Source organism: Oncorhynchus mykiss, chromosome 2 (genome assembly GCF_013265735.2).
Source record: "Oncorhynchus mykiss isolate Arlee chromosome 2, USDA_OmykA_1.1, whole genome shotgun sequence".
NCBI lineage: Eukaryota > Metazoa > Chordata > Actinopteri > Salmoniformes > Salmonidae > Oncorhynchus > Oncorhynchus mykiss.
Genome location: NC_048566.1, coordinates 18418132 through 18479079, shown reverse-complemented (window position 1 = coordinate 18479079; position 60948 = coordinate 18418132). Strand labels below are relative to the sequence as shown.

At 44.4% G+C, this 60948-nt stretch overlaps 4 protein-coding genes across 12 annotated transcripts in view; all 4 read right to left on the bottom strand.

Annotated features, from left to right (window-relative positions):
* Positions 1 to 307: 307 nt before the first annotated feature.
* On the bottom strand, positions 308 to 21796 carry LOC110536658 (sphingosine kinase 2). The gene is made up of 8 exons (XM_036940404.1): positions 21662 to 21796; positions 13745 to 15453; positions 10377 to 10526; positions 6699 to 6793; positions 6457 to 6572; positions 3874 to 4077; positions 1401 to 3018; positions 308 to 989 (listed from the first exon to the last, which is right to left on the bottom strand). Exons 2-8 carry the CDS (start codon positions 14205 to 14207, stop codon positions 927 to 929), a joined length of 2709 nt encoding a protein of 902 aa, XP_036796299.1. The 5' UTR covers positions 14208 to 15453; positions 21662 to 21796; the 3' UTR covers positions 308 to 926.
* A 369-nt stretch (positions 21797 to 22165) lies between these two features.
* On the bottom strand, positions 22166 to 33000 carry LOC110536674 (60S ribosomal protein L18). Its single transcript, XM_021622388.2, has 7 exons — positions 32883 to 33000; positions 32070 to 32156; positions 31752 to 31859; positions 24819 to 24917; positions 24365 to 24488; positions 23984 to 24053; positions 22166 to 22298 (listed from the first exon to the last, which is right to left on the bottom strand). Exons 1-7 carry the CDS (start codon positions 32883 to 32885, stop codon positions 22223 to 22225), a joined length of 567 nt encoding a protein of 188 aa, XP_021478063.1. The 5' UTR covers positions 32886 to 33000; the 3' UTR covers positions 22166 to 22222.
* A 6497-nt stretch (positions 33001 to 39497) lies between these two features.
* On the bottom strand, positions 39498 to 42007 carry si:ch211-120k19.1 (Mpv17/PMP22 family protein). 4 transcript variants are annotated; one of them, XM_021622377.2, is made up of 6 exons: positions 41669 to 41998; positions 41010 to 41080; positions 40295 to 40720; positions 40043 to 40113; positions 39904 to 39933; positions 39498 to 39744 (listed from the first exon to the last, which is right to left on the bottom strand). In XM_021622377.2, exons 3-6 carry the CDS (start codon positions 40713 to 40715, stop codon positions 39610 to 39612), a joined length of 657 nt encoding a protein of 218 aa, XP_021478052.2. In that variant the 5' UTR covers positions 40716 to 40720; positions 41010 to 41080; positions 41669 to 41998; the 3' UTR covers positions 39498 to 39609. The 4 variants fall into 4 exon arrangements, with proteins under 4 accessions (XP_021478052.2, XP_021478046.2, XP_021478043.2 ...); XM_021622371.2 differs by having other exon boundaries at positions 41010 to 41216; positions 41669 to 41921; XM_021622368.2 differs by having other exon boundaries at positions 41010 to 41176; positions 41669 to 41920.
* Positions 42008 to 45381: 3374 nt separating this feature from the next.
* The window catches only part of LOC110534321 (myosin-10-like), an 83948-nt gene continuing 68381 nt past the window's right edge, over positions 45382 to 60948 (bottom strand). For 5 of the 6 annotated variants that reach the window (XM_036940351.1, XM_036940384.1, XM_036940353.1 and 2 more), the window contains 14 exons: positions 59771 to 59923; positions 59399 to 59647; positions 59195 to 59308; positions 58979 to 59077; positions 58652 to 58864; positions 58340 to 58501; positions 58037 to 58165; positions 57801 to 57889; positions 57444 to 57567; positions 56903 to 57111; positions 55158 to 55266; positions 54122 to 54294; positions 53763 to 53822; positions 45382 to 51523 (listed from right to left, as the gene is read on the bottom strand). In XM_036940351.1, the coding sequence (XP_036796246.1) occupies positions 51364 to 51523; positions 53763 to 53822; positions 54122 to 54294; positions 55158 to 55266; positions 56903 to 57111; positions 57444 to 57567; positions 57801 to 57889; positions 58037 to 58165; positions 58340 to 58501; positions 58652 to 58864; positions 58979 to 59077; positions 59195 to 59308; positions 59399 to 59647; positions 59771 to 59923 (2043 nt within the window). In that variant the 3' untranslated portion in view covers positions 45382 to 51363. The remainder of the gene's footprint in view (positions 51524 to 53762; positions 53823 to 54121; positions 54295 to 55157; positions 55267 to 56902; positions 57112 to 57443; positions 57568 to 57800; positions 57890 to 58036; positions 58166 to 58339; positions 58502 to 58651; positions 58865 to 58978; positions 59078 to 59194; positions 59309 to 59398; positions 59648 to 59770; positions 59924 to 60948) is intronic. The other variant, XM_036940378.1, reaches the window with a different exon arrangement.

Sequence of the window (60948 nt, the reverse complement as noted above, 5' to 3'; positions counted from 1 at the left end):
CATGGGATTGCTAATAAAATTCATTTGTTCACAGATATTTCATACACACCAATACAAACTTAACACCACAGTATGCTCATCAGCTTTGCTTTGTTTTTCCTGTAGTGGACGGTTCCTTCTGATTTACCTGGATGGCAGAGGAGGCTGGTGGGAGGAGCTATAGGAGGACGGGCTCATGGCTGGAATGGAATAAATAGAACGGAGTCAAACATGTGGTTTTGTATGGGTTTGATACCGTTCCATTAATTCTATTCCAGTCTTTACAATGAGCCCGTCCTCCTATAGCTCCTCCCACCAGCCTCTGGTGAATGGAGATTTGTGGAGTCGCAGGTTTAGGCTTCTTATATAAGACAGAAAGGGCAAAGTCAGAGGAGTTGTACTTTAAGGCATTACAGGGAAGGACAGAGGTTCCAATACGGAAGGGGATCTACATTTGCATGAGGGTGTGGCTCCCTCTGAAATTGTTCTAGAACTAGAACTGTTCTAGGACAGCTTTGATAGAGAACAAAGACATCTGAAATGTGCATCTCTGCATGCCATTTGTGCATACTAGAATGTATACACTACACACATGCACCAAATACACACTCCCCCATACACATTCAACTTGCCCCCCCCACCCCCCTATTTTGCTCCCATGGCTATGCAGGTACAGGCTTCTCAGGATAAACGGAGTGTAATCCAACAGCTGTGCAACAAAGCTCGTTTTCATCCGTTTTTAAAATTCTCTATTAATCCCTCGGCTTGCGTCCTGCACCGCCGCTCTGCTCAGCAGGTGATCCCTTCCATTAAACCCCAGAAATTATTCGCTCTGATTTCAGTCTCTGAGGCTTTTTTCTCCTCTTTCTCTGTGAACATAGATGGCAACAGAGATTATATAATTGGAGAGAGCGCCGTATCAGCTGATCTGGTCAGCCAATCCCTTGTCAGAATCGGGTGATCTTCACTCCAGAGTCACCGACAATGAGCCGGGACATGGAGGGATGGACCTGAGGGAGACAAACCGATAGAGTGATTAGTAGAATACTTTAGAGAAGGGAACTAAAGATAGGTATTAGAAGTGTATAATGTGGTTATTAATATACCAGAGAAAAGTCTAACCGCTTTTGTTGCACTGAAGTGATAGGCCATCATCAATGGTTTAATATAATACAGGCAGAATACAGAGGGTAACATCATACCGAAGACAATACACCAGTTCAGTACTATAGATGTGGAGTCGATTTACATGCACTTACGAGCTGGGATTGTTAGTAAAAATATTTATTTTAAAAAAGCTTTCGAAATTAGTTTTATAATCTTAGCAACTGCTTTTATCTTCCAGTGTACATACACTTTACACACTCCCTCCAGCCCTCCCCTCCCCACTCCACTTTCTCCCACTCCATCGCTCTCTCTACCTGTGCCTGCAGCGGGCCGTATGGCACCAGTTCCCCGTCCACAGTGAGTGTTCCTCGTGGGGAGAGGGGCTGCAGCCTGAAGGCCCTGGCTGGGACGTGGCTCACATAGGGGGAGCTGAGAGACAGGTGTGCCCCCCTCTCCATGGCCAGGAACAGACGAAGCAGGGTGGCTCTGGAGATCCCTGCCCGCACAAACGTCAGGTGGATCAGCCCATCGTCAAACCTGGCTTGGGGGGCGGCATGGAGATCTGCCCCGAGATGGGACTGGTAGATGGCCAGCACAAGCACAAAGTCCCCCTCGATGGTCACCCAGTCCCGGGTCGGCAGGGCCTGGTCCAAGGGGGGCAGGAGGTCATCCCTGGGAGGGTTGAAAGGGAGTGAGACGGGGGGGCGGTTCTTGAGGGGTCCGGCAGGCTCTGCAATGTCAAAGGTAAAGGAGGGGGAGGGGGACTGGAGAGACGGGGAAGGGGAGGTGGAGTTGGGGGTGTTGGGGCGCGGAACGAGGTAGGAGGAGGAGTGGGGGGAGGCACAGGACGGGGAGGAAGGGGGCGTGGGAGAGAGGGAGAGGGACAGGGAGGGGAGTTTAGGGGGTAGGGAGTTGGAGTGGGGGTGGTGGAGGAGGGATACGGGTCTGGGGCGGGATGTGTTCTGGTCCAGAGATTTGGGCTTGAAGGAGAAAGGAGAGTGTCTGAAGGGAGAGGATATGGTGAGAGCTCTCTCTCGGGCGATGTCCAGTGGGTAAGCTTCTTTCTGGAAGTATGTTTCGTTCAGATCCATCTCTTCTGCCCTGTACGAGGCTCCAGACATGGGGTCAGCCTCCTGGCTGAGGGGCTGGCTAAAGAAGGCGTTAGCTATCTGGCTGAAAGGGGCAGAGTTCTTCCTTAGAGCCAGTCTGGTCTGCTGGAGGTTGTCAGGGTACGAGTAACACCCCTCTGGGTCCTCGTTGGGCTCTCGCCCCATGTCCCTCCCATACTCCTCTCCAACCTCCTTCGCTTCCATCACTCCATCCATTGAGCCGCTGCTACCTTCCCCATTCCTCACTCTCTCCTCTATATCCTCGATCACCCCTGAGTCCTGCTCCATCGTTCCGTCTTCTCTTTCCTCATCTGGCCTTTCTTCCATGTTCCCCGTCATCCCATCCTCCCTTCCCATCCTGCAATCTTCCCTTTCATTCAACTCCGAACTCGTCCCAGATCTCTCCGAACTTGTCCCTGACCTCCCCGCCTCACCCTCCATCTCTCTCTCTCTATCTTCTGCCAAGCTACTCGCCCTGACCACCCCCGTTCCCCCTCCCCTGGCCCTCTCCCTCCTCCTCTCCCTCTCTCTCTGCCTCTCCATCTCTCTCTCCCTCTCCCTCTCCGTGTCTACCCTCCTCAGACTCCTCTGTTCGCTGAGGCCCATGTCAGAGCTAGTGCGTTGGATGGGGGTGTGGCAGAAGCCCTCCAGGCCCTCAGTGATGCTGCGGGACAGGGGTCTGCGCAGGGGCGGAGAGATGGCGTCTGGGGATGTGGCGACTATGGAGGGGGGCAGGTAGGACAGACGGCCCTTATAGGAGCGCAGGGAGGCCAGGCGGACCAGAGTGCCCAGGGTGAACCGTGCCGACCCCAGACCCCGGTACCTGCAACATCACACCATTACAGCATTTAGTTACCAGGGCAACAACAGAGAACATAACACAATACTTATTCATTAGGAATAAGAGTGATCAAGGAGGTACAGTGAAAGATTCCATGTACTTAATTTAAGGATGAGTGACCAAAGGCAAGTGCCCTGTCCCGTCACCCTGGAAGCCTCTTCCCCAGAGTTAAAGAACCGAATCACGTTCTGCCCATGTGTTAGTTTACACACATCCACCTCCCTTCACATTTCTCACTTTACGCAGCCTCATCTGAACCCTTCCTATCAACCTTTTTGATAGAAATGACGGAGCCTACATCTCTGCCTCAAATTTCTGAACAGCTGATGTAAAACCTGCAGCTATTTGAACCAACATTCCAAATAAATCTAAATATTTATAGTATGTTAATTTAGGATATAGGCTACAACTTTGTCTGTTGTAACTAAGGATATTGCAGTAGCACGTAGGAAGCTGTCTACACATTGTATTGGGGCAAAAACAATCTGCATTTCAATCCACAAATCACGTACAAGTGTAATTTCGCTTCTCAATGATCATGCAAGTACTGCACGATTTGACAATGACTGAAATTTGCCTGAGTAGCCTGTTCCACTTCTGGGCAGCCGACCATTCAACTACTACGTTGACTGCCTCCTGCTTAGCCAATGTTCGCAATGATGATGGAAAAAAACTGCCCTTCAGTGTACTGCTTGTGTTTGATAAGCTGTGTCAGCAGAGGGAGCAGTAAAATAGAGAATCCCGCACATGTGCAGAAGCTTCGGCTGTTTAGCTATCGGGAAGAGGACTCCAGATTACTCGGCACTGCAACCACGCCATTAACTTAAACACACACACCTCTCACTCTCGATGTCCACGTCAGACACAAAGCCCCAGGCCACAGATAGGAAGGAGAACATCCTTCTGGGAAGACCCGGGCGGCCATTTTGAGAAGGGGCGGGGCTGGTTGTCACAGAGACCAAATCCATGGGCTTGACTCCACCACGGCAGAGCTGAAAACAGCAGTTGAGGAGGAGAGGCTCCCGAAGGCACATGTCATAACTAGGATGAAGAGAAAAGTAAGAGGGAAACAGTGGATGGAAGAGAATGGAGAAAGGGTGAGAATGTGTAGAGGGAGAGGAATGGAAAATACAGAGAGGAAAGGTGAGAGGAGAGAGGAAATTAATACTGTGTAAAATAAGTTAACATAATGTTTATGGCATACACTATCAGTGAATGTTACGTAGGTGGCCAAAAAAAACATCATAAAGAAAACACAAGAGATAAGGAGAGAGAGATGAAAGAACAGACTGTACTATATCGACTGGACTCATTTATCGATGTGTCTTCCAGAGACAAAGGAGAGAAATCTAGAAATAACAGGACATGAAGAGAGGGAGGGTAAAGTGGGGGTAGGAGAAAGAGGGAGGGAGTTGGGGGCAGGAGAGAAAGGGAGGGAAGAGAATTTCTCTATCAGTTTCAGTCTCGATGATTCGTTGAAACAGCTGATGCAACAATATGAGAGGCATAAGGATTAGTTGAAGATGCTAAAGTCTACAGTACTTTAATAAGGCCAACATCAAGAAACTGAAATCTACTACTGCAATGTAATAGGGCCAACGGGCTGTACATCAAGAAACTGAAATCTACTACTGCAATGTAATAGGGCCAACGGGCTGTACATCAAGAAACTGAAATCTACTACTGCAATGTAATAGGGCCAATGGGCTGTACATCAAGAAACTAAAGTCTAAAGGTTGACCGTGATTAGAATTAAGGTTGGGTGATATTTGGGGAGACCTCTTCTACGATATGCTACTCCAAATATTGTGATATCCGATATAATCGTTTGGCGACTTAATTTTTTACATTTCCTCTTTTTTATTTAACCTTTAACTTTTGGGGCGGCAGGTAGCCTTGTGATTAGTGTTAGGCCAACCGAAAGGTTGCTGGATCGAATCCCCGAGCTGCACGGTAAAAGTCTGTCGTTCTGCCCCTGACCAAGGCAGTTAACCCACTGTTCCCTGGTAGGCCATCATTGTAAATAAGAATTTGTTCTTAACTGACTTGCCTAGTTAAATAAAGGTTAATTTAAAAAATGTGTCGTCAGTTAAGAACAAATTCTTATTTACAATGACGGTCTACCCCAGACAAATCCTCCCAACCCGGACGACGCTGGGCTATTGTGCACCGCCCTATGGAACTTCCGATCACGGCCGGTTGTGATACAGCCTGGAATCGAACCACTCGGGAGCCACCAATATTGACTAGATAATTCCAGACTGTGCAAGTTTTGTCCTTATATGATTTTCTAGTCACATTCTCATGAAATAACCTTAGTAAGGCCAAAAAATGTGTTCATTTATTTAGACTTCATTATCAACATATTGTTGCAGCCTAACTTATAAGACTGCACCGTTCGATTTTTAAAGTTCAAATACAGAAGTCTTGCACATCCCGATATACCTACCATCTTGGACTTCACAATATACCTACCATCTTGGACTTCACGATATACCTACCATCTTGGACTTCACGATATACCTACCATCTTGGACTTCACGATATACCTACCATCTTGGACTTCACGATATACCTACCATCTTGGACTTCACAATATACCTACCATCTTGGACTTCACAATCTACCTACCATCTTGGACTTCACAATATACCTACCATCTTGGACTTCACAATATACCTACCATCTTGGACTTCACAATATACCTACCATCTTGGGACTTCACAATATACCTACCATCTTGGGACTTCACAATATACCTACCATCTTGGACTTCACAATATACCTACCATCTTGGACTTCACAATATACCTACCATCTTGGACTTCACAATATACCTACCATCTTGGACTTCACAATATACCTACCATCTTGGACTTCACAATATACCTACCATCTTGGACTTCACAATATACCTACCATCTTGGACTTCACAATATACCTACCATCTTGGACTTCACAATATACCTACCATCTTGGACTTCACAATATACCTACCATCTTGGACTTCACATATTCGGCAATGTCAAACATCCCGATATTCGATAGAATCATATATCGTCCCAATGCTAATTAGACTGCACACCTTTTATTTCCAATGAAAACTACTGTGGGTGTGTGTGTTACTGTAAAGGTGCATGTTTATCTACATCAGAATTGAGAAATGTATCAAGTGGTAGAGGAATGAATTTGAGGCTGAGGGAAATTATTAATTAAATCCAGACACACCATGGGACCAGAACTCTGAACTGGAATAACCTATTCATTCATTTCAATGCTTCTACTAGTCTCTCCAGCATTCTCACCATTGATCGAACAAGACATTCTAAAATATTGCATGTTTATATTTGAATCAGTCTCATATCTCTGGTCAAGTCATCACGTGTCACATAGCTGGTTGGATGTGTGTGTGTGACCCACCCCGCATGGTGGTTGATGGAGCCAGCCAGGGCATTTCCAGAGCCACAGGGAAGGATACCTACAGGTGTCTTTATTGCTAGTTCCCAGTCTGGACGCTCCATCAAACCATTGATCACCTGGAGAGAGAAAGCGCAGAGTCAGACACACACACCCCCCCACACACAAACACACCCCCCCCCACACACAAACACACCCCCCCCACACACACACACCCCCCACACACACACACACCCCCCACACACCTCGTGCAGCAGGCCATCTCCAGAGACGATGATGATGCCGTCCCACTGAGGCAGGGAGATCTCTTTGATCAACTCTCTGGCATGGTTCTGTCGCTCTGAGAAGAAAAGGAGATGTGTTGTTAGGAGGTTGTACCCATGTGTGTGATACCGGTTAACGGCTGAGGTTGCAGAGCTGATGTTACGGTGTGTGTTACCTGTCTGTATCAGGTTGTAGCTGATGTTACGGTGTGTGTTACCTGTCTGTATCAGGTTATAGCTGACGTTACGGTGTGTTACCTGTCTGTATCAGGTTGTAGCTGATGTTACGGTGTGTGTTACCTGTCTGTCTCAGGTTGCAGCTGACGTTACGGTGTGTGTTACATGTCTGTATCAGGTTGCAGCTGACGTTACGGTGCGTGTTACCTGTCTGTATCAGGTTGCAGCTGACGTTACGGTGTGTGTTACCGGTCTGTATCAGGTTGTAGCTGATGTGTGTGTTACCTGTCTGTATCAGGTTGTAGCTGACGCTAGTGTGTTACCTGTCTGTATCAGGTTGTAGCTGATGTTACGGTGTGTGTTACCGGTCTGTATCAGGTTGCAGAGCTGACGTTACGGTGTGTGTTACCGGTCTGTATCAGGTTGCAGAGCTGACGTTACGGTGTGTGTTAACTGTCTGTATCAGGTTGTAGCTGATGTTACGGTGTGTGTTACCGGTCTGTATCAGGTTGCAGAGCTGACGTTACGGTGTGTGTTACCGGTCTGTATCTGGTTGCAGAGCTGACGTTACGGTGTGTGTTACCTGTCTGTATCAGGTTGTAGCTGACGTTACGGTGTGTGTTATCTGTCTGTATCAGGTTGTAGCTGACGTTACGGTGTGTGTTACCTGTCTGTATCAGGTTGTAGCTGATGTTACGGTGTGTGTTACCTGTCTGTATCAGGTTGTAGCTGATGTTACGGTGTGTGTTACCTGTCTGTATCAGGTTGCAGCTGACGTTACGGTGTGTGTTACCGGTCTGTATCAGGTTGTAGCTGATGTTACGGTGTGTGTTACCTGTCTGTATCAGGTTGCAGCTGACGTTACGGTGTGTGTTACCTGTCTGTATCAGGTTGTAGCTGACGTTACGGTGTGTGTTACCTGTCTGTATCAGGTTGCAGCTGACGTTACGGTGCGTGTTACCTGTCTGTATCAGGTTGCAGCTGACGTTACGGTGTGTGTTACCTGTCTGTATCAGGTTATAGCTGACGTTACGGTGTGTGTTACCGGTCTGTATCAGGTTGTAGCTGATGTGTGTGTTACCTGTCTGTATCAGGTTGTAGCTGACGCTAGTGTGTTACCTGTCTGTATCAGGTTGTAGCTGATGTTACGGTGTGTGTTACCGGTCTGTATCAGGTTGCAGAGCTGACGTTACGGTGTGTGTTACCGGTCTGTATCAGGTTGCAGAGCTGACGTTACGGTGTGTGTTAACTGTCTGTATCAGGTTGTAGCTGATGTTACGGTGTGTGTTACCGGTCTGTATCAGGTTGCAGAGCTGACGTTACGGTGTGTGTTACCGGTCTGTATCTGGTTGCAGAGCTGACGTTACGGTGTGTGTTACCTGTCTGTATCAGGTTGTAGCTGACGTTACGGTGTGTGTTATCTGTCTGTATCAGGTTGTAGCTGACGTTACGGTGTGTGTTACCTGTCTGTATCAGGTTGTAGCTGATGTTACGGTGTGTGTTACCTGTCTGTATCAGGTTGTAGCTGATGTTACGGTGTGTGTTACCTGTCTGTATCAGGTTGCAGCTGACGTTACGGTGTGTGTTACCGGTCTGTATCAGGTTGTAGCTGATGTTACGGTGTGTGTTACCTGTCTGTATCAGGTTGCAGCTGACGTTATGGTGTGTGTTACCTGTCTGTATCAGGTTGTAGCTGACGTTACGGTGTGTGTTACCTGTCTGTATCAGGTTGCAGCTGACGTTACGGTGCGTGTTACCTGTCTGTATCAGGTTGCAGCTGACGTTACGGTGTGTGTTACCTGTCTGTATCAGGTTATAGCTGACGTTACGGTGTGTGTTACCTGTCTGTATCAGGTTGTAGAGCTGACATTACGGTGTGTTTTACCTGTCTGTATCAGGTTGCAGAGCTGACGTTACGGTGTGTTACCTGTCTGTATCAGGTTGTAGATGACATTACGGTGTGTGTTACCTGTCTGTATCAGGTTGTAGATGACATTACGGTGTGTGTCACCTGTCTGTATCAGGTTGTAGATGACGTTACGGTGTGTGTTACCGGTCTGTATCAGGTTGCAGAGCTGACGTTACGGTGTGTTACCGGTCTGTATCAGGTTGTAGCTGAAGTTACAGTGAGTTACCTGTCTGTATCAGGTTATAGCTGACGTTACGGTGTGTGTTACCGGTCTGTATCAGGTTGTAGCTGATGTTACGGTGTGTGTTACCTGTCTGTATCAGGTTGTAGCTGACGTTACGGTGTGTGTTACCTGTCTGTATCAGGTTGTAGCTGACGTTACGGTGTGTGTTACCTGTCTGTATCAGGTTGTAGCTGACGTTACGGTGTGTGTTACCTGTCTGTATCAGGTTGTAGCTGACGTCACGGTGTGTGTTACCGGTCTGTATCAGGTTGCAGAGCTGACGTTACGGTGTGTTACCGGTCTGTATCAGGTTGTAGCTGATGTTACAGTGTGTTACCTGTCTGTATCAGGTTGTAGAGCTGACATTACGGTGTGTTTTACCTGTCTGTATCAGGTTGCAGAGCTGACGTTACGGTGTGTTACCGGTCTGTATCAGGTTGTAGCTGATGTTACAGTGTGTTACCTGTCTGTATCAGGTTGTAGAGCTGACATTACGGTGTGTTTTACCTGTCTGTATCAGGTTGCAGAGCTGACGTTACGGTGTGTTACCGGTCTGTATCAGGCTGTAGCTGACGTTACGGTGTGTGTTACCTGTCTGTATCAGGTTATAGCTGACGTTACGGTGTGTGTTACCGGTCTGTATCAGGTTGTAGCTGATGTTACGGTGTGTGTTACCTGTCTGTATCAGGTTGTAGCTGACGTTACGGTGTGTGTTATCTGTCTGTATCAGGTTGTAGCTGACGTTACGGTGTGTGTTACCTGTCTGTATCAGGTTGCAGCTGACGTTACGGTGCGTGTTACCTGTCTGTATCAGGTTGCAGCTGACGTTACGGTGTGTGTTACCTGTCTGTATCAGGTTGTAGCTGACGTTACGGTGTGTGTTACCTGTCTGTATCAGGTTATAGCTGACGTTACGGTGTGTGTTACCTGTCTGTATCAGGTTGTAGAGCTGACATTACGGTGTGTTTTACCTGTCTGTATCAGGTTGCAGAGCTGACGTTACGGTGTGTTACCTGTCTGTATCAGGTTGTAGATGACATTACGGTGTGTGTTACCTGTCTGTATCAGGTTGTAGAGCTGACATTACGGTGTGTTTTACCTGTCTGTATCAGGTTGCAGAGCTGACGTTACGGTATGTTACCTGTCTGTATCAGGTTGTAGCTGATGTTACGGTGTGTGTTACCTGTCTGTATCAGGTTGTAGCTGACGTTACGGTGTGTGTTATCTGTCTGTATCAGGTTGTAGCTGACGTTACGGTGTGTGTTACCTGTCTGTATCAGGTTGTAGCTGACATTATGGTGTGTGTTACCTGTCTGTATCAGGCTGTAGCTGACGTTATGGTGTGTGTTACCTGTCTGTATCAGGTTGTAGCTGATGTTAGCCTCTCTGATCATTGGCAGGATGTGTGTCTGACACCACTGCATAGCCTGGCCTCTCCCACTGAAGGGGTTCACCAATAGCAGCAGCCTTCGAGGACGGGGCAGTAAACGTTTGACAATTTCTGAGGGAAAGCAGCCAATCATTAGAAACAAATTGATTGATTGTTCTATCAAAAATACAAGGCTTCATCTTCACAGTGTACAAGAGAACAACAAACGTACGTGATGCCATAAAGCAGGGTTTCCCAAACTGGGACCCCCACCCCCCCGGGTGCATGTTTTAGTTTTGTCCTAGCACTACACAGCTGATTCAAATAACCAACTCAAGCTTTGATTATTTGAGGAGGACCGAGTTTGGGAAACCCTGCCATAAAGCACAGTGTTTCCCACCCTTAGACTTTGAGTGTATCTGTGACAAGGCAAACCTCTTTCAGCTCATCTCAAAGGGACTATCTCTGACCAGATAAGTAATAATGATTCCATTTGACTAATGGCTCTATATAATTACATCTTGTAGAATGAAAAGGCCCTAAAGGCCCAGGACAGGAAACAAGGTACTAACTGAACACGTCAGTGTTTAGTCTTCCACAAAACACCTGGTAATAACAAGCAGAGCCCTATCTACACAGCAGCACCTACTGTATAGGGTTGAAGTGGACCAAACACTAACTGCACACATCTCTGACTAAAGCCATTATAGAAGCAGAACCAGCAGCTAGGAGGTTGTCTAATTCACAATGCAGAGGAGAGCAACAGACTAGACAGAGTACAAGGAGTTAGAGAGATAAGGAGAGAGAGAGATAAGAGAGGAGACAGAGTTACAGACATACAGAGTGGAGAAAGAGTTAGACAGGGAGAGAGTAGACAGAGTTACAGACATACAGAGTGGAGACAGAGTTACAGACATACAGAGTGGAGACAGACTTACAGACATACAGAGTGGAGAAAGCGTTAGACAGAGAGAGAGTAGACAGAGTTACAGACATACAGAGTGGAGAAAGAGTTAGAGAGAGAGTAGACAGAGTTACAGACATACAGAGTGGAGAAAGAGTTAGACAGAGAGAGAGTAGACAAAGTTAGACAGACATACAGAGTGGAGACAGTTACAGACAGAGTGTGTGATAAATAGAGCAGGAGAGTGAGAGAGAGCAGGAGAGAGAGCAAGAGAGAGCGAGCAGGAGAGAGGGGACAGAGTGAGAAAGGGGTAGTAACTGTGAAAGGAGAAAGAGGGAGGACATTGAAAGAGGAAGATAAAGAAATGCAGACAGTAGGAAGGAAGGAGGTACAAAACAAAAGAGGACAGAGGGCAGATAGATGGATGAGAGGAGACAGGAGGAGGAGAGACTGAAAAAGGTGTAAAGACAGCAAGGATGAAAGACTATGGGGGGAGGATGCACAGACAGACACTGAGGGTGTAGACTAATGCACAGAGACAGTGAGAAAAGAAGAGTGTTTGGGAGAGAGGAAGGAGACAAGACAGAGAGAGATAATGAGCGAGGGAGAGTCAAAACAAATGTAAGAAAAGGGAATGTTGAAATGGATAATAGATGGGCTTTACGTAGGCTTTACGCCTTGGGGTTCTTCCAGGTCCTCAAAGTGGTCCTCAAAGTGCTAAAACAAGACAGCGATGTGAGAAAGGCTGACGATGGAAAAAGCAAAAAGGAGAGTGCAAGACAGAGGGACAGAGAGAGAAAGAAGGAGAGCATATACTGTATATAGATAGAAAGGACCACACAGGCCGTGGCGAAAACAGTGGTGTTGCTATTTGGGCAGAACGGGAGTTAGTGGGAAGGGAGGGAAGCCGTGTTAGTGAGGGGTGGGAGTTAGTGGGAAGAGAGGGAGGCAGTGTTGGTGAGGGGTGGGAGTTAGTGGGAAGAGAGGGAGGCCGTGTTGGTGAGGGGTGGGAGTTAGTGGGAAGAGAGGGAGGCCGTGTTGGTGAGGGGTGGGAGTGAGAAGAGAAGGAGGCCGTGTTGGTGAGGGGTGGGAGTGAGAAGAGAGGGAGGCCGTGTTGGTGAGGGGTGGGAGTGAGAAGAGAGGGAGGCCGTGTTGGTGAGGGGTGGGAGTTAGTTGGAAGGGAGGGAGGCCGTGTTGGTGAGGGGTGGGAGTTAGTGGGAAGGGAGGCTGTCTTGGTGAGGGGTGGGAGTTAGTGGGAAGGGAGGCTGTCTTGGTGAGGGGTGGGAGTTAGTTGGAAGGGAGGGAGGATGTCTTGTTGAGGGGTGGGAGTTAGTTGGAAGGGAGGGAGGCTGTGTTGGTGAGGGGTGGGAGTTAGTTGGAAGGGAGGGAGGCTGTGTTGGTGAGGGGTGGGAGTTAGTTGGAAGGGAGGGAGGCTGTGTTGGTGAGGGGTGGGAGTTAGTTGGAAGGGAGGGAGGCTGTGTCGGTGAGGGGTGGGAGTTAGTTGGAAGGGAGGGAGGCTGTGTTGGTGAGGGGTGGGAGTTAGTTGGAAGGGAGGGAGGTTGTGTTGGTGAGGGGTGGGAGTTAGTTGGAAGGGAGGGAGGTCGTGTTGGTGAGGGGTGGGAGTTAGTTGGAAGGGAGGAAGGCCGTGTTGGTGAGGGGTGGGAGTTAGTGGGAAGGGAGGCTGTCTTGGTGAGGGGTGGGAGTTAGTGGGAAGGGAGGGATGCTGTGTTGGTTAGACGCTGAATGATACAGACCGTGTGTGCAGGACAGATAAGAGCAGAGACAGAGAAAGTAGAGGAAATTAAGTGTTAAAGGGATAACCTAGCCCACACACACACACAGCCAAGAAAGATTAAATAACATGTTTGTTCACATACATGAATGAACCCTTAAACAATACTTTAGCCTTTTAATAGCCAGGCCTCCTGACTGAACATAGCATGCTGTGCGTACAACAGCATTGGCCTATAGCCATTCATTCCTTATCACATGGCCATTATCTGTTAGAACATGCATGGTATGGTATTCATACAGTAGCCTAGGCCTATATTCCCTTGTATCCTCTGGTCTCCTACATCAAAAGGACCTCAGATCACCCAGTATGACTCCAGTTAACAATAACTAACATAAACGCTCCCAGTAATGGAAACAAACTTTATGGAGTGAATGGTGCTCATAAAGTTAATGAAGGCACAGTTAAAGTCTGTACACAGGATAGGAAGTAGTCGACGCCAAACGCCATAACGAGTGCTGATTTGGTTTCATTCTCTCTCATGGTGACACTGTGCCAGTCTTTATGATGGGCATTAGGGAACATCAGATTGATTCCAACAACTGGGATGTTACAATAACCTCAGAACCTACACATAGTGTGCCTGGACTGTAACATAGCATACAAACAGACAAGATAACTGATTGTAGCTGTGTTAGTGGAACACACACTCACCCGTGTCAGCAGTGATGGCGACTCCCCTGAGCAGACATTGTATAGCAGTGGACCACCTCTCAGCCTCCACCCTGGCCTCAGCCAGGTACACCCTCACCTGTCTCCTCCTGGACACCCCCTTCCTCCGCCTCCCCGGGGGATACCAGTATAGAACCAGCAAGGGGGGAGCAGGGGCGCGGGGACAGCTGCACCCTGCCAGCTCTGACAGGGGTAGTATTAGACGTGCCTCTTTACCAGGGCGGGGGGCCAGGCGCTGGACGTGGATGTGGGAAGGGGTGAGGGTCAAGGCATAGCTGGAGGCAGCAGAGGGGCTGGGGGAGGGAGAAGGGGATGACAGACCCCCAGGACCTCCAGGGCTGTTGGGGCAGCTGTTGTTGCAGCTGCTGCCCGTTGCCCAGCCCCCGAACTGGCAGTGGAGTAGGGCCTCAGCTGGGGATGGGATGGGGGGCTCTGGGGAACGCATCCTTAGTGTGGGGGGCTTGACGGGGAGCGGACTTCCAACCCTCAGGTTTAGGGTAGGTAAGGTCTGTTTCCTGACAGGTGGACGGTGTGTGAGTGTTTCATGCAGTTGGCAGTTTGTTGGATGGAATAAGTCTGTTTAAATTCAGGTAGTGATACAACGTCAGTTCATTTGGCCACTGATGGCCACCTTAAAAAGGAGAATCAAATGGAAGCACCTCTCCTTAGGATCTGCTAGGAAGATGAAAATAAAACTATAGACCTGTCAGTCTTTCTTAAAAACACAAGTTATTTATCCCTGAAACGTCCTTAAAATCATTCTTCCACTTCAGTGCTTGAATTGCAAAGGCAACGCCACAAAAGCACCTCTGAGTTTGACGTGTCAAATCCATCTGCACTCAAAGGAGTATTGTACGATCCAAGAAAAATAACTCCCACTGGTCTTCAGATAGAGATTCTTCTCTTTAGTGTGTCAATCCAACAGAGGAACATAAAAACACCAGCCTTCACAACGCAAATGTCCGAAGACAAGGATTGATCTTAGATCTGTCAATTAAAGATTATGTCTGCCTTGTCCTTAAACGCTATCAGATTCTAGATTTGTCCATTTCGGAATGGTCGACAGAAAAGGCTTGTAAACAAAAACGATATACTTTCCAGTTTAAAATTAAAACAGAATATATACACCCCTAAAGATTAAAAAAATATATATAACTCAAAGATATGCTTAAATTACAGTTTTGAAATATCGTAGTGATGATATTTATCAATAAAGTGCAGCTTAGAAAAGACGGCTACATGTCAAACGAGTTTAAATAACATAAAACAAATCCTAAAACTATGAATCAGACAAAAATGAACACACCTTGGTCTTGCAAGGAGGCTACAGCAATTTAATTAGCACTAGATTGCAGTGGAATATTGTGTGGTAAGTGCTGACGTCAAGCATCCCGGTCTTCCACAGAAATGAGAGATATGTGGAGGCAGTAGTGTCAAGGTAGAATTTAAATATTACTCTTCAAGAGACAAGCAGGCATTACAGTAGTGAGATAGCTACGCGATCAATGTCCAATTCTAAGTGTCATCCGAATGAAAAATGCCACGTAATCATAGTTAATTTCCATCAAAGAGAAATGGAAAACCAAACAGAAAAAAACTCTAATTTTACTAAATTGTGCCGGAGGGAAGGGGGTTGTCATTCCTTGAGTTCAAGGGTCCATGTTCATGTTCCTTCACATAGATAAGTATACCTAAAGAGAAACACTGGTATTAGTAATCTATTAGCTTCCAATGTGTCCCAGCAGAAAATACTCTATGTATTCAAGTTTTAAAAAAGCATAAAGGAAGGGACTAGTATCAATTTAATTTTACCTTTATTTAACTAGGCAAGTCAGTTAAGAACAAATTCTTATTTTCAATGACGGCCTAGGAACAGTGGGTTAACTGCCTTGTTCAGGGGCAGAACGACAGATTTTTACCTTGTCAGCTTGGATCTTGCTCGGTTACAAGTCCAACACTAACCACTAGGCTACCTGCCCCCGCCATTAAAAATAGTACTACTAGTTTGATGGTTGTAGCCATCAATTGTCCGATTAACAATCACCCATATTAGCAAACTTATTTCATTTCAAACTCCACATTTCTCTAGTATAGGCTAGTACTAATCATAATGAACAAAATCAGTAAAATGCCTGCGATAAGTGATTGGTGTCAATAATTTTAATAATTATCCCTAAACCTGAAATTTCCATCCCTAACTATAACATTTTCCGCCAAGTTGGAACTGCCAAAGGGGACGGGGTTGCAATCTACTGCAGAGATAGCCTGCAGAGTTCTGTCTTACTATCCAGGTCAGTCAGTACCAAAACAATTTGAGCTTCTACTTCTAAAAGTTCCCCGTTCCAGAAGCAAGTCTCTCACCATTGCCGCTTGCTATAGGCCACCCTCTGCCCCCAGCTGTGCCCTGGACACCATATGTGAATTGATTGCCCCCCATCTATCTTCTGAGCTCGTGCTGCTAGATGACCTAAACTGGGACATGCTTAGCAGCATTTTCACTTTTGGATAAATAGCATGCCCAATTTCAACTTCCTGCTACTCATGACAAGAATACAAGATATACATATTATTAGTAGATTTGGATAGAAAACTCTGAAGTTTCTAAAACTGTTTGAATCATGTCTGTGAGTAGAACAGAACTTACGTTGCAGGCAAAACCCAGAGGACTAACCGTTCAGATTTTTTTTTTTTTAGGTCTCTGTCTGTTCAGTGAGTTCTCATTGGGAAATTAGGCACTTGTTTTCAGTTCCTGCCGCTTCCACTGGATGTCACCATTCTTTGGAATTTGGTTGAGGTTATTCCTTTGTGCAATGAAGAAGTACGGCCATCTAGGAAATGGGTAACACTGTTGAGAGTTGCGCAATACTTGAAAAGTAGCATTAGTTTCCTCTCGTCCTCTATTGAAAACAGATAGACCCGTCTTCAATTTGATCGATTATTAACGTTTAAAAATACCTAAAGTTGTATTACAAAAGTAGTTTGAAATGTGTTGGAAAAGTTTACAGGCAACTTGAGATATTTTGTAGTGACGTTGTGCAATTTGGAAGCTGTTTTTTCCTGGATCAAACACGCCAAATAAATTGACATTTTGGATATATATGGATGGAATTAATCAAACAAAAGGACCAATTGTGATGTTTATGGGACATATTGGAGTGCCAACAAAAGAAGCTCATCAAAGGCAAGGCATGTTTTATTTCTGCGTTTTGTGTAGGGTTGAAATATGCAACTCTTTGTTTACTGTTGTGCTATCATCAGATAATAGCTCCTTATGCTTTCGCCGAAAAGCCTTTTTGAAATCTGACATGCTGGCTGGATTCACAACGAGTGTAGCTTTAATTTAGTATCTTACATGTGTGATTTAATGAAAGTTTGATTTTTATATCATTTTATTTGAATTTGCCGCGCTGCATTTTCCCTGGCTTTTGGCCTAGTGGGACGCAAGCATCCCCTATACCATAAGAAGTTAACACCCCGGCCATCCTACAATCTAAGCTTGATGCCCTCAATATCACACAAATTATCAATGAACCTACCAGGTACAACCCCAAATCTGTAAACACGGGCACCCTCATAGATATCATCCTAACTAACTCCAAATACACCTCCGCTGTTTTCAACCAAGATCTCAGCGATCACTGCCTCATTGCCTGCATCTGCAATGGGTCTGCGGTCAAACGACCACCCCTCATCACTGTCAACCTCTTCCTAAAACACTTCAGTGAACAGGCCTTTCTAATCATCCTGGAATGACATTGACCTCATCCCATCAGTAGAGGATGCCTGGTTATTCTTTAAAAGTGCCTTCCTCACCATCTTAAATAAGCATGCTCCATTCAAAAATGTAGAACTAGGAATAGATATAGCCCTTGGTTCACTCCAGACCTGTCTGCCCTTGACCAGCACAAAAACATCCTGTGGCCTTCTGCATTAGCATCGAATAGCCCCCGTGATATGCAACTTTTCAGGGAAGTTAGGAACCAATATACACAGGCAGTTAGGAAAGCTAAGGCTATCTTTTTCAAACAGAAATGTGCATCCTGTAGTACTAACTCAAAAAAGTTATGGCACACTGTAAAGTCAATGGAGAATAAGAGCACCTCCTCCCAGCTGCCCACTGCACTGAGGCTAGGAAACACTGTCACTACCAATAAATCCACAATAATTGAGAATTTCTATAAGCATTTTTCTACGGCTGGCTATGCTTTCCACCTGGCTACCCCTACCCCGGTCAACAGCCCTGCGCTCCCCACAGCAACTCGCCCAAACCTCCATCACTTCTCCTTCACCCAAATCCAGAAAGCTGATGTTCTGAAACAGCTGCAGAATCTGGACCCCTACAAATCAGCTGGGCTAGACTGTCTGGACCCTCTCTAAAATGATCTGTTGAAATTGTTGCAACCCCTATTACTAGCCTGTTCAACCTCTTTCGTATCATCTGAGATCCCCATAGATTGGAAAGCTGCCGCAGTCATCCCCCTCTTCAAATGGGGAGACACTAGACCTATATCTATTCTACCCTGCCTTTAAGGTTTTTGAAAACCAAGTTAACAAACAGATTACCGAACATTTAGAATCTCACCGCACCTTCTCCGCCTTGTAATCTGGTTTCAGAGCTGGTCATGGGTGCACCTCAGCCACACTCAAGGTCCTAAACGATAGCATAACCGTCATCGATAAGAGACATTACTGTGCAGCCGTATTCATTGACCTGGCTAAGGCTTTCAGCTCTGTCAGTCACAACATTCTTATTGGCAGACTCAACAGCCTTGGTCTCTCAAATGATTGCCTCGCTTGGTTCACCAACTACTTCTCCGATAGAGTTCAGTGTGTCAAATCGGAGGGCCTGTTGTCCGGACCTCTGGCAGTCTCTATGGGGGTGCCACAGGGTTCAATTCTCGGTCCGACTCTCTTCTGCTGGTGATTCTTTGATCCACCTCAACGCAGACGCCACCATTCTGTATACCTCTGGCCCTTCGTTGGACACTGTGTTAACTAACCTCCAGATGAACTTCAATGCCATACAACTCTCCTTCCGTTGCCTCCAACTGCTCTTAAATGCAAGTAAAACTAAATGCATGCTCTTCAACCGATCGCTGCCCGCACCTGCCCGCCCATCCAGCCTCACTACCCTGGACAGTTCTGACAACTACAAATACCTAGGTGTCTGGTTAGACTTTCAACTCACCTTCCAGACTCACATTAAGCATCTCCAATACAAAATTAAATCTAGTATCGGCTTCCTATTTCACAACAAAGCATCCTTCACTCATGCTGCCAAACATACCCCCATAAAACTGACTATCCTATCGATCCTCGACTTTGGCGATGTCATCTATAAGATAGCCTCCAACACTCTACTCAACAAATTGGATGCAGTCTATCACAGTGCCATCCGTTTTGTCACCAAAGTCCCATATACTACCCACCACTGCAACCTGTACACTCGTTGGCTGGCCCTCGCTTCATACTCGTCGCCAAACCCACTGGCTCCAGGTCATCTACAAGTCTCTGCTAGGGAAAGCCCCACCTTATCTCAGCTCACTGGTCACCATAGCAGCACCCACCCATATACCCGCTGGAGCGCGTGCTATCTCACTGGTCACCCCCAAAGCCAATTCCTACTTTGGCCGCCTCTCCTTCCAGTTCTCTGCTGCCAATGACTGGAACGAACTGCAAAAATCTCTGAAGCTGGAGACTCTTACCTCCCTCACTAGCTTTAAGCACCAGCTGACAGAGCAGCTCACAGATCACTGCACCTGTACATAACTCATCTGTAAATAGACCATCCAATCTACCTCATCCCCATACTGTATTTATTTATCTTGCTCCTTTGCACCCCAGTATCTCAACTTGCACATTCATCTTCTGTACATCCTACCATTTCAGTGTTTAATTGCTATATTGTAATTAATTTGCCACCATGGCCTATTTATTGCCTTTACCTCCCTTATCCTACCTCATTTGCATATGCTATATATAGATTTTTCTACTGTATTATTGACTGTATGTTTGTTTATTCCATGTGTAGCTCTGTGTTGTCGTATGTGTCGAACTGCTTTGCTTTATCTTGGCCAGATCGCAATTGCAAATTAGAACTTGTTCTCAACTAGCCTACCTGGTTAAATAAAGGTGAAATAAAAAAATTCAGTTTATCGTCCCAGCTCTAGTATCAATTGGCACTCTACCCAAAAGTACCTTCATGTTTCGTTGACAAAAACATGTGCAGTAGCACCTTGTACGGCAGTCATTATGAAAACAATTGAACAGTAGAAAACAAGGAGGAAATGACTTTCAAATCAACTTTTCCAACAATCCAGCCGAGTGACTGAGACAGGCTCCCTCACCATGTCCTCTCCAGATGTCCTGCTTCTAAGTTTAGAGTGGTGCCTATGCGTGTTTCACAGTCGATACAGTTTTATATTGTTCCAAAAGGTGAGTGACTCTTTGGCCAGTTGCAGAAGTGAAAGCAGGGCAGCAAACTCGTGAGAGACTGTGGTTCAAACTGGATTAGGCAATCTGTGTGCATGCATTATCCCCATGTCCAGGATTCCTTGAAGTCATGCCATGATGGCTAAACCACGCTGATTTAGAATCACACGTTCCTGACATCTGTGCTCACCGATGCGACAACCTAATTTGGGTAAATGAACTGGTTAATTACCACATATGCCTAATGAAATTAACAGAGTTTGGTGGACACATTGACGGATGGCGTTAATCCAGACAGTCTACTTACTCTCTTTCACAATTTGTAACCGGTGGAAGTATGATTCATTGACGGATTAGCCTACTAGACAGATTCTTGCCCAGGACTGGTTTCGGCAGGCATAACTTGTAGTGACCTTCAAATATAGTTTACTCAGTCATCACCAATTGCTTCTTTACATTGTTACTAGTGAATTACTATGGACTGAAAACACAATGTGCTGGTTATCAAATCAAATCAAATCAAATGTAACCTGGAAAACCTTAATTCGAGGAAAGTGTCTATCATTCAGATTCAGCCATCATAGGCTATATAAAACAAAACGGACCCATAAGAGGCTTCCCTTTAAGTATTAACTGTTACGTTCAGTCGATAACCTTTATCTAAGGTGCTGGCACAATCAAGACTTGGCAGATATGCAGCCTGATTAAAGAAAAATGCATTTGCTCGTGCGGATACCTTGGTGCATTTTGCAGGGTGGCGGGTATCGCCGCTCTAATTTGGTTTTACTATGACCGTGCTCGGAACATTTAGGATCCATTTGGCAGTCTTCACACAACATTGTTTAGAAATGTGTGATCCTTTCTCAAGTGGCTAGCTAGTATGATAGCGCGACTGACAAATAACGTTGGCTTAGAATGAGGCCATCGAGCTACTAGTTTCGTAGCGATCTAACGTTAGCAAACGACAAGCGTTAACTACAGTTAGCTAGTTAACGTTAGTTAGGAATATTGATCATTGCTCAGCAGTCTGTGTGTAACTCTTACAAGCTAGTTAGCTACTTCTGACGTTTCAAAATGCCATCGCCAGGGAATAGTATACAAAGCAGTTAACGTTCAATTGGGGTTAGCAGCAAACTAGACAATATAAGATATCCCAACTTGTTACAGTAGTGGATAGCATGCTAGCCAACAATGCTGTTGAAAATCATTTATTGGCTAGCTATAACGTTATAAACGCAACTGGTTGTTTATCCTGGCTAAAAACTCGGTCTAGCCACAATATCTAACGTTAGCAGCGAGGCGCTATAGCCATCATTTTGTCATTAGCTAGCTAAACAATGTCATTTCACTAACGTCGGCTAGCAACAATATGCTGGCTAGCTAGGAGGTAACGTAGCTATTTAATACTCAATTGGTAAAATAATAACCGTGGGAATATTAACTGTATAGACTTAAACTCGTAATTACCTCATTCTACCTCCCCGGCTTGCTTGTTCCGTAGGACGCCTGTGTATATCCTCCAGGAAGCGTATGAAACACCGGAGGACAGGATAGTTTGAGCGGCGGGGAGGAAGTCCAATCCTGATAAGGAAAGACATTCTGGACCTACCGACATTCTCCAATAGTTAACTGCGCCAGTGCACCGCATTGTGGAGGCCACAGATAGTGTCATGATCGACTGAAAGTTACTGAGGACAAGACTGGACTCAATCAGTCTAGTCAATACGGTCTAGGCTAGACTGTCCATGCTTCCAATGCACTCATCACCTGTCTAAATAAAAATATTACACAAGACATTGAAAAACAATTATTAGTAGTACTACATGTTATAAAACGGTCTAGGAGTGAATAGTAATAGCAGCTTGATTCAAGTTGTCCATCAGGTTTGCACAATAAAATGTCTACCTAGTGAAGTACTATGCAAGTGCAACAAAGCTCTGAAAAAAAAAAAAAAATGGACAGAGACATTGCTTCATTTTGTATTGCTCTTTTTATTTGTATCAGATTCCATGGAAAACAAAAAATACTTTAGGCCTTGTATCCACGGCTGGATCTGCGCCCACGAGCACGTTCAAACTTCCTGCCCTTGGAGCGAATGTAGGGCCTGAGGGAGAGAAGAGATATGCCATTAATTCAGTGTTTCAAACAACTTCCTAGATTCTGCAGATTTGCATTATGTGCATTGTCCAACTCAATGTAAAACAAAGCAATAGTCTGGGGACAAAACTAGCAAAATACAGCTAGGCCTAATGTATTTAAATTATGCATTTTTCCTTCTCCGTTCCTTGAAGTAATCACTGATATGATATAACTGGGTTGGAGAAAGTGAATCTAGTGGAACCCAGGCGTATACAAATTTCTCTACACCAATGAATGTTTTATTTGGATCAGAATGATCCGGATTCTGGAATCCTCCGTTTTAGAATTCAAGATCAATCTGGACATTTTTGAAAAATAAATCAGATGGATCATTCTGCTCAAGACGCCACAACTTCAAGATCACTGAATCCAGATGTTCAGTGCTTTGAACAGGCCTACCTACCCCTCGCCATCTACTGGACAGGTTATGGCACTGCCACTAAACTGTCATAGGGAACCCGAGAGGAGTAAACTAATGTATATAGTGCCATTTGTATTTATATAAGATTTGTGCTATTTGTACCGTAAGATTTTCACTGTATCCTGCAATTACACCAGCGAACCCCTGTAGGTGACGATTAAACACGGAATCAAAAAGGTACATGCATTTACTTGCAGGGACGCAAACTGGCGAGGGCCCAAAAACACAACAACATTTTTGTTACTTGTGATTTTCAACGATGTAAAGTCGCACGCGTGACTTTCTCCTTTATGGTAGTGTCTCTCAGTCGACATAACCGCAAAGCCTAGTCAGACTGGCCTGTGCTCTTACAAGCGAAATTAAAAGATGAATTAATCCAACATAATAGAAGGACCATCACTGTCTGCACACCGCAACTCACCATCACGGCTAACATGTACACCCCCCCCCCCCCCCAAATTTAGTTCAGATCTACATGATTCACGTGGATGACCTATTTTGAAATCATCCCCGTATTTGACACTTCTCAATACAAACAAATTGCCGCATTCAGTACCTATACTGCAGTCAAATTAATTCAGATGTAAGAGTATTTTAAACCCCCTCACCTTAGTTATATTGACATATCTTGGTTGTAGTGCCTTTCACCTTTATAAACCCACCCTGAATGCACCCTTCCAGTGTGATCAGGATTATCGCCATCTAAAACAACCCTAATCACTACCTTTTGAGTTTTGAAAAATGCAAAAACAAATGATCCTGATTAAAGGTCAGATTGGATTACAAAATCCAAATCCCTATACAGAGGATCCAAATCTCATTTACCAGTTTTGAAATACTAAATTCTAACAATTCAATCCGATTGCTGTTTTTTAACACTGGGCTCAGGGGCTAATTCAGTCAGGTGCAACATATAGATTAGAACACTGCAGACAAACTGACAATTGTTTCTACATGACAAGAGAAACATGGTTGTCCTTCTCTACACAATGCACATCTAGTATCCTCATTCTAAGGGCTCTCCACAACAAGCTCCTGTACTAACAAAACATCTTATCGAAGTTCTCAATATTCAGAAAGTGTCCTCCGTTTAAAAACATTGGTGATTTTCAGTGAAAACAAAACTGGAACGAACTTGTCAAACAATTTGGAAAAAATTATCTAAATTGATAGATATTGAATGAAACCCTAGGAGAGCAGCAATCTCATAAAAGGGGTACAATACTCACTTGGTGTGACTGTGGGGGGTTCCACAGGCTTTTCCAAAATGCCTGTACACCTCTCTGCCCTTGCGGGGTCCTGAAAGAAGGAAAACAAGTGAGTTTCAGACCAGAGTAACAGGGCTGTCACTCAATAGCCACAAAGCCAAAATTGCCTATGATGTAAAAATGAATGAACACAAAATTAGCTTTTTGGCCTTAACTTAGGTAGATTTAGGTTAGCAGTATAGTTAAGGTTAGATTTAAGAGAAATTGTAGAAATAGGCATGGTTTAGCAATAATCTGACCGTGGCGGTGATAACAGTAACAGGACTGTAGAGCAAAGGTACAACAGAATATCCCCAGCATAACTTTAAACTTTGAACATTGTTAAACTAGTAGTGTTCTTACCTGACAGCAGCACGGTGCCCTGTCCTTTGGGGGCAGCCAGAGCCAGCTGGTCAAAGGTCATGACCTGGCCTCCGGCCTTCAGGATCCTGCGGCGAGCGCCATCAGTCACCTTCAGAGCGCACACCTGAGGGAAGGGAGAACAGAACACGTTTAGCAACTCATGTTAGTACTTAATTCATTTTCAGTGAAGTAGTCTAACCCTAGTGCGGAAGAGCAACCCAGTTACAGGGTGGGAAGGCTTTTACTCCACCGATTGTTGCAAAACATTTCTTAAACTGGAAGCAAAGGGAATGGGACGGGACCTACCTGACTTGTCCAATAAAAACGCAAGTTTTGCTTCGATTTGGCTCTTAAACATTTTCCGCAAAAAATACACCGCAGGTTAAACCAGGTGTTAGTGCTAGAGCAAAAGCCTGACCCAAACAAGCATCTAGTAAGTTAAAACAACCTTTACCTTGAGCTTGGGGATATCCTGAATTCTGACATCATCAGTGACAGTTCCCACGACAACTGCGGTTCTGTTCTCACGTCCAGGAAGTTTCATCTTACGGATCTGAAAAGGACGGCAAATAGTTCAGAAGAGGGACAACCGCCACACAGTAAAGATAAATACTAAGATGCTTTCACTTAGCTGTGTATTCATATCAATAAATCTGGAAGGACATTGTCCCGGTTTCCCGATAGCAATGGAACTTGGGCTAACAAGGGTTAATTGGGGGGGGGGGTGTACAGTTCAAACACATGCAGAGTATTAATATAATTAGGCAAGGCTCTTTGATTTACATATATACTTATAATGTCCCAGAGACCCGCTAACTTATAATGTCCCAGAGACCCGCTAGAGTCTAGCCCGTTGTCATAGTCCTGGAGGGCCGATGACACGCTTTCCATAGTCAACAAATCCATGACTTCCATGCTGAAGCGCTGTGGTTTACACTCTCTCCAATAGAGGTCAACCGATTAATCAGAATGGCCGATTAATTAGGGCCGATTTCAAGTTTTCATAACAATTGGAAATCAGTATTTTTGGGGCGGCGATTTTTTTTTATATCTTTATTTAACTAGGCAAGTCAGTTAATTAAGAACACATTCTTATCTTCAATGACAGCCTAGGAACGGTGGGTTAACTTCCTTGTTCAGGGGCAGAACGACAGATTTTCACCTTGTCAGCTCGGGGGATCCAATCTTGCAACCTTACATTTATTTAACTAGTCCAACGCAATAACCACCTGCCTCTCGTTGCACTCCACAAGGAGACTGCCTGCCTAGACTTAGGAGGGATGCCACCCATTAGATAAAATACAGAACGGTTCCGTATTTAACTGAAATAATAAACGTTATGTTTTCGAAATGATAGTTTCCGGATTCGACCATATTAATGACCAAAGGCTCGTATCTCTGTGTGTTTATTATAATTAAGTCTATGATTTGATAGAGCAGTCTGACTGAGCGATGGTAGGCAGCAGCAGGCTCGTAAGCATTCATTCAAACAGCACTTTTGTGCGTTTTGCCAGCAGCTCTTCATGACTTCAAGCCTATCAGCCTAATGGCTGGTGTAACCGATGTGAAATGGCTAGCTAGTTAGCGGGGTGCGCGCTAATAGCGTTTCAAATGTCACACGCTGAGACTTGGAGTAGTTATTCCCCTTGCTCTGCAAGGGCCGTGTCTTTTGTGGAGCAATGGGTAACGCTGCTTCGAGTGTGGCTGTTGTCGATGTGTTCCTGGTTCGAGCCCAGGTAGGGGCGAGGAGAGGGACGGAAGCTATACTGTTACACTGTCAATACTATAGTGCCTATAAGAACATCCAATAGTCAAAGGTATATGAAATACAAATGGTATAGAGAGAAATAGTCCTATAAATACTATATTAACTACAACCTAAAACCTCTTACCTTGGAATATTGAAGTCTCATGTTAAAAAGGAACCACCAACTTTCATATGTTCTCATGTTGAGCAAGGAACTTAAACGTTAGCTTGTAAAAAAAATACATGGCACGCACATATTGCACTTTTACTTCTCCACCACTTTGTTTTTGCATTATTTAAACCAAATTGAACATGTTTCATTATTTATTTGAGGCCAAATTGATTTTATTGATGTATTATATTAAGTTAAAATAAGTGTTAATTCAGCATTGTTGTAATGGTCATTATTACAAATACATTTTAAAAAATTGGCCGATTAATCAGTATCGGCTTTTTTTGTCCTCCAATAATTGGTATCAGCGTTGAAAAATCATAATCGGTCGACCTCTACTCTCCAATTCAGAAATATTGTTGGTTTGACTGATAGGAAGGCCAGTACAGTGATATGTTGCGTGGTTCTAGATTGGATATTGTCCACCCTACTTCCTAGCAGTCACACTAAAGGACAGACAACATATCTACCGCAGTCCAAAATCTTTTGACAGCTGGACATTTCCATAAAATATGCGTTTGTGTACCAACCTCACCACAGCCATGCCAACACAATTCTGAAAGGCTTTGATCCATTTTTAAAAAACCTGTGAGGTGTAATATAAGCCTATGTAAGACCATTGGAATAATTTTATACCAGACTAGGAACCCAAACCGGCTGCGTGCGTGCGCCATCGTGCATAAATTTATTTTGTCCCCCTAAACCAGATACGATCACGACACGCAGGTAAAAATAGCAAAAGCAACTCTGAACCAATGACATTAATTTGGGGACAGGTCGAAAAGCATTAAACATGTATGGCAATTTAGCTAGTTAGCGTGCACTTGCTAGCTAATTTGTCCTATTTAGGTAGCTTGCTGTTGCTAGCTAATTTGTCCTGGGATATAAACATTGAGTTGTTATTTTACCTGAAATGCACAAGCTCCTCTACTCCGCCAATTAATCCACACATAAAACGGCCAACCAAATCGTTTCTAGTCATCTCTCCTCCTTCCAGGCTTTTTCATCTTTGAACTTATATGGTGATTGGCATCTAAACTTTCATAGTATAACCACGACTACCGGCAAAACAGTTAGTCTTTCAATCACCCACGTGGGTATAACCAATAAGGAGATGGCACATGGGCACCTGCTTCTATAAACCAATGAGATGGGAGAGGCAGGACTTTCAGCGCGATCTACGTCAGAAATAGAAAGGAGTTCTATTTTAGACCTTGGCATCGCAGATGCTTGTTGGTGCACGCGAGCAGTGTGGGTGCAATAATTGAATAACATGGATTTCTAAATTTATTTGGAACATACGCAATGTGTCCGGTCTGCATGTTACAGTTGGATATCAATGTTTTTCCATATCGCATCCCACTCTACTGCGGTGAGAGATACACACAAGTCCTGTTCCCAATGTGACACGAGTAGGGATGTTGCTGTTTGGGGAGGAGAGACCAACCAGCTTGTATAAGGTGGAAACCGTTCCTTTCCCATTAGCAGCACCCCTTAGTTTGTTGTCCATCACTTTTAGATCCCACATCAACACCATGAGGTAATAGATTATTGATTTGAGTTGCAAATAAGGTAGAAATGTCCAAGCCAAACTCTGCTATCAACTCTTTAAAATGGTTTGACAACACACCAAGCCAAACTCTGCTATCAACTCTTTAAAATGGTTTGACATCACCATCCCTTACGACACCTGACTGATGTTTTGGCATAGCCAGGTAATATTAGCCAATGTCTTTCTCCCTGTAGTAAACAAGGGGTTGTTCCATATTGGACATGAGGGATGCTTCATAGATAACCTTTATGAAGTATCTTTGCCACGTCACATGAAAACTCAAGTGGCTTACCTTACAGTAGCACTTGGGGTAATACCATAATGATGATATAGAGATCAAATTACTGTCACAAGACAAGTAATACAAATAAACAGGAACAGCTAATCCACACTTGCTTCTTGACATGGACAGTTTATGGTTAATTATTGGTTTCTTATCTTTCCACAATAAGCCAGAAAATAAACTACACATCTCTTTAAACCAGTACTGAGGGAATTGAAGGGGAGCAGCATTTTCACTTTTGGATGAAAAGCATGCCCTGAGTAAACTGCCTCCTACGCAGTCCCAGATGCTAATATATGCATATTGTTATTAGTATTGGATAGAAAACACTGAAGTTTCTAAAACTGTTTGAATGATGCTTGTGAGTATAACAGAAGTCATATGGCAGGCAAAAACCTGAGAAGAAATCAAAACAGGAAGTGGGAACTCTTGAGGTTTGTAGTTTTTTAACTCAGCCCCTATCGAATAGTGGGATATGGGCCATTTTGCACTTCCTAAGGCTTCCACTAGATGTCAACAGTCTTTAGAACGTTGTTTCAGGCTTCTATTGTGAAGGGGGGCCGAATGAGAGCTGATTGAGTCAGAGGTCTGGCAGCCGCCTCGATCTCAGTCACGTGCATTCACACGAGGTAGGTAGCTCTCGTTCCATTGCTTTTCTACAGACAATGGAATTCTCCGGTTGGAACATTATTGAGCATTTATGATAAAAACATCCTAAAGATTGATTCTATACTTAGTTTGACAAGTTTCTACGACCTGTAATATAACTTTTTTAACCTTTCGTCCGACGTTCGGCTGGACTTGAACGCGCGTTTGGATTTGTTTACCAAACGCCCGAACAAAAGAAGCTATTAGGACAAAGTATGAACTTTATCGAACAAATCAAACATTTATTGTAGAACTGGGATTCCTGAGAGTGCATTTTTTTTATTTTTTATTTATTTCACCTTTACTTAACCAGGTAGGCTAGTTGAGAACAAGTTCTCATTTACAACTGCGACCTGGCCAAGATAAAGCATAGCAGTATGAGCAGACAACACAGAGTTACACATGGAGTAAACAATTAACAAGTCAATAACACAGTAGAAAACAAAGGGGGAGTCTATATACAATGTGTGCAAAAGGCATGAGGTAGGCGAATAATTACAATTTTGCAGATTAACACTGGAGTGATAAATGATCAGATGGTCATGTACAGGTAGAGATATTGGTGTGCAAAAGAGCAGAAAAATAAATAAATAAAAACAGTATGGGGATGAGGTAGGTGAAAATGGGTGGGCTATTTACCAATAGACTATGTACAGCTGCAGCGATCGGTTAGCTGCCCAGATAGCAGATGTTTGAAGTTGGTGAGGGAGATAAAAGTCTCCAACTTCAGCGATTTTTGCAATTCGTTCCAGTCACAGGCAGCAGAGTACTGGAACGAAAGGCGGCCAAATGAGGTGTTGGCTTTAGGGATTATCAGTGAGATACACCTGCTGGAGCGCGTGCTACGGATGGGTGTTGCCATCGTGACCAGTGAGCTGAGATAAGGCGGAGCTTTACCTAGCATGGACTTGTAGATGACCTGGAGCCAGTGGGTCTGGCGACGAATATGTAGCGAGGGCCAGCCGACTAGAGCATACAAGTCGCAGTGGTGGGTGGTATAAGGTGCTTTAGTGACAAAACGGATGGCACTGTGATAGACTGCATCCAGTTTGCTGAGTAGAGTGTTGGAAGCCATTTTGTAGATGACATCGCCGAAGTCGAGGATCGGTAGGATAGTCAGTTTTACTAGGGTAAGCTTGGCGGCGTGAGTGAAGGAGGCTTTGTTGCGGAATAGAAAGCCGACTCTTGATTTGATTTTCGATTGGAGATGTTTGATATGAGTCTGGAAGGAGCGTTTGCAGTCTAGCCAGACACCTAGGTACTTATAGATGTCCACATATTCTAGGTCGGAACCATCCAGGGTGGTGATGCTAGGCGGGGATGCGGGTGCAGGCAGCGATCGGTTGAAAAGCATGCATTTGGTTTTACTAGCGTTTAAGAGCAGTCGGAGGCCACGGAAGGAGTGTTGTATGGCATTGAAGCTTGTTTGGAGGTTAGATAGCACAGTGTCCAATGACGGGCCGAAAGTATATAGAATGGTGTCGTCTGCGTAGAGGTGGATCAGGGAATCGCCCGCAGCAAGAGCAACATCATTGATGTATACAGAGAAAAGAGTCGGCCCGAGAATTGAACCCTGTGGCACCCCCATAGAGACTGCATTCTGATGAAGATCAAAGGTAAGTGAATATTTATAATGCCATTTTTGACTAATGTTGACTGCGCAACATGGCGGATATTTCTTTTGACTGTTTTTGGGCTCTGAGTGCCGAACAAAACATACATGTATTGTGTAACATGAAGTCATATGAGTGTCATCTGATGAAGATCAAAGGTTAGTGATTAATTTTCTCTCTATTTGTGCTTTTTGTGACTCCTCTTTGGCTGGAAAAATGGCTGGGTTTTTCTGTGACTTGGTGGTGACCTAACAATCGTTTATGGAGCTTTCGCTTTAAAGCATTTTTGAAACCAGACACTGTGGCTGGATTAATGAGAATTTTATCTTTAAAATGGTGCCTAATACTTGTATGTTTGAGAAATTGGATTTATGAGAGTTGTGTTGATTTGTATTTGGCGCCCTGCAATTTCATTGGCTGTTGGCGAGGGGTTCCACTAGTGGAACCAGGTTAACATCATCCCTAATGAGCTATAGGACCCTTGGTATCGTACAGCTGGGATTTGACAGTGTTAGTATGATACCATCAGCGTTTAAGTTGGTTTTGAAGTCATGACCACTCAGTGATTCCACTTATATCCCCCTTAGCCTGTTTTAATGCGGTCATCTCGTTGTAAGATTGTTTAAAAATCCTTTGCTCATTTGTAACAATAAAGACATTTGCAACTTTATATTTGTAGTCAACTTTGTTCTGAAGTTATCTGCGGTCAGAAACATCTAGATTCCATGTTTAGCTGGAGATTGTGTGTATAAAGTGACGCAGATGGGCAAAAAAAAAGCATCCAACAACGGCCACTGTAAATAACGAGCAGTTTCAAGCCCAATTTTAGTAACGACGGTTTTGGGTCTTAAGATGCATTTGGGAAACTGGGCCATTAGATTTAAATCATTTAGCAGATGATGTTATTCAGACACTTAGAGGAGAAATAAGTGCATGACAGACTTTTCACCTAGTGGGCTTGGAACCAGCGACTTTTCGGTTAATGGCCCAATGCTCTTAAATTACTAGGCTGCCTGCCACCCCAACTGGGACATGTTCAAGAAGCCACGTAAGAGGTGGAAAGATCTCCAGCTCACTGAAAAGGTACCAAATCATCAGAAAGGAAATTAACCATGACATAGGAGTCAATGGTCAAAAGAGAATCATAACTAGAATGTTTGAGCAAGGAAGTGTAAAAAAACAAAACAATAAAGCATTGTAGCGCAACAGGCATAAGCAGGAGTACCAGCTGAAGTTGTCCTCCCACTTGTACTGTTGCCCTCTTAGGTCTTTGAATCTGTGACTTTGACTGCCATTCAATTGAGTTGATTGTAGCAATTTGATTCTGTAGTAGGTTAAAAACACAGCAAAGGGACAGATTGATGAAACTCACCATGCGGGACACTGATATCGGAGGCCTGTGGGTCCTGCTCATGAAGAGCCTCCTGAGGACCACCTTGTTGAAGGGAGCAGTGGAGCGACGGGCCAGGAATCTGTAAAGCTGTGGGGACAAGAACATAAACATTTATTAAGTAGAAAGTATTGACTACTCAATGTAAAATGTTAACAAGGGTTACTCTGAGCTATGTGCTGCATAGATTTTACAATTAACCAAAAAAGGTCTAACATCAAGATGGGAAATCAACAACTTAGTTGTCGGACTACTTGTTTACATGACAATGCCTTAATGTATAAAGGTTGCGACACTTACCTTGACCAGGAGCCTCAGGTAGATATCCTGACTCTTGGGCTCCTTTCTGTGCACCTTACGGTCCTTGTTGTGTCGGATGTCAACTCCCTGTGAATAGATGGTGCAGGTAAATACATGAGAACTTGCCATTCGCGCACCGATCAATTAAAAACAGAATTATTAGTTACACAGTGTTAATGACATTGCTGATCACTGTGCCATGGAAATGTACCTTTGCATGCTTCTGAACCCTATGCTTTATGGCTAGACCTCAAACGGAAGACCACGTCTACTAACGTTACAGTGTAACTCATACCTAAACAGCACCCAAATCATTCACACCCAACTTGAATTTGGCAGCATACCGTGAAGCATAACGTTGCAGTCTCATACACAGCGGCTAACTAGCGATCCAGCGAAGTAACGATAAGTAGCATAGTTCACCAACACTGGTCAAATGGCACGTTTTCAATTAGGGCCATCTACCTAGTCAGGTAGCCGATACAATCTATTTTGGAGAAGTCTCAAAACGAAGGAACAAAAGTTACCGACATTTCTCGAAAAGCAGTACCAGTATTTCAATATCTTGTGTCTAAGTTACACGCTGTCTTTCGGGAATTAGTGAGAATACGCGGTAGCAAAACTACTGTGACGCTAACCACCGGTAGTGAAGGACGTTAAAACGCCAAATAGTATGTCAATACCATTCGGAATTCAAACCAAAGACATCAAGGCAATTAGATACATGGAAATGGTTGAATTGTGCTACTGTAAAAGTGAGGATGGACTCAGATTATCAAGTCAGTTAACGATGTTTTCATAAACTGTACCTACCATCTTGGACTCAGAGTGGAAAGGGAAAAGGAAGAGTCGCTGTCTCGCGATAAAGACTTCTCCGCGATTGCGGAGGTCACACGCGTTTTCGTTGGCTGTTTTGCTATTACTTCCTGTGTGATCATCACGTCGTCAAAAAGTCATTATATTTCTATTTTATATGATTCTATTCGTTAATTAATTTAATCCATTCATCATTTGTGTATAGGCTAGTGTGAAGTGACTTTCTAACCAATAAATACACTATGTGGAAAACAAATTAAATTTCAAAATACTGTCTATTATATTTTATTATGTGATTTACATAGAATTAATAATCAATTTTCTTAACAAAACAGAAAAGTGAACTCACTTCTCTTCTTGTAATTTCTCAGGCTCTTAATTTTTTAACTTGGCAGATGTGTTGCTACCTACCCTCACCACCTGGGGGCGGCCTGTCAGGAAGTCCAGGATCCAGTTGCAGAGGGAGGTGTTTAGTCCCAGGATCCTTAGCTTGGTGATGAGCTTTGAGGGTACTATGGTGTTGAACGCTGAGCTGTAGTCAATGAAAAGCATTCTCACATAGGTGTTCCTTTTGTCCAGGTGGGAAAGGGCAGTGTGGAGTGCAATAGAGATTGCATCATCTGTGGAACTGTTTGGGCGGTTTCTGGGATAATGGTATTGATGTGAGTGTATGTAAACTTCCGACTTCAACTGTATATATATATATACAGTGTGTGTGTGTGCATATATATATATATATAAAGTCAAAAGTTTGGACACACCTACTCATTCAAGGGTTTTTCTTTATTTTGACTATTTTCTACATTGTAGAATAATAGTGAAAACATCACAACTATGAAAAAACACACGTGGAATCATGTAGTAGCCAAAAAAGTGTTTATATTTGAGATTCTTCAAAGTAGCCAATCTTTTCCTTGATGACAGCTTTGCACACGCTTGGCATTCTCTCAACCAGCTTCATGAGGTAGTCACCTGGAATGCATTTAAATGAACAGGTGTGCCTTGTTTTTATTTATTGAACCTTTATTTAACTATGTTAAAAGTTCAATTCTGGAATTTCTGTCCTTCTTAATGCCATTGAGCTAATCAGTTGTGTTGTGACAAGGTAGGGGTGGTTTACAGAAGATAGCCCTATTTGGTAAAAGACCAAGTCCAAATTATGACAAGAACAGCTCAAATAAGCAAAGAAAAATGACAGTCAATCATTACTTTAAGAAATGAAGGTCAGTAAATGCGGAAAATGTCAAGAACTTTGAAAGTTTCTTCAAGTGCAGTCGCAAAAACCATAAACTATGATGAAACTGGTTCTCATGAGGACCACCACAGGAAAGGAAGACGCAGAGTTACCTCTGCTGCAGACAATTATTTGCTGCAGACGATTATTTGAACTTCAGATTGCAGCCCAAATAAATGCTTCACAGAGTTCAAGTAACAGATCCATCTCAACACCAACTGTTCAGTGAAGTGAATCAGCCCTTCATGATCGATTTGCTGCAAAGAAACCACTACTAAAGGACACCAATAATAAGAAGAGACTTGTTTAAGCAAGAAACACGAGCACAAGCAAGTCTCGTGGAAATTTGTCCTTTGGTCTGATTTTTGGGTCCAACCGCCGTGTCTTTGTGAGACACAGAGTAGGTGAACGGATGATCTCCGCATGTGTGGTTCCCACCGTGAAGCATGGAGGAGGAGGTGGCATGGTGTGGTGGTGCTTTGCTTGTGACACTTTCAGGGATTTATTTAGAATTCAAGGCACACTTTACCAGCATGTCTACCACAACATTCTGCAGCAATACGCTATCCCATATGGTTTGCCCTTAGTGGGACTATCATTTTTTTCCCAACAGGACCCAAAACACACCTCCAGATATGTAAGGGAGAGAGGGAGAGAGTGCTGCATCAAATGACCTGGAATCCACAATCATCCGACCTCAACCCAATTGAGAGGGTTTGGAATGAGTTGGACCACAGAGTGAAGAAAAAGCAGCCAACAAGTGCTCAGCATATGTGGGAACTCCTTCAAACTGGTTGACTGTTGGAAAAGCATTCCAGGTTAAGCTGGTTGGGAGAATGAGAAGAGTGTCATCAAGGCAAAGGATGGCTACTTTGAAGAATCTAAAATCTAAAATCTATTTGGATTTTTCAATTTTTTTTGGTTACTACATGATTCCGTAGTTTTGAGGTCTTCACTTTTATTCTACAATGTAGAAAATAGTAAAAATAAAGAAAAACCCTTGAATGAGTAGGTGTGTCCATACTTTTGACTGGTACTTTATATATATATATATATATATATATATATATATAAATATATATATATATATACACACACACACACACACACAAACACTGTATATACAGTGCCTTGCGAAGGTATTCGGCCCCCTTGAACTTTGCGACCTTTTGCCACATTTCAGGCTTCAAACATAAAGATATAAAACTGTATTTTTTTGTGAAGAATCAACAACAAGTGGGACACAATCATGAAGTGGAACGACATTTTATTGGATATTTCCAACTTTTTTAACAAATCAAAAACTGAAAAATTGGGCGTGCAAAATTATTCAGCCCCTTTACTTTCAGTGCAGCAAACTCTCTCCAGAAGTTCAGTGAGGATCTCTGAATGAACCAATGTTGACCTAAATGACTAATGATGATAAATACAATCCACCTGTGTGTAATCAAGTCTCCGTATAAATGCACCTGCACTGTGATAGTCTCAGAGGTCCGTTAAAAGCGCAGAGAGCATCATGAAGAACAAGGAACACACCAGGCAGGTCCGATATACTGTTGTGAAGAAGTTTAAAGCCGGATTTGGATACAAAAAGATTTCCCAAGCTTTAAACATCCCAAGGAGCACTGTGCAAGCGATAATATTGAAATGGAAGGAGTATCAGACCACTGCAAATCTACCAAGACCTGGCCGTCCCTCTAAACTTTCAGCTCATACAAGGAGAAGACTGATCAGAGATGCAGCCAAGAGGCCCATGATCACTCTGGATGAACTGCAGAGATCTACAGCTGAGGTGGGAGACTCTGTCCATAGGACAACAATCAGTCGTATATTGCACAAATCTGGCCTTTATGGAAGAGTGGCAAGAAGAAAGCCACTTCTTAAAGATATCCATAAAAAGTGTTGTTTAAAGTTTGCCACAAGCCACCTGGGAGACACACCAAACATGTGGAAGAAGGTGCTCTGGTCAGATGAAACCAAAATTGAACTTTTTGGCAACAATGCAAAACGTTATGTTTGGCGTAAAAGCAACACAGCTGAACACACCATCATCACTGTCAAACATGGTGGTGGCAGCATCATGGTTTGGGCCTGCTTTTCTTCAGCAGGGACAGGGAAGATGGTTAAAATTGATGGGAAGATGGATGGAGCCAAATACAGGACCATTCTGGAAGAAAACCTGATGGAGTCTGCAAAAGACCTGAGACTGGGACGGAGATTTGTCTTCCAACAAGACAATGATCCAAAACATAAAGCAAAATCTACAATGGAATGGTTCAAAAATAAACATATCCAGGTGTTAGAATGGCCAAGTCAAAGTCCAGACCTGAATCCAATCGAGAATCTGTGGAAAGAACTGAAGACTGCTGTTCACAAATGCTCTCCATCCAACCTCACTGAGCTCGAGCTGTTTTGCAAGGAGGAATGGGAAAAAATGTCAGTCTCTCGATGTGAAAAACTGATAGAGACATACCCCAAGTGACTTACAGCTGTAATCGCAGCAAAAGGTGGCGCTACAAAGTATTAATTTAAGGGGGCTGAATAATTTTGCACGCCCAATTTTTCAGTTTTTAATTTGTTAAAAAAGTTTGAAATATCCAATAAATGTCGTTCCACTTCATGATTATGTCCCACTTGTTGTTGATTCTTCACAAAAAAATACAGTTTTATATCTTTATGTTTGAAGCCTGAAATGTGGCAAAAGGTCGCAAAGTTCAAGGGGGCCGAATACTTTCGCAAGGCACTGTATATATATATATACAGTTGAAGTCGGAAGTTTACATACACTCACATCAATACCATTATCCCAGAAACCCTAGACTCACTCCAATTTGCATACCGCCCAAACAGATCCACAGATGATGCAATCTCTATTGCACTCCACACTGCCCTTTCCCACCTGGACAAAAGGAACACCTATGTGAGAAAGCTTTTCATTGACTACAGCTCAGCGTTCAACACCATAGTACCCTCAAAGCTCATCACCAAGCTAAGGATCCTGGGACTAAACACCTCCCTCTGCAACTGGATCCTGGACTTCCTGACAGGCCGCCCCCAGGTGGTGAGGGTAGGTAGCAACACATCTGCCACGCTGATCCTCAACACTGGAGTTCCCCAAGAATGCATGCTCAGTTCCCTACTGTACTCCCTGTTCACCCACGACTGCATGGCCAGGCACGACTCAACACCATCATTACTTTTGCTGACGACACAACAGTGGTAGGCCTGATCACCAACAACGACGAGACAGCCTATGTAGAGGAGGTCAGAGACCTGGCCGGGTGCTGCCAGAATAACAACCTATCCCTCAACGTAACAAAGACTAAGGAGATGATTGTGGACTACAGGAAAAGGAGCACCGTACACATCCCCATTCTCATCGACGGGGCTGTAGTGGAGCAGGTTGAGAGCTTCAAGTTCCTTGGTCTCCACATCAACAACAAACTGGATTGGTCCAAACACACCAAGACAGTCGTGAAGAGGGCACGACAAAGCCTATTCCCCCTCAGGAGACTGAAAAGATTTGGCATGGGTCCTGAGATCCTCAAAAGGTTCCACAGCTGCACCATAGAGAGCATCCTGACCGGTTGCATCACTGCCTGGTACGGCAATTGCTCGGCCTCTGACCGCAAGGCACTTCAGAGGGTAGTGTGTACAGCCCAGTACATCACTGGGGCAAAGCTGCCTGCCATCCAGGACTTCTACACCAGGCGGTGTCAGCGGAAGGCCCTAAAAATGGTCAAAGACCCCAGCCAAACAGTCATAGACTGTTCTCTCTACTACCGCATGGCAAGCGGTACCGGAGTTCCAAGTCTGGGACCAAAAGGCTTCTCAACAGTTTTTACCCCAAGCCATAAGACTCCTGAACAGGTAACCAAATGGTTACCCGGACTATTTGCATTGTGTGCCCCCCCAACCCCTCTTTTACGCTTCTGCTACTCTCTGTTCATCTTATATGCATAGTCACTTTAACTATACATTCATGTACATACTACCTAAATTGGCCCCGACCAACCAGTGCTCCCGCACATTGGCTAACCGGGCTATCTGCATTGTGTCCCACCACCCGCCACCCCCTCTTTTTACGCTATAGTTACTCTCTGTTCATCATATATGCACAGTCACTTTAACCATACCTACATGTACATACTACCTCAATAAGTCTGACTAACAGGTGTCTGTATATAGCCTTACTACTCTCTTTTCAAATGTCTTTTTACTGTTGTTTTATTTCTTTACTTACCTACACACACACACACACACACACACACACACACACACACACACACACACACACACCTTTTTTTCCCGCACCATTGGTTAGAGCATTTCACTGTTGTATTCGGTGCACGTGACAAATAAACTTTGATTTGATTTGATTTAGGTTGGAGTCATTAAAACTCGTTTTTCAACCACTCCACAAATTTCTTGTTAACAAACTATAGTTTGTTAACAAACTATATCTACTTTGGGCATGACACAAGTAATATTTCCAACAATTTACAGACAGATTATTTCACTTATAATTCACTGTATCACAATTCCAGTGGGTCAGAAGTTTACATACACTAAATTGACTGTGCCTTTAAACAGTTTGAACTGTTTGGCCATAATGACCATCTTTATGTTTGGAGGAAAAAGGGGGAGGCTTGCAAGCCGAAGAACACCATCCCAACTGTGAAGCACGGGGGTGGCAGCATCATGTTGTGGGGGTGCTTTGCTGCAGGAGGGTGTGGTGCACTTCACAAAATAGATGGCATCATGAGGATCGAAAATTATGTGGATATATTGAAGCAACATCTCAAGACATCAGTCGGGAAGTTAAAGCTTGGTCGCAAATGGGTCTTCCAAATGGACAATGACCCTTGTGATGGACAATGACCCTTGACCCTTGGAAGCTTGTGGAAGGCTACCCAAAACGTTTGACCCAAGTTAAACAATTTAAAGGCAACGCTACCAAATACTAATTGAGTGTATGTAAACTTCTGAATCACTAGGAATGTGATGAAAGAAATAAAAGCTGAAATAAATTATTCTCTCTACTAATTTTCTGACATTTCACATTCTTAAAATAAAGTGGTGATCCTAACGGACCTAAGACAGGGAATTTTTACTCTTATTAAATGTCAGGAACTGTGAAAAACTTTAAAAGTATTTGGCTCCGACTTCAACTGTGTAAATATATATATTTTTTGCTTTCATTTAGCAGATGCTCTCATCCAGAGGAACTTACAGGAGCAATTAGGGTTAAGTGCCTTGCTCAAGGGCACATCAACAGGTGTATCACCTAGTAGGCTTGGGGATTCGAACCAGCGACCTTCCAGTTAGTGGCCCAACGCTCTTAACTGCTAGGCCATCATGCAAAGATGAAAAACACATTCTTTAAAATAACTACTTTAATCAAGTTATAAGCGTGCAGCACATAAAAGCTATTCAATTAAATAATTGTCACAATTTTGTCATCACACAACTCATCCAATAACATCCATATCAGTGAGAGGGGGGTTTGGTTTGTGTATCATCTTTCTGCTGTCTGAAATGGCACAGGAATACTGTCCACACCAGCGTGATGCCACCCACAAACACTGTACGAGCAACTGGGGGAACCAGGGAGAAATTCAATGCCTGAGAGAGAGAGAGAGAGATAGAGAGAGAGAGAGAGAGAGAGAGAGAGAGAGAGAGAGAGAGAGAGAGAGAGAGAGAGAGAGGGGGAGAAAGAGAGAGAGAGATCAGTGTGTGTGTGTGTGTGTGTGTATGCATATAATGTGTTGTTATTGTTTATACCTGCATTGTTGACCAGTACACCACTCCAGTCTGTCATACACAACAAAAGAGAGGGAGACAGAGAGACCATTAATGTGGTTGTGGTGACCTAGACTTTCCTCTCTTCCTTCAGCAACTAATTCATGCTCTGCATCCTTACCTTGTATGAAGTCCAGAATTTCTCCCTCCAGTTTTCCAATGGGTCCTCTTTGTTTTCTAATACACTAAGACCTTAAAAAGAGTAATTCATATTATAGAACAATGTTTAAGTCTTACACATTGAAAGTTATATCACACCAACAGATACACACACACATGCATGCGCGTGTAGCACTTGGGGATGTGTGAAACTTACTCCTCAGCCACGCACGCACGCACGCACGCACGCACGCACACACACACACACACACACCTATGAAGAAGGCACTGATAGTAGCGGGGGCAGCAACCAGTTGATCCAGCACTACCTTCCCTGACACCTTTTTGGCCCCTCCCCCTGGCAACATCCTCTCCAGCCCCTTCAGCCAATGGTAGTTGAAATTGGCATGGAAACAGAACCCAACAAAGGCCACTCGAGCGGTCTGGGACCAGTCAATATCAGCCCATGTTGTGACACTTTTAGTACCAGTGGAAATATTGGTTCCCTCCATGTTAAGCTTGGCCCCCTCTGAGCCATGGATGGTGTGTGTTCCCTTGTCTGTGTTTAATCCTCCACTCTGTTTCCCTCCAAGCATGCTTTGCTGTATGAGGTCCGCGGATGCGAACAGGGTTGTGTATCCGACCACATTGCTGATGTAGGGGTGGGCCTTAAACAAGGCCCAGGCTCGACTCATGGTTACTGGTGAATTCAGGGGAGAAACAAAGTGTTAACATTATGGAATAAGAAAGAAAACATTCCTTATGACTAATGAATTATATTTCACTTACTTATAGGCTATCAGCATCACAAGCTAGATTCACTGATCATTTTATTTTGGATAAAAGTTTCATTACACCATATTTTCTACGGTCCCAATCCTCAAAGCAAGTGGGCTATGACAGATAAATTCAACAAAATAACCTTGTCGTTTTGCCTTGTCCAATTGAGCTCTGACTCCTTGCTTTAGGCAAAGAGAGAGACAACTTACCTTACAACTTAGCTGTCTCATCCACCGCTTGGAACACAGCAGTGGCAGAGGCACAAGATTCACAGTGCTTGCTGCTGGAGGACACGGAAGGGTGGGTCAATGGAATTCTCAGCCAATAAGAGGCAGGTTCTCAGAGGTCAGAGAGGTCTGCTTGGCTGGTCAAAGTTCTGTCAGAGGGAGTGTGATAAGGCTTTACCTAGTAGCCTTCTTTTGCAATGAAAGCATGTGAGAAAAGCACAGATGGGGAAAGCAGGAGGGAGAGTGAATGGATACATGGAGGAAAAGAGCTAGAGGGATACAGAATGTAGTGTTCAGAACATGAATTAGACAGATCTGATGAATAGCAAGAGTCGTCATACTGGTACAATACCAACAATCAAACTAAATCCGGTATAACTACAGTGCTACTACCACTATGCTTCTAAAGTAGCCTACTGTACTAGCCTATTAAATGCAGGACATTTGACTGATGCTCTCAGATCGTGTGTGTTTATAACTGACTTTGGTGGGAGAATGGTATTACGTTTCTCAACACATTCCCATTCATTGCCACAGCCATGTGTATGTGGCTACTTGCTGCAAAACTGCCAATAGTGACAACAAAGATCCACACTCCTACTCTTTACTGCTGGAAAAGGGTTATGAGTGATGTCACTTACCAAAGTAATGGTCCACAGTATAAGTCAGCAAATCTATACCAACATGCCGTTTCTCAAAGGCAGAGTAGACCCTGGTCTCACGCATGTGGCTGCACTAAAAATAGATGCCACTCCTGAAACCACACTTCCCTCCTTTGGTTACCCGTGGTAAGTTGAATTTACAATGATAAGCACAGTGTATATATTTAAAGGAATAGTTCACCCCAAACTCCCAATTACATGGAATAAGATGGTGGCAATCATTTCCGCTCACACTTTGGGATGGAGGCCTATAGATTTTCCTATTTGAAATAACACACACACGCACTACCCGTTATTCAGTTATGCGGTGAGGATAGTCTATTAATTCGCTGTGCTACCATTGATATGTAAAATAGAGTGCTAGGACAGACCTCTGCAGAACCTAAAGGGCAATGTGCCATTAGCAACCACCTCAGCTCTGAGCTCAGAAAATGTGATAATGAACAGCTTGTTAAGTACCTCAACTGGTGCGTTGTGTCTTTCAGTAGTTAACAAGCTGCCTTTAGTGTTCCTCACAATGGAGATGTGCGCCTACGCTTCTACAAGCAGTTGACTTCTCAGATAATTGCCCTCTTTCTTGTCTCTGTCTCTCATCCCTCACTTCCTCAACCACTCTTCATTTGTCGGGCTGCTCTGTCTCAGAGCAGGGGATTGATGTGTGACACATACACACACACACACACACAATCAACCACGAAACCCCACCTCTCTCTCTATCTGTACCTCAACCTGTCTTTCTGCCACATTATTGGGAGTCAGTCTACAGAACTAGAGATAGCCACAGCAGTGCCAAGGTGAGTTTTCTTTGTATTGTTCTATATTGTAGAATCGTTTTTGTTTAATAAGTGGTTTTGATGGTCCAGCTTGGAGCATGATGCTGGCATCCCTAATGTTATGGGTTTGATTCTTGCATGGACCGTTATTCTGTCTGCTAAATGACCATTATTTAATCATTCCAATTACACCTTGGACAGAATCTTCCCTGAAAATAGTCGGCTGGACCAATTATTAGAAGGTTTTGGTTATTGTTTTAAACCAATGTAATATCTGAACAATTATGGGATACCCTAATATGTTACAGGAGTGCCCAGCCCACTTGTGTGGGTTTTGTTTCTGTAGGTCCTGTTGGTTCAGTTTAAGACTCAGTGAAGTTGTAGTTTCACAATTGTGGCAACAGATTTCATGTCTCATGTAGGTTGACATTTTTGTTGTTGTTGTTGCATTCTGGTGTTCCACTGAAAATGTGAAACTGAATAATTCTAACTTAGACATTGTAGATAGTCCTTCAAGATTACACTACGAGTTTCCCACATTTCAATGGTTCTGTTACAAGTCATATCTGCTGCCACTTCTAGTGGTATATGCTCCCATATGGTGGGAAGCTCACAAGAAATGTCTTTGGACTTAGGGAAACTCATATTTGACCTTATCCCCCTCTCCTAATGTTGATACCTCTGTTACCCCTCCCACCTCATCCTTCTCTCTCACCACATCCCCGATTAATACCCCAGACCTGTTACTCCTCTCTTCCCTTCTCCTCCTTCCAGCCATGCGTCCATCCAACTCTGTGACCTTTGAACCCAGGGTGGAGCGAGGTGTTCCCTGGGGTCGCGACCTCTTTACTTTTGTAACATCAGCAGCAGGCCACATGATGCGGACACTCCAGAGACCAAGGAAGAACAGGCCATCCAAACGTCAAGTCAACCACCGGCGCTTCCTACACAACATGATCCAGAGGTGTGTGTGTGTACCGTATGTGTTTCTGGTGAGAGTGAGTGCCATTATAAGATGCCTTAAACTAAAATGTTATACTGCCCCTTCTCTCAAACAGGAAGTTTGCAGAGATAGAGGCAGCCAATCACCAGCTTGTGTCTGTCCTCTTCTCAACGGAGGTAGCGAATAGCGACACACCTTCCCCATCACGACAGCCAATAACCACTGACCAATCTAACAGCACCTCTAAAGAAGGTATTCTCTCTTTAATTATCCAGGTGACTTGATGCATAAATTAAGCAAACTGGGCTCCTATGATGTTTATACTTATCTTCACTTTTTGTCCTTTCTCCTCCCTCTGAATGAACCCCCATGACTCAGACTTCCCTCCAGCTCCTGTAAGTGCAGAAGCAAACCTTTCCCTTTGTTCACATGAAACTGAAGCCCTTGCAACAGAACAGAAAGACCCTGGAGACCAATGGAGGAGACTCTACCCCAAACATCTCCAAATGGACCAGCCCAACAGCAACACTCCAAGTAAAGGAACATACCAAACGACTCATAAACAGTGGGGCAGAACAGAAAAGCCAACTGACTATAGATCATCCATAACATCAGAGAAAACCATTGTCTTAGAACAAGAGGAGGAACACTTTCACAAAGAACCCTTCAGTTGTGATGTCACTTCACAGGAGAGCCTTTATAGCTGGATAGACAGCATTAGAGAGAAATATGAAACACAACTCAGACGCGACTCAAATTCAAATATCATAGCCCCAACTCAAAACCAGAGGGCCCTACCTCTAAACTTTGATACCTCAACTTTCAACCCAACACCCCTCTCTCCCGGACTCTCCCCTCTGTCTCTAGATTCCTGTGACTTTGGGGTCACAACGGTCGCAGACAACTCCGCTTGCTCCCAGTCCCAAAACAATATGTCAGACAGTGACACAGTGGAGAGCCAGAGAATGGACATGTTGAGCCTGTGGGACTCAGAGGTTGAACCACAGAATGATGGGGATCCGCCGGCCCATCTAGAGACCATCCGGGGGTATCCTGGTGATGAGAGGAGCCTAGGTGATAAGGCGCACGTTGATGACATCACGTTTCTGAACCAATCCGAAAGTTTCATAGAGAAGTTGATGCTCCACACCAGCAGCAGGAGTGACGGTAGATCTGAGATGGAGAGGATTGACTGTGATGGAGGGCAGTATGAATACGGATCTGGATACGGATGTTCTATTGATCCAGTAACAGCCATAAGAGACTTCATTAGTGGCCAGGGCAGCTCACAGTGTATGTTGGAGAGTGCTGTGGGAAGACAAGGTACAGATAGGCAGTTCACCTGTTTAAATATTAACCCAAACCAACTGTCCACCTCTGTAGGCTACCATTGTGACTTCCCAGACCCCAACATCCTTCAGAGGTCTTGTCCCCAACAAGATGGTACCTTCTCATTGGTGAATGATGATATGAATCAGAATTGTATTCCCTATGAGGGAGTGGCCACATCCTTCCCGGCCCTAGTTCACACCCCTCATCCACATCAGGTTCTGACCCCGCCCCTGGAAGATGATTGGCTGTTCACTGATATCATGGGGGCCCATCAGTGTGAGTAGTGGGTCCCGCTACTGCCCAAATTCGCTGCAGTGCCACTAAAAAGGGGGAATGATACTTCACCTTATAAATGATCTATTGTGGTTTGACTGTATTACTGTATTCCGTGGTTTGACTGTATTACTGTATTCTGTGGTTTGACTGTATTACTGTATTCCGTGGTTTGACTGTATTACTGTATTCCGTGGTTTGACTGTATTACTGTATTCCCTTCTTTATGTGTGTAATGTTAACTTATTGATAAATGGTGAAACGTAATTAAGTAAGTCAGTGTTAGTCTCTCCTTACATTAAATTACAGTAAATGTGTACATGTAACTGAGTGTTCACCAAACCAATTAACAAATTGAAACACACAAAATGTCAAAACCAACAACATATATTAAAGTTCATCCCAGTCAGATATGTTTTATAATTACAGCATCAAACAAAAAAATGATAATAAACAACACATTTCCAAAACGTTCAATTTCCACAGAAGCCATAAAAGAAAGAAAACAAAATAATATAATAATTATAACACCTTTGAAAAAGCACCGGTCTCTCTACAGCGGCACAGACACTTCATTCCAGGGGTCAGCCTTTAACCTTTAACCTCAAACCAACCTTCCTACTACTTCCCCTGAAGACCAAACCTAGATAGTTTAAAATGTAGTGATCTTAATTTTCACAACTTTAAAGTGACAGTTTGCATCCAAATAACATTTAAAACATCTGCTCAGATCTTTGACAAATCAGTTAGATTTACATATAAAATCTGCATCATCTCCAGAGAGATGGGACTGACTGTGAACCAATGCCAGCCACTGATACTGCCGGAGTCTGCCCTCTATTGGTGCATATGTAAAGTGCAGCATTTACAGTAACTTACAAAAAAAGTACATTTTGCCAAATAAATCACATGAAGTGGAAGAAAAAATAGACCAAATACATGTCATCATGTTTTCTATAATCAAATACTAATAGAACTTATTGTTAATTCAAAGATCCCATGTCCTCATTAGGCTGCTAGTTCTGAAGATCTGACTGTTTCTATAGTACTGTCATGAAAATGATCCAAAGGGATCTTGGCTTTGCTCTCCACTGTGTCAAGCTTGACATGAGATAATGATGGGGAACTGTAACTTTACTTTCCACTGCGTCAAGCTTGACATGAGATAATGATGGGGAACTGTAACTTTGCTCTCCACTGTGTCAAGCTTAACATGAGATAATGATGGGGAACTGTAACTTTGCTCTCCACTGTGTCAAGCTTAACATGAGATAATGATGGGGAACTGTAACTTTGCTCTCCACTGTGTCAAGCTTAACATGAGATAATGATGGGGAACTGTAACTTTTCTCTCCACAGTTTCAAGCTTAACATGAGATAATAATGGGGAACTGTAACTTTTCTCTCCACAGTGTCAAGCTTAACATGAGATAATGATGGGGAACTGTAACTTTGCTCTCCACTGCGTCAAGCTTAACATGAGATAATGATGGGGAACTGTAACTTTGCTCTCCACTGCATCAAGCTTGACATGAGATAATGATGGGGAACTGTAAGTTTGCTCTCCACTGTGTCAAGCTTGGCATGAGATAATGATGGGGAACTGTAACTTTGCTCTCCACTACATCAAGCTTAACATGAGCTAATGATGGGGAACTGTAACTTTGCTCTCCACTGTGTCAAGCTTAACATGAGATAATGATGGGGAACTGTAACTTTGCTCTCCACTGCATCAAGCTTAACATGAGATAATGATGGGGAACTGTAACTTTGCTCTCCACTACATCAAGCTTAACATGAGATAATGATGGGGAACTGTAACTTTGCTCTCCACTGCATCAAGCTTGACATGAGATAATGATGGGGAACTGTAACTTTGCTCTCCACTGCATCAAGCTTGACATGAGATAATGATGGGGAACTGTAACTTTGCTCTCCACTGCATCAAGCTTGACATGAGATAATGATGGGGAACTGTAACTTTACTTTCCACTGTGTCAAGCTTAACATGAGATAATGATGGGGAACTGTAACTTTGCTCTCCACTGCATCAAGCTTGACATGAGATAATGATGGGGAACTGTAACTTTGCTCTCCACTGTGTCAAGCTTAACATGAGATAATGATGGGGAACTGTAACTTTGCTCTCCACTGTGTCAAGCTTAACATGAGATAATGATGGGGAACTGTAACTTTGCTCTCCACTGTGTCAAGCTTAACATGAGATAATGATGGGGAACTGTAACTTTGCTCTCCACTGCATCAAGTTTGGCATGAGATAATGATTGGGAACTGTAACTTTGCTCTCCACTGTGTCAAGCTTAACATGAGATAATGATGGGGAACTGTAAGTTTGCTCTCCACTGTGTCAAGCTTAACATGAGATAATGATGGGGAACTGTAACGTTGCTCTCCACTGTGTCAAGCTTAACATGAGATAATGATGGGAAACTGTAACTTTGCTCTCCACTGTGTCAAGCTTGACATGAGATAATGATGGGGAACTGTAACTTTACTTTCCACTGTGTCAAGCTTGACATGAGATAATGATGGGGAACTGTAACTTTACTTTCCACTGTGTCAAGCTTAACATGAGATAATGATGGGGAACTGTAACGTTGCTCTCCACTGTGTCAAGCTTGACATGAGATAATGATGGGGAACTGTAACTTTTCTCTCCACTGTGTCAAGCTTAACATGAGATAATGATGGGGAACTGTAACTTTGCTCTCCACTACATCAAGCTTGACATGAGATAATGATGGGGAACTGTAACTTTGCTCTCCACTGTGTCAAGCTTAACATGAGATAATGATGGGGAACTGTAACTTTGCTCTCCACTGTGTCAAGCTTAACATGAGATAATGATGGGGAACTGTAACTTTGCTCTCCACTGCATCAAGCTTGACATGAGATAATGATGGGGAACTGTAACTTTGCTCTCCACTGTGTCAAGCTTGACATGAGATAATGATGGGGAACTGTAACTTTGCTCTCCACTGTGTCAAGCTTAACATGAGATAATGATGGGGAACTGTAACTTTTCTCTCCACTGCATCAAGCTTGACATGAGATAATGATGGGGAACTGTAACTTTGCTCTCCACTGTGTCAAGCTTAACATGAGATAATGATGGGGAACTGTAACTTTGCTCTTTAAACAACCTTTTAGTTGTTCAACCCTGCATGCTTTTCAAGGGGAATGTCCTAGTCTTATGTGGAGGGAGATAAATACTCTTCCTTGTACAAGAGCAGACAACCGTGAGACTATGCGGCCAATGCTATAATCAATGGAATGCACCGCCATGCAAATACGTAGTGTTTAACTAGACTGAGCAGCGAAACGTCCCTATGTCAAGGTGTCGTGTGTCTGTAAGAACAGTATGTGGACAGGATATTTATTCTCTGTACAGACTTCTGTTGTGTCAGGCAGAGAGGTTCTGGGGCTGAGAGGAGTTCAAATATAAACAATATACACTAACAAAAAGGTTTTGCACTTGTTAAACTTGAATGAATGGTGAATGTTGTTGGAGATTAAAGGGGGCGGGGCATGTATCCTCTAAAACCATATCTTCTAACTGGCTAGAAATCTCCCTGTCTGTCACTTAATGAAAAGACAACACTTTGGAAGATTCGACCCCTTATGACTTCCACAAAAACACTATTATGATATAAGGGGAGGGAAGCCTAGAGCGTTACTGTTCTAGAATGATCTATTCAGAAATTCCGGGTAGAAACAGGGTTTTCTTGGTGCTTCATAGGACAGATCTGAAGACAATGAACTCAACGGAAGTTGCTGGAAAAAGTCCTCCACTTTGGTCTGTTATTCCAGAGGGTAGTTCTATGGATTACAGTGGAAATTCCTCCAACCAGTCTCTGCCCTACTACTCTACTTGAATCTATTCTATTCTACTACGTATACAATAAGTCCCTTTTCTCATCCATACGCCCACCATTTGGTTAAACACAAAAGCTTTGTTCCATAAATATATTACACAATGAATGAATTTAAAAAAACAATATTACAATGTACAATATGTCTGTTTGATAAACACAAAAGATATGGATGCTTATGATATGTTGAGAATGACTAGCAGTCTCAAAACACCAACATTACGTCCTCAATTTTCACATGTTCCTGTTCTGTGTAAGAGATTCCAGTGTCCTGCTCCACAGGTGAGTTCTGATGTAGTGTTGGTTACTGTCTTAAATGCCTGTCATCTCTCTGTCCAATATATTTCCAGTGCATTCCCTACTAACCAAGACCTACAAACTTCCCTAACATCCTGATACACTGTCAAATAGAACAACCAATACCCCATCCAGGAATTATTCAACAACACAAGTCTACATAGATAGACAGATGTTGTTAACCACAATCTACCTAGTAATTGTGATTCTGTTCTTAACCTCTCTCTATTGCCATGGTTACAGTATGTGTGAGGCCCTGCCTTCCTTTCCATCAGTGCCAGTGATACCATACCAGTATGTCATCTACCAATGATATGTCTGAACAGACTGGAAAGAATACAAAAAACAACCAGCGGCAATAAATAATGGAGGATTTTACTCATATTCAGACTGATATAAATGACATAGATTCAACTGCCTGTACTTATAAGTAGCGATATGTTAAAAACTTAAAGAAACTATCTACCTACTGTATCTATCTACCTACTGTACCTATGCAATCCATTGGCCTAACTACAGTAACTACCTATCTGTCTCAATCCAAAAAGGTCAATGAATGTCTAGATAACCCAGATCAGAGCACAGCACCGAAGACAGACTGCATGGTTTGTTTTGCAATAGTGTTTGATGCAACTGCAACAGCATGTTTGGTTGTCATCGCTTCTCATGACAAAAGATAGCAACATTTCATCATCTTATGACAATCATAAGATGGATTGATAAGGTCTACGATGATGCCGGTGCTTATGCCCTAGCCAGTTTCACCAGTATGTGTGATGATGGAGTGAAATATCATCTAGTCTTTTTCTATAGAAACTTGACGCTGGCTTCATTCTTCGTTGTGCATACAACAGCAAGGTTGATTATCATTTTTCATTTTTTCCTCTCTCACTTAACCCTCTTCCCTGATTGATATTTCCCCCATATATGACCTAATTCAAACTACAAACAAATTAGTAATATATCCTAAAATACTTCACAGACATTCTGTGTTTGTTTTCTAAAATACATTTTAAAATAACAACTTGGCCTTAAATTGAAATTCAAGTGAGAGAGAGAAAGATGAACAACTCATGGGAGCTTCTCCCAGGCTTGTTAAAAGACAGAAGAGCATATCAGCTGTCTTTCACACCAGCAGTCAATGAGCGATTACCTTTTCCAAGACACACACTGACAGAGGGACTACATACATAGAAACATGAATCAGTCCCCTGTGTGTGTGTGTGTGTGTGTGTGTGCATGTGTGTGTGTGTTTCTCTAGTCTTGCAAAATGTCTTCCCAAACATGCAGATTGTCATTAACCCTTTGAGGAGTGGAACAGTATTCGGAGTGTTTTATTCCAGGATTCTACAGCATTCTAGAACATTTAGCAGCCCTTTGCGATGTCCTCAACTAGAACGCTAAACACAGGCGGGATATTGTCAGAGTTCCTCAAAGGGTTAAACATGGCCTTACATTGATAGTGGCCAGTAGCCATCTTACTTCTGCCATTTGAATCATAATACAGTATCATAATAATAGAACATGGCTATGATGATAGAATTCACTTTCCCTCAGATTTCTGGGAGATGAAGTTTCCCCCAGTGAGAATACAGTCCATATTCTTGCTCACGAATCATCAACAAATCCTCTTCCCCCCCTTAAATTGTGTGTGTGTGTGTGAGAGAGAGAGAGTGTGTGTGAGTGTGTGTGTATGCTCCCTGTTCTAGTTTGGACTGCAGAGGAAATAGTTTAAAGAAGTGCAGGATCAGTAAGTCAGTCTATGTGAGGGTGTATTTGTATGTACATATACATGTATGCAGGCCTATGTGTACATATACATGTATGCAGGCCTATGTGTACATATACATGTATGCAGGCCTATGTGTACATATACATGTATGCAGGCCTATGTGTACATATACATGTATGCAGGCCTATGTGTACATATACATGTATGCAGGCCTATGTGTACATATACATGTATGCAGGTCTATGTGTACATATACATGTATGCAGGCCTATGTGTACATATACATGTATGCAGGCCTATGTGTACATATACATGTATGCAGGCCTATGTGTCTGTGTGAGTATGTATCTGTATGTATGCGTGTGTGTTTGTGTGTGTATTACTCAGTGTCGTTGAGGCTGTATGGTGGGGGGGGTCCTAGACTGTTGTTTTCAGAGGGGGGTGTGGGGGTGCCGGGGCCAGTTCCGGGGCCAGTACCAGAAGAAGGAGTCGGGGGGGGGGGGGGGCTCCTCCGAGTCAGAGTTCTCACACGACAGATCATCCACCAACGCCCTGCGACCTGAGCGCATCCCAAGGGGCATCGGAGCACGCCTGGCGGGAGAGAGGTGGTAGAGAGGGTCATGGAGATGGAGAGGAGATAAAGGGAGGGTTCATACAGTGCATTTGGAAAGTATTCAGATCCCTTGACCTTTTTCAACATGTTGTTACATTACAGCCTTATTGTAAAATGGATTAAACCATTCCCCCCCCCCTCATCAATCCACACACAATACCCCATAATGACATAGCAAAAACAGGTTTTTATACATTTCAAACTTTTATACAAAAATGTAAAACTGAAATATCACATTTACATAAGTATTCAGTCCCTTTACTCAGAGCTTTGTTATCATCACAGATCTCTCTGTACATCTTTCCCTCGATCCTGACTAGTCTCCCAGTCCCTGCTGATGAACATTTTCCCCACAGCATGATGCTGCCACCACCATGCTTCACCGTAGGGATGGTGCCAGGTTTCCTCCAGAAGTAACACTTGGCATTCAGGCCAGAGTGCAATCTTGGTTTCCTCAGACCAGAGAATCTTGTTTCTGTCACGCCCTGATCTGTTTCACCTGTTCCTGTTATTAACTCCAGGTGCTGCTTGTTTTCCCCAGTGTATTTATCCCTGTCTCTCTGTGCCAGTTCGTCTTATATGTTAGTCAAGTCAACCAGCTGTAATGTGGTCTGTGTGTAGCTGGTGTAGAGGAGTTAGGCGCAGGACAGTAGACATGAGTAAATAAACTTATTTTACTCAAAATAAACAAATACAATACAAACTAAGCGAGCCCACATAAACGGACCATATTACAAAAAAACAATCACTCACAAACAAACATGGGGGAACAGAGGGTAAATAATGAACATGTAATTGGGGCATTGAAACCAGGTGTGTAAAGACAAAGACAAAACAAATGGAAAATGAAAAGTGGATCGGCGATGGCTAGAAGGCCGGTGACGTGGACCGCCAAATGCCCCCCGAACAAGGAGAGGGACCGACTTCGGTGGAAGTCGTGACACCAGCGTGTTTTTCCCATTCTCCTTTTGCTATTCTCTTTTTGATAGTCCTCCCGGTTTTGACCCCTGCCTGACTCTGGACTTCTTTCCCACCTGCCTGATCATTCTGCCTGCCCTCACCTTGATTCTGCCTGCCCTTCAGTACCTTTTGGACTCTGAACTGGTTTTGACCCCTGCCTGACTCTGGACTTCTTTCCCGCCTGCCTGATCATCCTGCCTGCCCTGACCTTGACTCTTGGACTTTGACTCTTGGACCTTGACTCTTTGACCTTGACTTTTGGACTCTGAACTGGTTTTGACCTTTTGCCTGTCCACGACCATCCTCTTGCCTTACCTTGTGTCATGATAGTTTCTCATTGTCTGAGAGTCTTCAGGTGCCTTTTGGCAAACTACAAGCATGCTGTCATGTGCCTTTTACTGAGGAGTGGCTTCCATCTGGCCAATCCACCATAAAGGCCTGATTGATGGAGTGCTGCAGAGACGGTTGTCCTTCCGGAATGCTCTCCCATCTTCACAGAAGAACTATAGAGCTCTGTCAGAGGGACCATCGGGTTCTTGGTCACCAAGGCTCTTCTCCTCAGATTGCTCAGTATGGCTGGTTGGCTAGCTCTAGGAAGAGTCTTGGTTCTAAACTTCTTCCATTTTTTAGTACGCTTCCCCAGATCAGTGCCTCAACACAATCCTGTCTCGAAGCTCTACGGACAATTCCTTCGACCCCATGGCTTGGTTTATGCTCTGACATGCACTGTCAACTGTGGGACCTTATATAAACAGGTGCGTGCCTTTACAAATCATGTCCAATCAATATAATTTATTACAGGGGACTCCAATCATCTCAAGGATGATCAATGGAAACAGGATGAACCTGAGCTCAATTTCGAGTTTCATAGCTAAGGGTTTCAATAGTTATGTAAATAAGGTATTTCTGTTTATTTTTAATAAAAGATCAAGCATTTCCCCAATGTTTTTTCTCACTTTGTCATTATGGGGTATTGTGTGTAGATTGATTAACATTTCTTAAAATCCATTGTAGAATAAGTCTGTAACGTAACAAAATGTGGAAAAAGGGAAGGGGTCTACTTTCTGAAGTGTATGTCTGATATGTCTCTATGAGGGACTGGAAAGACAAGAGCCCTCTTGTGTTATAAAGGTTACTAAACCCCTGAGACATCAAACTAATGAGAGGACAGTATTTCCTCAGTTTAATACTGTAGTCCACACAACTAACAGAAATCTTAACTTAATGAATTGCACACGCACGCACACACAGACCTACTTCTCTGGTTTCCGTTCAGATGTGGTGATGCTGAGTGGATGGAGTGGAGTGTGAGGCAGACTGATGGACAGTGTGTCAGTGTTAGATGAGGTCAATGGAAGAAAAAACATGCAATAATACAACATGGTGGTAGTAGGTGGCAATGGAACTGCAAACATACAATGGATCTGGGAGGGTCACTCAGATTTCACACACACACACACACACACACACACACACACACACACACACACACACACACACACACACACACACACACACACACACACACACACACACACACACACACACACACACACACACACACACACACACACAAACACACACACACACACACACACACACAGTGGTAGTATTACCTGAGGTGGCTGCGTAGAGCGGTGATCTCGCGGGTCATGCTCTGGGAGCTGTCAGTCAGCTCCTCCATCTCTCTCTGCAGTTTACGTCTCTGGGCGTTGGAACGAGAGTTATCCTCCTCCACCTCCTCGAGCTGCCTCTTCAGCTGCCTCAGCCGGCCCATAGACTTATCCAACTGGGGAGAGGAGGGAGGGGGAAGGGTGTAGAGGGAGTGAGAGAGATGAAGAGAATGGTTCAAGTGGAAGAGGAGAAGACAATAGAAGAAGGGGGGAAGGGTATCAGAGAGGGCCAGAGGGAGACAGTTGGACAGATTAAGCACAGAACACGAGGACTGGGATTACATCCCACAGATTAAATTCCAGATGATTTTTGAGAGGGGGTCAGTATCACCTCTACCTCTACACTGTAGAGGGATTATTTTGTTCAGTATAATTTGGGAGGAGATAACCCCTACCTTCCCCTGGTGCCAGGGCTGGATTAGATTAGGATTGGGATTAGCAGGACCAACCACTCCTTTTGGGATGAAAACACACCCTACTGTATCTCGCCATCTCTATGGTGAACTCATAGAGAAGAGGTTTCATACCTGTTCTCTGGACTGGTCTGTACTGGTTCATACCTGTTCTCTGTACTGGTTCGTACTAGTTCTCTGTACTGGTCTGTACTGGTTCGTACCTGTTCTCTGTACTGGTCTATACTGGTTCGTACCTGTTCTCTGTACTGGTCTGTACTGGTTTGTACCTGTTCTCTGTACTGGTCTATACTGGCGCGTACTTGTTCTCTGCACTGGTCTGTACTGGTTCGTACCTGTTCTCTGTACTGGTCTGTACTGGTTCATACCTGTTCTCTGTACTGGTCTGTACTGGTTCGTACCTGTTCTCTGTACTGGTCTGTACTGGTTCGTACCTGTTCTCTGTACTGGTTTGTACTGGTTTGTACCTGTTCTCTGTACTGGTCTGTACTGGTTCGTACCTGTTCTCTGTACTGGTCTGTACTGGTTCGTACTTGTTCTCTGCACTGGTCTGTACTGGTTCGTACCTGTTCTCTGTACTGGTCTGCGTGTCTCCTCTCGTCCTCTGCCTGCATCATCACCTCCTTCAGTTTTTTCTCTGTCTTCCTCACCAGCTTGTTGGCTATCGCTCGCTCTCTGGGGGGAGGGGAGAAAGACTGTGAGTCATGTTTTATCCCCATACCCAGAACATACAGTCAGAATAGTAGTGGAAGAAGTTAGATGTTAGAGGGAGGAGATGGGAAGGAAAAGGAAGAGAGGGATGGGAGGAGAAGTAAAGAGTGAGGAAAGTAACAAGGCGAGAGAAGAAGTAACAAGGCGAGAGAAGAAAGTAACAAGGCGAGAGAAGAAAGTAACAAGGCGAGAGAAGAAAGTAACAAGGCGAGAGAAGAAGTAACAAGGCGAGAGAAGAAGTAACAAGGCGAGAGAAGAAAGTAACAAGGCGAGAGAAGAAAGTAACAAGGCGAGAGGAGAAAGTAACACGGCGAGAGAAGAAAGTAACACGGCGAGAGAAGAAAGTAACAAGGCGAGAGGAGAAAGTAACAAGGCGAGAGAAGAAAGTAACAAGGCGAGAGAAGAAAGTAACAAGGCGAGAGAAGAAGTAACAAGGCGAGAGAAGAAGTAACAAGGCGAGAGAAGAAGTAACAAGGCGAGAGAAGAAAGTAACAAGGCGAGAGAAGAAGAAACAAGGCGAGAGAAGAAGTAACCGGGCGAGAGGAGAAAGTAACAAGGCGAGAGAAGAAAGTAACAAGGCGAGAGAAGAAGTAACAAGGCGAGAGGAGAAAGTAACAAGGCGAGAGAAGAAGTAACAAGGCGAGAGAAGAAGTAACAAGGCGAGAGAAGAAAGTAACAAGGCGAGAGAAGAAAGTAACAAGGCGAGAGAAGAAAGTAACAAGGCGAGAGAAGAAGTAACAAGGCGAGAGAAGAAGTAACAAGGCGAGAGAAGAAAGTAACAAGGCGAGAGAAGAAAGTAACAAGGCGAGAGAAGAAAGTAACAAGGCGAGAGGAGAAAGTAACACGGCGAGAGAAGAAAGTAACAAGGCGAGAGAAGAAAGTAACAAGGCGAGAGGAGAAAGTAACAAGGCGAGAGAGGAAAGGAACAAGGCGAGAGAAGAAGTAACAAGGCGAGAGGAGAAGTAACAAGGTGAGAGAAGAAGTAACAAGGCGAGAGAAGAAGTAACAAGGCGTGAGAAGAAGTAACAAGGTGAGAGAAAAAGTAACAAGGCGAGAGAAGAAAGTAACAAGGCGAGAGAAGAAGTAACAAGGCGAGAGGAGAAAGTAACAAGGCGAGAGAAGAAGTAACAAGGCGAGAGAAGAAGTAACAAGGCGAGAGAAGAAGTAACAAGGCGAGAGAAGAAGTAACAAGGCGAGAGAGGAAAGGAACAAGGCGAGAGAAGAAGTAACAAGGCGAGAGGAGAAGTAACAAGGCGAGAGAAGAAGTAACAAGGCGAGAGAGGAAAGGAACAAGGCGAGAGAGGAAAGGAACAAGGCGAGAGAGGAAAGGAACAAGGCGAGAGAGGAAAGGAACAAGGCGAGAGAGGAAAGGAACAAGGCGAGAGAAGAAAGGAACATGGCGAGAGAAGAAAGGAACAAGGCGAGAGAAGAAGTAACAAGGCGAGAGAGGAAAGGAACAAGGCGAGAGAGGAAAGGAACAAGGCGAGAGAGGAAAGGAACAAGGCGAGAGAGGAAAGGAACAAGGCGAGAGAGGAAAGGAACAAGGCGAGAGAAGAAGTGTGAGGGGAAATCCATCAGTGAATGTGTGTGTTCCCCTCACTGTCTCTCCTGCTCCAGCTGCTCCTCCATGCCGTCCATCTTGGCCTCCAGGGCGGCGACACTGAGCCTGTGTTTTCCCCTGACAGCTCCCTCCATCTCCCCCAGCTTCAGCTTCAGCTCCTTGTTATGCCTCTCCAGAGCCTCCCTGGCCCCCTCAGCCTTCTGGCCCAGGGTCCTCTCTCCCTGCAGCTGCACCGTCAGAGTCTCCACCTGGGGAGGGAGGGGAGACAGAGGGATAGAAAGGGAGATTAAAACCAAGAAAAATGGACAAATGTAAATCGAGTCCCGTATACTGTGTGTGTGTGTGTGTGTGTGTGTGTGTGTGTGTGTGTGTGTGTGTGTGTGTCTATATGTGTGTGTGTGTGTGTGTGTGTCTGTGTGTGTGTGTGTGTGTGTCTGTGTGTGTGTGTGTGTGTCTGTGTGTGTGTGTGTGTGTGTCTGTGTGTGTGTGTGTGTGTCTGTGTGTGTGTGTGTGTGTGTGTGTGTGTGTGTGTGTGTCTATATGTGTGTGCGTGTAGGGGTAAGTGTGTGAGAGTGTGTACCTGAAGTGTTGTCTTCCTGTGTCTCTCGGCCACTAGTTCAGCATTGCTTTGCTCCTCCTCCAACTCCTCCTCCAGCTGAGTGACTCGCGCCTCCAACCTCCGCTTCTCATCACACAGAGCCGACCTGACAACACACACACCGTGAGTAATACACAGTAATACACACACCGTGAGTAATACACAGTAATACACACACCGTGAGTAATACACACGCATAATACACACACCGTGAGTAATACACACGCATAATACACAGTAATACACACACCGTGAGTAATACACACGCATAATACACAGTAATAAACACACATGAGTACACACACATACAGAAAGGAAAATAGAAAGAGAGATACTGACTTCCCGGTAGAGCTGTTGACAATCTCATCAGCCATCTCATCTCTCTCCTGCTGAGCCTGTCTCCTCATCTTCTCAGACACTGATAAATCCTACACACAGAGAGAGAGTCAGAGAGAGAGAGAAAGAGAGAGACAGACATAAGGAGAGAGACAGAGAGAGAAAGAGAGAGAGAGAGAGGGCGTTAGTATCCTAAAACACAAGAGTTTGTGTCTTCGCACACACACCAGCACACACACCTCTGTAAGCTGCAGTAACTCCGCCTCCAAGGTCTGCAAGCGCTTCTCTGTGTCTTTTGATTGGACGACCACCTCGTCACGGGCCAGCTTGGACTCATCCAGCTCACGAAGCACCTCCTTCATCTGAACCTGAGAGAGAGCGAAAAGGAGGGTTGATTAATATGGTTTTCTGTAAGGCTCTGTGCTGGGACACTTAACTTTCTCATTATAGCTGTGGTTTATATATCAGTTAACTGCACAGCATCTAATCTCAGACCGAGCAAGCAGCATTAGAAAGAAAGAGAGAAGGGGGGTGTAGCTTACCTGCAGTCTCCGTAGCTGCCTAAGCCCCTCCTCCCTGCCGCGATTGGCTGTCTCCACCTGGGCCTCAGCCTCCTGTAGCTCCCCCTCCAGCTGCTTCTTGACGGACATGGCCTGAGAGCGTTGACTTCTCTCCTCTTCTAGCTGGGTCTCCAACTCCCTCACCTGGGGGGGAAGAAGAGAAAGAGAAGAGGAGGGGGGAAGGAAAGAAAGGGAATAGCAGAGAAAGAGAGAAGTTTAGCATCTAATCCAAATGAATAACTGTCTCCCCATATTCAGGCTTGATACACCTCTTCTTCTCTCTTCTCTCCATACCTGTTTGTTGAGAGACCTCCTCTTCTCCTCTCCTTTCTCCTCCTTGGTGCTGATCTCTCTCTCAAACTGGGCCCTGAGGGCTTGGAGGGTGACCTCGAGCCTCAGTCTGGAGTTCTCCGCCTCCCCCAGCTCCTCCTCCAGCTCCTGGGTCTGAGTGCGCAGGGACTCTGCCTCTGTCTCCAGGGCCCGCCGGGAACGCTCCAACTCATGCACCTGACACAGGAGGAGAGAAATGTGTGAGATACATTTTCACTCTGCAATACAAATACACACATTCTCACACACACACACACACACACACACACACACACACACACACAGACATACATTCTTCCCCACGTCATCCTGTTGATTGACTAGTTGTTCCATGTCTATGCGGAGCTGCTTGTTAGATCTCTCCAGCTCGTCCCTCTGATCTTGGGCCTCCTGTAAGTGTGGATGGGAACAATGAAGTATCAACACTCACTATTACTTAGATGAAGATGAAAACAACTTTTTATGCTGATAGCTGGATAATAATGTGTGTAGTCACTCCAATGGTACCTGCAGGGCTCGTGCCAGTGCCAGGGAGCGTGTCTCCTTCTCTCTATTGTCTGCCTCGGCCCTGTCTCTCTCCTCAGCCAGCCGGGCACTCACCGCCTTCTCCTCTGACAGGCACTGAGGGGGCAAAGGGCAGGGGTTACATCACGGGATATTATGTCATTATGGTTACCTCTCACCTTTAACCTCTAACCCCTGAACTCTGACCTGGTCAAACTTCTTCTGCCTCTTCTCCAGGGTGGTGCAGTTCTGTCTCTCTCTCTGCAGGGCCAGGGTCATGTCCTCTATCTCCTCCCTCAGCCTCTCCCTCTGTCGCTCCACGCGTTCTTTCTCCTCCTCCTTCTGTCGTTCTCTCTGGACGGCCTGGTCTAGGTCTCTCTGCAGTTTCCTGCGCGTCTCCTCTCCTGCCTCCACCGCCCCATTCACCTCCTCCGACTGCCTCCGCAACTCAGCCAGCTAGAGGGAGAGCGGGAGAGAGGGAGTGATGGTGAGGAGGAAGATAGACTTACTGTAGAAGACAACTGAACATGTTTTATATTATAATCTAGAGGAAAGTTTTTTTTACACAATGATGATTACCTGCTGAGTGTGAGTCTGTATCTGCCTGGAGAGATCCTTGGCTCTCTCCTCTTCCTCCTCCACTCTCTCCATCAGTCCATTCCTCTCCTCCTCCAGAGCTCTCACCCTGGAGCCCAGAGCCAGCTTCTGACGAGTCTCATCCTGAAGTAGCTCCTGAGAGTGAAAGCAGGAAAGTGATCACGCTCTCCGTAGCCGATGTGAGTAAGACCTTTAAACTGGTCAACATTCACAAGGCCGCAGGGCCAGATGGATTACCAGGACGTGTACTCCGAGCATGTGCTGACCAACTTTCTAGTGTCTCACTGACCACCATAGTCCCTGTGCCCAAGTGTCTCACTGACCACCATAGTCCCTGTGCCCAAGTGTCTCACTGACCACCATAGTCCCTGTGCTCAAGTGTCTCCCTGACCACCATAGTCCCTGTGCCAAGTGTCTCACTGACCACCATAGTCCCTGTGCCCAAGTGTCTCCCTGACCACCATAGTCCCTGTGCTCAAGTGTCTCCCTGACCACCATAGTCCCTGTGCTCAAGTGTCTCACTGACCACCATAGTCCCTGTGCCCAAGTGTCTCACTGACCACCATAGTCCCTGTGCCCAAGTGTCTCCCTGACCACCATAGTCCCTGTGCTCAAGTGTCTCCCTGACCACCATAGTCCCTGTGCCCAAGTGTCTCCCTGACCACCATAGTCCCTGTGCCCAAGTGTCTCCCTGACCACCATAGTCCCTGTGCCAAAGTGTCTCCCTGACCACCATAGTCCCTGTGCCCAAGTGTCTCCCTGACCACCATAGTCCCTGTGCCCAAGTCTCTCCCTGACCACCATAGTCCCTGTGCCCCAGTGTCTCCCTGACCACCATAGTCCCTGTGCCCAAGTGTCTCCCTGACCACCATAGTCCCTGTGCCCAAGTGTCTCACTGACCACCATAGTCCCTGTGCCAAGTGTCTCACTGACCACCATAGTCCCTGTGCCCAAGTGTCTCCCTGACCACCATAGTCCCTGTGCCCAAGTGTCTCCCTGACCACCATAGTCCCTGTGCCCAAGTGTCTCACTGACCACCATAGTCCCTGTGCCCAAGTGTCTCACTGACCACCATAGTCCCTGTGCCCAAGTGTCTCCCTGACCACCATAGTCCCTGTGCTCAAGTGTCTCCCTGACCACTATAGTCCCTGTGCTCAAGT

Coding starts and splice junctions, on each gene's coding strand:
- LOC110536674 (XM_021622388.2), bottom strand. Junction 24,918..31,751: donor CGATATCAGTGTCCCGCATG/GTGAGTTTCATC, acceptor CGTCCTTTTCAG/ATCCGTAAGATGAAACTTCC. Junction 24,489..24,818: donor AGGATATCCCCAAGCTCAAG/GTAAAGGTTGTT, acceptor CCCTTCCCTCAG/GTGTGCGCTCTGAAGGTGAC.
- si:ch211-120k19.1 (XM_021622377.2), bottom strand. CDS start 40,715: ATGAGTCGAGCCTGGGCCTTGTTTAAGGCCCACCCCTACATCAGCAAT. Junction 40,114..40,294: donor TATCAGTGCCTTCTTCATAG/GTGTGTGTGTGT, acceptor ACTCTTTTTAAG/GTCTTAGTGTATTAGAAAAC. Junction 39,745..39,903: donor TGTACTGGTCAACAATGCAG/GTATAAACAATA, acceptor TCTCTCTCTCAG/GCATTGAATTTCTCCCTGGT.
- LOC110536658 (XM_036940404.1), bottom strand. CDS start 14,207: ATGCGTTCCCCAGAGCCCCCCATCCCATCCCCAGCTGAGGCCCTACTC. Junction 4,078..6,456: donor TCCATCAACCACCATGCGGG/GTGGGTCACACA, acceptor TCTTCATCCTAG/TTATGACATGTGCCTTCGGG. Junction 3,019..3,873: donor GTGGACATCGAGAGTGAGAG/GTGTGTGTGTTT, acceptor GTGATGTTGCAG/GTACCGGGGTCTGGGGTCGG.